Source organism: Astyanax mexicanus, chromosome 3 (genome assembly GCF_023375975.1).
Source record: "Astyanax mexicanus isolate ESR-SI-001 chromosome 3, AstMex3_surface, whole genome shotgun sequence".
In the NCBI taxonomy this organism is placed as follows: domain Eukaryota; kingdom Metazoa; phylum Chordata; class Actinopteri; order Characiformes; family Acestrorhamphidae; genus Astyanax; species Astyanax mexicanus.
In genome coordinates this window covers 20,298,619-20,363,557 of record NC_064410.1, presented here as the reverse complement: position 1 = coordinate 20,363,557, position 64,939 = coordinate 20,298,619, and the positions used below count along the sequence as shown (strand labels likewise).

At 38.6% G+C, this 64,939-nt stretch overlaps 1 long non-coding RNA gene across 1 annotated transcript; it reads left to right on the top strand.

Moving 5' to 3' along the window:
- The first annotated feature begins 9,656 nt into the window (after positions 1 to 9,656).
- LOC107196948 (uncharacterized) lies at positions 9,657 to 47,576 on the top strand. Its single transcript, XR_001518290.3, has 3 exons — positions 9,657 to 9,885; positions 45,397 to 45,553; positions 47,107 to 47,576. It is a non-coding gene; the product is annotated as an uncharacterized LOC107196948 (long non-coding RNA).
- The last annotated feature ends 17,363 nt before the right edge of the window (positions 47,577 to 64,939 follow it).

Here is a 64,939-nt window from a genome sequence, read left to right as displayed (position 1 = left end):
TACTAATTTGCAACACCTGTTACATCAGTGCGTATACAGTGTATTCACTGGTGAATTTGCGAAGTATTGCCAACCCTCTAAGTTGCATGTAAGTCATTTTTTTGTAGATTGTTATCTTTTGACTTTGACACTATTATATTATTGAATATTATTATTTTTTTTTACCATTCTGTCTCCCTGCCCATGTCTGTGCTGTCAGTGTAGATCATATGGCTTGTTTATGGTCTCTGTGACCATTGTAAAACTAATCTGGGTTAATAAACATGAAGTATGCTTTCATAGCTTTGAGCATGGGGTTCTTTTGCCACATGTGATATTATTATTATATTTATTATTTATTATATTAATATTTTTGAAGCTCTTTTTAGTTCTATTCATGTCTTGATATATGTTATTTTAGTTAGATAGATACTCCATCATCTGCTAACATAATGAACATGTTCACTTATATTCTTTCACTATTGTCCTCCTTGAGCATGAAGTCTACTTTAAGGAGCTTACCTAATCCACTCTGTAACATGACTTCAACCTGATGTTCCTGGTGAGTCATCGCTTCTTGGGACCCAGTATGACTGAATTATGAGTGAGTGAGCTTAAATGAGGTGCACGACTGACTTCAGTAGAAAATCAGTTTATTGCCTTTGGTTTTACTTCCATTAGCTTTTTAATTTGGCAGAAATTCCTCACCATATTTGGTGTTCATGTTCTATTTGTTTTACTGTTGTGTTTTTGAGATCAGATGTTAAATCAGATTGGTAGTGGTGGGTAACATTCTTTATACTCTGTAGCTTTACTACAGTCATGTACGTTTTTTGTTAACACTCTGTTAACCAAAGGATTTTCTACTTTTAGCTCATTGTAGTAATAAAAGCTTTTTGTCTGTAGTTGTATAGTTCCTACTTCTCAGAGATGTTTATTCAGAGGGAGAGAGAATAAAAATGAAATATGTTAATTTTTCATCATGACAAACAGTGTATGTGACCTATGGTTTATTAAAGGTTAATAAGGTTAATACGACATTGAAACAGTGTTGCCATAAAAACATTGAATCCCTTTTCAAAATCAACACCAAATCTAGTAAATCATACAAACTTCTGACAGGTACTCTACTTTTTGTATGTGCATCAGGATATCAGCTGAATCGTCAGGTAACAATCTTTGGTTAGTAGCACATTTTCTAAATGTTACAGTTTACGCTTTTAGAATGTTAAATATGTCAAGTTTTCTAGATGTTCTTAGAAGAATATTTTCATTTAATGTTTTTAAATGTGCTGGTTACATTGCTGCAATATCTCATTTGACAGCATTTTAATTTTTAGTTTTGGGAATGTTACTTTTAACGTATCCATAACGTTAACCATTTATTCATCTAGCTGGAAACTTTATTTAAGAATTGTTCTAATAACATTGTAATGGTCCCAAGTCTTCCAAAAGTTACAAAAGTCTACCTCATATTAATACCGTCTCCATGATGCCCATATATAAAACGAAAATCTCCCAGAATCTAGTGGCCCAAGAGTGAACACAAACGCACACGCAGGTGACACAGAGCTTTTTCCCCAATTGCGTGTAAGAAAGAGAGAGAGAGAGAAAGGCACTCCCCTTGTGTGCATATCCATGAAGCGCACTCAAAACAGAGAGGGTTCTGATTGGCCTGTTCTCTACAAAGAGTCAGTGAGTCAGCCAAACAGTTTTTAGTGTGGATGGGCAGTGTTTTATTTTTTTTCCCCCTCCTGGACAGGATGTGTTCAGCGAGTAACAAAAGGAGCATCATGGCTCCTATCAAAACTCATTTTACCTCTGACTACTCTAAAGTATATCCATGTCTGGTAAAAGCAAAAAACAATGAAAGTCTTGCCCGCTGTACAATTTGTTATAGTGATTTCAGCATTGCCCACGGGGGACTAAATGACTGCAAAAGGCAAGATAAGGTGAGTTAATGTGACATATTACTGTGACATGACATGTAACAAGATTGTCTAGAAAAAGGACCTTTTTTAATGAGAAGCAAAGTAGAGCCAGGCTGAATTTACAAAATATCATAAGAATTGGTCTAAAGACGACTGATCAAATTTTCAGCTTTGCTCAAAACCTGGCCATCTAATGTTTAGATGGAGACCTGACGAGGTGTACTTGCACTCACTGTGAAACTTGGTGGAGGATCGGTGATGATCTATGCTTCAGCAAGGCTGGAATTGGGCAGTTTGGTCTTTGCGAATGACGAATGAATCAATCCACAAACAAGGTTATTCTGGAAAAACACTTCCTTCCTTCTACTCTGGAAATATTCTCCAACTCTGGAGAGAGTTTTTTTTTTCCCAGCAGGACAATGCTCAATTCCACACAGACAGATAAATTAAGTTGTGGATGAAGGACCTCCAGATCAAGACAGTGTCATGGCCAGCCCAATCTCCAGACCTGAACCTCATTGAAAACCAATGGAATGTAATCAAGAGGAAGATAGATCGTCACAAGCCATCAAACAAAGCTGAACTGCATGAATGTTTGCAGCAGGGTCACCCAAAAGCAGTGTGAAAAATTGGTGGAGAGCATGGTGAGACACATGAGTTATTAGGGGTTCGAGCACGTAGTGCTAGAAACCCTATTGTAATTGTTCTGATTATTATAGTTCTTATTCTTTTTCTGCCATAGAAGTGATTGGGCAGAAGAAACCGTAAGGCCTACAGGGCTGAGACTTGGTCATATGGTAGTACTTCTCACCGCTACTCAGATTCAAAAGATGAGCCCGATCGGCCTCAAGGGGGCGCTATGGCGAAGGTCAACGCGTTTGGCCTCGTAACTCCTACGCCCTGATAGCTAGAGCAAAAATTCTTGCATTATATGATTCCTTGGTTAATGGCAAATCAAAAAGGTCAATAGAACCACTAAGCTCCGCCCACTTAGATTTTTTGCTATTTAGCATAATATGCAAAACCTACTTTTGAGAACTTGTCCTAAACTCATTGACCAATCCTGACATGTTTGGTGTCAAACAACTCAGCAGAGTCCCAACCTCAATAATTATTAAAAAAATCTTGAAATTTGCAAAAAATATGGCCGCCATATGCAAATAAATCTTACCGTGGCACACCCAAATTTACTTTAACAGCTGTAACTTTTGAATGCTTAAACCTACACTAATGCCATTTTAAAACTTTGATGGCAACATGATTCTGAGGTAGCCCGTCAATCTGTGTAGACGTACGCCCCCAGGGGGCGGAGCCAAAGCTAAAAATCTGTTTCTCAGGAACCGTACAAGCTATGAAGCTCTTCTTTGGCATGTATCATCTATTGCCTATGTCCTAATGTTTTACAGAATGAAAATTTGATATGCAAATTTTTGCAATCGTTATTAGCCAATCAGATTCCAGCAAGCTTTTGACAGGCTAAACAATGACCAATCAGGACGATACTTATACCCTACATGTATTTCAGGGCCTTCTATCATCCATTAAAATATGGCGTTGATTGGCCTCAAGGGGGCGCTATAGCAGAAAATCAGTTATATCTAAAGGTACAAGTGGCCTAGGCTTGTTATTCTTTTTTAGTTGTATACTTTGCTGTAGCCTTTACAACTTCGTAATTACATATGTTTACCAAAAATGCAAAGATTTTCATCAGTGGCCAAAAGAGTAAAAATTGCTCTTTTCGAACTTGTCTTTACGTCCTTAATCAATCAAAACAAATTTGGTCTTGATGCAATCTTGAGACCCTGTAGGTAAATAATTATCAAAAAAATCTTGACATTTTAACTATTTGAGGCCCATAAACCTTGATCAAACATGTACGTGAAAGCCTTTTCAGAGTTATTTGGCCAAAACTCTGTCAAAGTTTAAAACATGCCAAAACTGTTAAAGCTACTAATTAACAATGACATTTGAAGTACATGTGCCAAGTATGAGCCAAATAAGTCTTCAGTAGGCTCTACAGTGAAAAAACAACTATTTTCAATTTATTCTATTTGTCGCTATTTTCCAACCTAAATGGACAGTAGACAGGAACCTTTCACCCTATCAACACACAAATTTATACACATATATAGACTGATAATCTGATCTTGATTGCAAATTTTCAGCCAAATCGGACATGTTTTGCCTCTACAACGGCTGGAAAACTACAGCGATTTTGTAGGCCTCAAGCCTGTATTATCGCTTTTTTCAAATCTAAATGGACAGAAGTCAGGAACCTTTGATCCTATTGACACAGAAATTGACATACAAATATAGACTTATATTGTGATCCTGATTGCAAATTTTGAGCCAAATCAGATATTTTTTGCCTCTAATATGGCCAAAGAGCAACAGCCATTTTGTAGGCCATAAGCCTGTATTATCACTTTTTTAAAACCTAAATGGTCAGAAGTCAGGAACCTTTGACCCTATCAACACACAAATTTACATACATGTATATACAGACCACTTGATCATGAATACGAATTTGGAGCTCAATCTGACTTTTCTTCTCTTTTTAATAAATAGAAACACACTGATAGGGAATGTTCTGTCTTTCTGATAGAGTGATAGATTTCCAGCAGGTTATATGTGGTCTCTTGCTGCGCTCTGGTGGTCATTTGGTGAAACAGCTACAGGTGAATTATTCTAAATTAAAGCTCTGCTGAACTTATTCAATCTTGCTTGTCTTGCTTAATTGAACATATTTATCCTTCTTGTTCATGTTGGTCAGCCGCCTGGGTCATTCTTGTTTATGCTCCACCCACTTATTTTTTTTTTAAATTTGCATAATATGCAAAATCTACTTTTGAGATCTTGTCCTTGGATCCTTGACCAATCATGACATGTTTGGTGTCAAACAGTTCAGCAGAGCTTACTCCTCAATAATTATTTAAAAAATCTTTACATTTATAAACAATATGGCCGCTATATGCAAATGAGTTCTACCATGGTGCAGTAAAATGCCTTTAACACTTATAACTTTTGAATGCTTAACCTGACACTAATACCACTTCAGTCCTTTGATCATTACATGATTCTCAGATACCCTGTCAGTTTAAGTAGACATACACCCCCAGGGGGCGGGGCCAATGCTCGATAGCTGTTTCTCTAGAACCATACAAGCTATCAAGGTCATCCTAGCCAATTATCATCTATGGCCCATGCACTAATGGTACACCAAATGAAAATTTGATATGGACACTTTTGTGGTCACTATTAGTCAATCACATTACAGCAAGCCTTTTAACAGGTGGAATGTTAATCAGGTCAAAACTTATATACTATATACGGGTTATTTATATGCCCTTTTTATGCCTTGTGTTTTTTCAATTTAAGAACTGAATTTGTTTTCAGTGGCCAAAAGAGTTTTCATCAGTGGCCAAAAGAGTAAAAATTGCTCTTTTCGAACTTGTCTTTACGTCCTTAATCAATCAAAACAAATTTGGTCTTGATGCAATCTTGAGACCCTGTAGGTAAATAATTATCAAAAAAATCTTGACATTTTAACTATTTGAGGCCCATAAACCTTGATCAAACATGTACGTGAAAGCCTTTTCAGAGTTATTTGGCCAAAACTCTGTCAAAGTTTAAAACATGCCAAAACTGTTGAAGGTACTAATTAACAATGACATTTGAAGTACATGTGCCAAGTATGAGCCAAATAAGTCTTCAGTAGGCTCTACAGTGAAAAAATAACTATTTTCAATTTATTCTATTTATCGCTATTTTCCAACCTAAATGGACAGTAGACAGGAACCTTTCACCCTATCAACACACAAATTTATACACATATATAGACTGATAATCTGATCTTGATTGCAAATTTTCAGCCAAATCGGACATGTTTTGCCTCTACAACGGCTGGAAAACTACAGCGATTTTGTAGGCCTCAAGCCTGTATTATCGCTTTTTTCAAATCTAAATGGACAGAAGTCAGGAACCTTTGACCCTATTGACACAGAAATTGACATACATATATAGACTGATATCGTGATCCTGATTGCAAATTTTGAGCCAAATCAGATATTTTTTGCCTCTAATATGGCCAAAGAGCAACCGCCATTTTGTAGGCCAAAAGCCTGTATTATCACTTTTTTCAAACCTAAATGGTCAGAAGTCAGGAACCTTTGACCCTATCAACACACAAATTTACATACATGTATATACAGACCACTTGATCATGAATACGAATTTGGAGCTCAATCTGACTTTTCTTCTCTTTTTAATAAATAGAAACACACTGATAGGGAATGTTCTGTCTTTCTGATAGAGTGATAGATTTCCAGCAGGTTATATGTGGTCTCTTGCTGCGCTCTGGTGGTCATTTGGTGAAACAGCTACAGGTGAATTATTCTAAATTAAAGCTCTGCTGAACTTATTCAATCTTGCTTGTCTTGCTTAATTGAACATATTTATCCTTCTTGTTCATGTTGGTCAGCCGCCTGGGTCATTCTTGTTTATGCTCCACCCACTTATTTTTTTTTTAAATTTGCATAATATGCAAAATCTACTTTTGAGATCTTGTCCTTGGATCCTTGACCAATCATGACATGTTTGGTGTCAAACAGTTCAGCAGAGCTTACTCCTCAATAATTATTTAAAAAATCTTTACATTTATAAACAATATGGCCGCTATATGCAAATGAGTTCTACCATGGTGCAGTAAAATGCCTTTAACACTTATAACTTTTGAATGCTTAACCTGACACTAATACCACTTCAGTCCTTTGATCATTACATGATTCTCAGATACCCTGTCAGTTTAAGTAGACATACACCCCCAGGGGGCGGGGCCAATGCTCGATAGCTGTTTCTCTAGAACCATACAAGCTATCAAGGTCATCCTAGCCAATTATCATCTATGGCCCATGCACTAATGGTACACCAAATGAAAATTTGATATGGACACTTTTGTGGTCACTATTAGTCAATCACATTACAGCAAGCCTTTTAACAGGTGGAATGTTAATCAGGTCAAAACTTATATACTATATACGGGTTATTTATATGCCCTTTTTATGCCTTGTGTTTTTTCAATTTAAGAACTGAATTTGTTTTCAGTGGCCAAAAGAGTTTTCATCAGTGGCCAAAAGAGTAAAAATTGCTCTTTTCGAACTTGTCTTTACGTCCTTAATCAATCAAAACAAATTTGGTCTTGATGCAATCTTGAGACCCTGTAGGTAAATAATTATCAAAAAAATCTTGACATTTTAACTATTTGAGGCCCATAAACCTTGATCAAACATGTACGTGAAAGCCTTTTCAGAGTTATTTGGCCAAAACTCTGTCAAAGTTTAAAACATGCCAAAACTGTTGAAGGTACTAATTAACAATGACATTTGAAGTACATGTGCCAAGTATGAGCCAAATAAGTCTTCAGTAGGCTCTACAGTGAAAAAATAACTATTTTCAATTTATTCTATTTATCGCTATTTTCCAACCTAAATGGACAGAAGACAGGAATCTTTCACCCTATCAACACACAAATTTATACACATATATAGACTGATAATCTGATCTTGATTGCAAATTTTCAGCCAAATCGGACATGTTTTGCCTCTACAACGGCTGGAAAACTACAGCGATTTTGTAGGCCTCAAGCCTGTATTATCGCTTTTTTCAAATCTAAATGGACAGAAGTCAGGAACCTTTGACCCTATTGACACAGAAATTGACATACATATATAGACTGATATCGTGATCCTGATTGCAAATTTTGAGCCAAATCAGATATTTTTTGCCTCTAATATGGCCAAAGAGCAACCGCCATTTTGTAGGCCAAAAGCCTGTATTATCACTTTTTTCAAACCTAAATGGTCAGAAGTCAGGAACCTTTGACCCTATCAACACACAAATTTACATACATGTATATACAGACCACTTGATCATGAGTACCAATTTGGAGCCCAATCGGACTTTTCTTCTCTTTTTAATAAATAGAAACACACTGATAGGGAATGTTCTGTCTTTCTGATAGAGTGATAGATTTCCAGCAGCTTATATGTGGTCTCTTGCTGCGCTCTGGTGGTCATTTGGTGAAACAGCTACAGGTGAATTATTCTAAATTAAAGCTCTGCTGAACTTATTCAATCTTGCTTGTCTTGCTTAATTGAACATATTTATCCTTCTTTTTCATGCTGGTCAGCCGCCTGGGTCATTCTTGTTTATGCTCCACCCACTTAATTTTTTTTTTAATTTGCATAATATGCAAAACCTACTTTTGAGATCTTGTCCTTGGATCCTTGACCAATCATGACATGTTTGGTGTCAAACAGTTCAGCAGAGCTTACTCCTCAATAATTATTAAAAAAATCTTTACATTTATAAACAATATGGCCGCCATATGCAAATGAGTTCTACCATGGTGCAGTAATATGTCTTTAACACTTATAACTTTTGAATGCTTAACCTGACACTAATACCACTTCAGTCCTTTGATCATTACATGATTCTCAGATAGCCTGTCAGTTTAAGTAGACATACACCCCCCAGGGGGCGGAGCCAATGCTCGATAGCTGTTTCTCTAGAACCATACAAGCTATCAAGGTCATCCTAGCCAATTATCATCTATGGCCCATGCACTAATGGTACACCAAATGAAAATTTGATATGGACACTTTTGTGGTCACTATTAGCCAATCACATTCCAGCAAGCTTTTAACAGGCGGAATGTTAATCAGGTCAAAACTTATATACTATATACGGGTAATTTATATGCCCTTTTTATGCCTTGTGTTTTTTCAATTTAAGAACTGAATTTGTTTCACCAAATGCGCACTAGAGTGCAGTAAGACACCACATAAAACCTGATGAACACTACAGCTCAATTTATCAATGCTTTTCAACTAGTTTACTCACACCACTCATCTAGCATTGCCATTATGGTCTTTATGGTCACGCTGGTCACCCAGCTTGGTTATGCTGGCCATCCAGCTTGGTCATGCTGGCCATTCACATTGGTCATTATGGTCCTCCCGGTCATTCAGCTTTGTCCTCATAGTAATGGTGGTCTTCCAGCTTGGTCATACTGGCCAACCACCTTTGCCATGCTGGTCATCCAGTTTGGTGATGCCGGTCAACCAGCAACATGTTTTAAGCCTAACTGGCCTCCAGGGGCCTCTTTGTCTGTAACGCTCGAACCCCGTAAATCGCCGCTTGCGGCTATATTTCTACTTATTATTGATTTTGAACTCTTTTTTATATAAAACGTTAGTATTGTTGCTGTTTCTAAATTAATATGAACTTGTTTTTTTTTTTTGCATTATTTGAGGTCTGAAAGCACTGAATCTTTTTCTTATTTTCTGCAAAAAAATGCAAATTACAATAAATTACAACATTTTTGTTTGGAAACTGGGAGAAATGTCTTCAGTAGTTTATAGAATAAAACCACATTGTTCCTTTTACTCAAATATATAACTATAGATAGTTAAATCAGAGAAACTGATTATTTTTAAGTGAAAATATTTTTGTCTGGGATGTCTGTATTATGTCACGCGTTTTCAGAACGTTTCTAGAACATTATTTCTGTATGGTTACAGGCTGACCTGAAATCTTTACAAAACGTTGCTAAACGTTCGTATAACGTTCTGTGTTAGCTCGGTCCCTATTAATAGACGCGGTGAGGAGTTCGCCCCTCCCCCTCCGCGCGCTGAGAATGGTACAGTCCTTCGGTTAAAGCTCTCAGACTCTCGCGCTCAGAGGAGCGGAGAGAGATAGAGAGAGAGAGAGAGAGAGAGAGAGAGAGAGAGAGAGAGAGAGAGAGAGAGAGAGTCTGCTGGAGTCCACAGACCACCGGCCCTGGAGAAGAGTACTGCTCAGGGTCCTGGAGTGACCTGGAGAAGATGGTTAGAGGATAAACAGAAGAAAAGAGTCAGTCTTTGGAGATTTGGGTTTTTCTTCTTTTCCTGCGCTCGAGCTGAGGGGTCTCTGTTCGGTAAGTCAGTCTGGATGTGTGTTTATTCGCGTTTAATGTTCATTCAGTGTTTATCCAGTGTTTTCTCCTGCAGTGTGTGTGTGTGAGTGTGTGTGTACAGGCTGCATATGCCCGGACACATGTCCCGTCTGCCAGCAGTGTTGGCTGCGTGCGCTGCGTGTTTCACGAGCGTAGGAAATTATCGTAATTATCCACTGTGTGAAGTACAGCTATATAACTATCACTGCATGCTGTATTTATAATGATATATTAGAGACAGATTGTTTAGCTTATGGCTGCTCTTAAGAGTTAAACAGAACACTGCTGTCAGTCTGACAGATGGGAATGATGTTCAGCTGATGCGCAGCAGGTGGAAAATCTGTTGGACAAAGACGAAAAGAACCTTTTTCCAGATTTTTACAGAGTATTTTAAAATTTAGGAGTAACAATATTACACTACTGTACAGTGCTATGAGAAAAAAAAGTATATGCCTCCTATAGATTTCTATTGTTTTTGCTTTTCCTTATCTTTGTCTGATATTACAATGTGTATGTTTATCTAAAAAATGTAAGTATGATTTACTTATTTATTTTTTACATTTATTTATAAATTATAAAAAGCAGTTTTTACATGTCAGTTTTATTTACTAAGCAAAAAAAAATCTATCCAAACCAACCTGGCCCTAGTTGTCCAGGTCCTGAAGCAGCAAAGCAGCCCCAGACCATCACACTACCACCACCCACCATGTTTACAAACACATTTAACATGAGAAAAAGATAACCTGAATAAATATAAAAAGCTATTTTAAATGACAATTAAATTTACTAAGGGAACACAAATGTATCCAAACCATCCTGGCCCTAGTTGTCCAGGTCCTGAAGCAGCAAATCAGCCCCAGACCATCATACCACCACCACCATGTTTATAAACACATTTTAACATGAGAAAAAAGATAACCAAAATAAATATAAAAGGCCGTTTTAAATGACAACTTCATTTACTAAGGAAAAACAAAATCTATCCAAACCAACCTGGCCCTGGTTGTCCAGGTCTCGAAGCAGCAAAGCAGCCCCAGACCATCACACTACCTCCACCAAGTTTGACTTTCAGCCTGGCATTCTTTTTCTAAAATGCTGTGTTAGATTTCTGTTGTTTTTGCTTTTTCGTCATATTCACATTTTTCAGATTAACATTCATATTTTAATATCATAAAAAAGACAACTGAGTAAATAGAAAATTACTTTACTAAATTCCATTTACTAAGGGAAAACAAATCTATTCAAACAAACCTGGCACTATGTGAAAAAAAAAAGTATTTGCCCTTTAAACTTAATAACTTGGTTGTGCCACCCTTGGAGGCAACAGCTGCTATCAAGAATTTGCAATAACTGTCAATGAGTCTTTCACATCCCTGCGGAGGAATTTTGGCTCACTCTTCTTTGCATCGTGGTTTTACTGTAAGTCAACCACATCAGAGGGTTTTCAAGCATAAACTGCATGTTTAAGATCATGTCACAGCATCTCAATCAGAATTTGACCAGGCCACTCCAAAACCTTCATTTTCTTAATTTTGCCATTTTGAGATGGACCTGCTGGTGTGCTTCATTGTCTTGCTGCAGAACCCGGGCACGTCTGAGCCTAAAATCACAAACAGTTAGCTGGACATTTGCCTTTAGGATTTTCTATTAGAGAGCAGAATTCATGGTTCCATCTATAACAGCAAGTTGTCCAGGTCCTGTAGCAGCAAAGCAGCCCCAGACCTTCACACCACCATGTTTGACGTTTCTGAAATTACGTGTTAGTTTAACACCAGATGTATCGGACACAAACCTTCCAAAAAGTTCCACCTTTGTCTCGTCAGTGCACATAATATTTCCCCAAAGTCCTAGAGATTAATAAGATGTTTGTTGGTAAATGTGAAATGTGTTTTTTTTTTACTTTGGAACTATCCCATGATAACCATTGTCGCCTAGTCCCTTTTTATTATTGAATCAATAGCACTGGGTTTTTTTGTGACCTCTTAGATGAGTTGCCCATGCCATATTGGAATAATTTCTGTTCGCCTGTACACCCAGTATGCACATAGATGTTACAGAAGCCATGTTCACCAAACTCAAAATAGTTGAGTAATGTTTCAAAATATACAATTTAAAATTCAACAGGCTTAATTAATTGAAGTTCAATTAAGGGTGCATTTTGCATGCACAGCTTGTTTAAATGACTGATATTTATGATATTTTCTGTACTAAGCCATAATGATCAGGCTGAGTACATATCGGACATAAGTTTAGCACTGGCATGTCAACGCCTCATCCATAATGTTCTTCTTTGAATGGTCTTACACTTACTTTGACTTTACTTTTATTGCAAAGATTATTAGCCAAGATACTTAATGTTTTGTCTGGTCAACTTCGTTTAATTTGTGAATAAACATCCATTCCTGCATTTCAGGCCTGTAATACATTCCAAAAAAAGTTGGAACAGGGGAAATATAGGGCTGGTAATGAGGTAAAATATATATTAAACTTTACTGTACAAAAGAGAAGCTGTCTGTTAAACCTGTCCAAAACTGGTGTGGACTTCGCTGATCTCAGAGGCATCTGGGATGGATCATCACACATTGAAATGATATATTATGGTCAGACGAGTCCATGTTTCAGATGTTTTTTGGAGAAAGGGACTCCCATTGTATACTAAACCAAAAGCAATAGGGACCAGACTGTCATTAGCAACACGTTGTGTCAGTGCCCTTGGAATGGGTAGTTTATACTTCTGTTATGGCAGCATAGAGCAACATATGCTGCCTTCAAAACAACATTTTTTCCATGGATATACTGGACTGGCCTGTCAGTGGAGCTGACCTGTCCACAGTAGGGAATGAATGGAGAATTTTAAAACAAAAATGTGACAAAGACCCAATGCACTAATGCACTCCTTTAAGCCCTGGATACACTACACAATTTGTAGGGGGGAATTTACACTAAGCACAGTTTAACTGAATGCTGCTGGAGCAGGTTTGCCGCCAGGTTTGTTTACAGGAACGCCATCTTTTTATATAATTTGGTTCGATATGGAGCACACACTACAAGACTGGGCATGACACACTACACGACCAGATTCCTATATACTTTTTAAGGTCCATTTTCATTGGCTGCTGGTAGAGTCAGACTTAAGTTGGTCATACACTACACAACTTTCACTCCAACTGTCAGCTCTAACTGCACCAGAATCTGCGGACTAGAGAAAACTAGCTCAGACTCGCCACAACAGGAAATAGAATACATTGTTTGTATTTAGATATGTTTGTAGAAAGTGCTGTGAGAAAAATATCAAATGCTTTCCTATTTTTTGGAATGTGTTGCAGGCCTGAAATGCAGGAATGTATAATGAAAAATGATATTTTTATTGAAACATAGGCGCTCTTATAGGTGCTTCATTACACTTGGTGGCACCAATCAAATGAATTGGGTAAATCTGCAGTGTATATATCCAGTAAATTGGTTGTTAAATTCTGTGGAAATTACACCAATAAATCCATAATTCCTGGTATTCATTTATTTAGGAGTATTTTATCCACTTCAGTGACACACATGCTGTGAAGTGTCATAGAGAATTCTCTTGTGATATATCGAGAATTGAAGAATTACAGTATTGTTATCAATAGTATTGTATCGTGAGATGCCCTGAAATTCACACCTAATAGAATTCTGCCCATAACAAATTATAACAAATTATACTTTAACTCTTTCACCCTTTCCTATTCCCCCAATTGTGGCTCCATCATGTCTGCTACAAAAGTTGAGGTGTCAATCTTCCACTATCTCTGACCATTTGTCTCTGCAGGGACCCTCTGACCATTTGTCTCTGCAGGGACCCTCATCGTTTGAAACCCCCATTAAAGTGACCACCCTGCAGTGTTCTCTGCAGTATATAATGTCCCCTCAAAATATCTTTAGTCAGATTGCTTCTGATCGACTGACTAAGCTGTGCCCGTGTAGATTTTCTGTCTGCACGTGAATAAACTCAAGTCAACTCTGAAGCCGTCTCCTGACTCCTGAATCGGACACCTGGTTCCTGAAGGCCGAATTTCTAACAACTTGGTGCCGTGACCTGGATGGCTACTGAAACCTGCTTGGTGAGTAAACGCCATTTCGAACTGAAGAGAAATTTTGGCTGGATAAAATAGGAGTCAGTAAATGTTATCCTCTCTGAAGTGAGAGATGCTTGTTTGTTACTGCTAGATCAGAATTAGTAACTGTTATCCTCTCTGAAGTGAGAGATGCTTGTTTGTTACTGCTAGAAGATCAGAATTAGTAACTGTTATTCTCTCTGAACTGAGAGATGTTTTGTTTGTTACTGCTAGAAGATCAGAATTAGTAACTGTTATTCTCTCTGAACTGAGAGACGTTTTGTTTTGTTACAACTGTAAACTTAGGATTTGTTACTGGGATCCTCTCTAACAAAGAGAGACGTTTTACTTAGTGTTGAAACTTACTGCTGTAGTCCTCTGTGAAGTACAGTTTGTTGGTATCTGCTGGTAGTGTCTTTGTTTTGCTATTGTTTCAGAAAGCTTGGTTTTGTTCTCTTGTTTTCTCACCATGTCTGCTAAAGGCCAAAACATTAAGAATCTTGCTAAACCTCTTAACTATAAAAGCAGCACTTTAGTTAAGGGAGGGACTGAAATGCCACAGTGGTCTGATTCTGATTTTGAAAGCCTAATCACTGACATTGGGAAGAAACATATTTGTGAGCAAAAGATAACTCAGTACTTTTCATCCAAAGGTTTCTCTGCTGATAGAGAATGGACTCTTGCTGAGTGTAAAACAGGTTTAGGTTATGGCCTTAAGCACAACTCAGTTAAGGAATGTCTTTTTGTTACTAAGCAGTACTGGGAATGCAAGTTGAAATCTATGGATGAAAAGTTAAAAGAAGCAGAAGAAAAGGTTTTAGAGCTAACCAGCGAGTGCAGAAGGCATAAAACAGCTACGAAATATGCCCAGAGCACATGTAAACAACTGCAGCAAACACTGACAGAAGTGCAACAGCAACATGCCAAACTTAAGTCAAAGTCAAGACCTCAGTGTTCTCCCCCTGTTGCCCCTACTCCAGGTCAGCCTTGTTACAAAGAGGATGGAAATCCTCCAGTAACAGTCAGGCTGTTTCCTGAATTGTCTGAGAGTGACCTATCTGATGGGTCAGAATCTGTGTCATCAGATAAAGATTCTGACCATGCTACTGGTAAAACACACTTTCCAATCTGTGTTAAAATGAGACCTGTAACTGTTGTATCCTCTGAGGTACGTAATAGGAGAAATGAAGGTGGTGAAACCAGACTAGAAATTGGGCACATTCCTTTAGATGCAGCAACTTTGGACACAATATCCAAAGAGTTTAAACCTCCAAGGGAAATGGGGCTTGACTTCACTGACCTCATGCATAAGAAAAGGAATTTGTACTCACTACATCCCAATGATGCTGTAGCCATTGCTAGCCAAGTTCTTAACTTCACAGATGGTAGAGAACTTGCTAAAAAGGTGTTGAATGCTTTGGGTGACAAAGGCCAGAACCTTGACAAAGGGTGGGAAGCTTTTGATGACTGGATTAAATGCAAATGCCGTAAAACCACTGATTGGGGGCAGATTACCAACTGCAGACATAGAAAGGGAGAGTCTGCAGCAGACTTCTGTGAGAGGTTTGAAAAAGTTTTTCTGCGTCATTCAGGTATCAGCCATTACAATGCTGATAACATTAACAATACAACTGATGGTCCCCATTTTAGACAGCTGGTTGAGTCACTACAAACAGATCTTAGACAAGCTCTGGTGACTGCTGTTCCAAACTGGAGGAATACTAAGTGGGTTGATCTTAAGAATGAACTGGACCGTTTGGATGTGGATCTTGAACCAAACCATGTTCCTGCATCCATACACATCCTCACAGAGAATGGATCAAACTTGGGTTCCAATCAACAATTCTCTAATCAGAAAAAAGAGTGCCACTACTGCCATAGAATTGGTCACTTTTCTCGAGTTTGTCGTAAAAAGCAGGCAGATAGATGCAAAATGGGTGCTAGTTCTAGAGACAGCACAGTGGGAAATTATTTTGGTGGGTTCTCACAGGGAAGCCCATCTGGGATTTCACAAGAACAGATACCTCTGATAATCAAGACTTTACAGGGTGTCACAGGACAGTTATCTTTGATATTCAGTGCTCTACAGGGAGTCACAGGGATTTCAACAGTTTCTCCTGCTTTGGCTTAAGTTAATTTGTCCTGCTACTTAAACTCATATTTGTGCTTTTTGTTTTTAAGAACTGGATTTTGATGGTTTCAAATCTCAGAGCAGAATCTTAAGATTCTTATGAACATAAGTTGAATTTACCATCCAGGTTGAGCTTACCATAAGCTAAGTAGCATGTTAATAATATATTTAAGTGCACTTTTTAACTATTTTGTTTATTTTGTTTTCTTACTAGCAAGGGACTTGAGACCAGTCCTGATTAAGTTATGTTGTGTTGCACAATTTTAGAGATAATGCACCAAACGAAGTTTTTTGCAGACTTTAGGTGATATAGTTATTTTTAGGAAAAAATAAACCACTATACGATCAATTTAAAATTGTCATACACTGAAGTAACCACTATACGATCAATTTAAGTTTTATACTCTTCAGTTACAACCTGTAGTTTGAGTTCCTGATCTGTGGAACTCTGAATATGGTTTAACTAAAGTATTAAGTGATCCAGATGGATTCTGAATCAAAGGGGGAAGCAAAAACTAGCTTCACAAACACAATTTGGTCACAGTAGGATAATTCAAATAGTTTTCTCACCTGTGGTAAGATGAAAACTCAGACAACTAACGAGATTAGAGCAAATGTCTTGTTGTTTCTGGTCAATGGGTCATGGTGAGGAAACATGAAACAATCTATTTAGATGAGAATGTCTCATTGAGTTTTGTTAGTTTCTGCTTGTACCCCAGAACTGAGATCTAGGGTCAGTAAAAGAAGAGGTGGGTAATTGTACAGAGTCCTGAGGAAGAACCATGATTTCTATTTTCATGGGGGTTACCCTTTGGGATGAAGATTTCAACACACTGTACATTATCATAACAGCCACTTCTGAGGGATAGATAGTGGGGATAAGCAGATAAACTAAAAAAAAAAAAAAAAAAAAAAAAAAAAAAACATAATCAACATCAATGAACAATTTACTGCTCAGTGTTTCCTCTGTTACAGATCTGTTGGAGCCAGACAGTGCTCCAGCCAATCCAGCATGGCGAGAACAATTTGTGACGTGTCGGATGCAAGCCTGAACAGTTGAAAAGACAATTGAGGTTCAAAGTGGACTTCCCAGATGGCCTGCCTTTCACTGACATTGAAGCAATCGCCATGGACATCCACACACACACACACACAATGTGGCTGCTCACAAGCTGAAGTTGTGATGTAAGAAGAGACATCACCACATGGAAGCAAGCCTCTTGGAAAACCATGGACAACTACTGAAACTTTCTTCATTATTCTTCAGGAACATTTTAAGACCAAGTAACAGACATAACCAGCTCCAATACTTGGTTACATCAACTTTTCTGACATGTATGGTACAATTACAGTTGTATAGTTACAGCCCTTTAATTGTTTATACATATGACAATTTATTGTACATATGTTTTTAATTTTTAGTAATAATGTAGTTGTGTGATTCTCCATTTGGGAGAATCAAAGGGGGAATTAATAGAATTCTGCCCATAACAAATTATAACAAATTATACTTTAACTCTTTCACCCTTTCCTATTCCCCCAATTGTGGCTCCATCATGTCTGCTACAAAAGTTGAGGTGTCAATCTTCCACTATCTCTGACCATTTGTCTCTGCAGGGACCCTCTGACCATTTGTCTCTGCAGGGACCCTCATCGTTTGAAACCCCCATTAAAGTGACCACCCTGCAGTGTTCTCTGCAGTATATAATGTCCCCTCAAAATATCTTTAGTCAGATTGCTTCTGATCGACTGACTAAGCTGTGCCCGTGTAGATTTTCTGTCTGCACGTGAATAAACTCAAGTCAACTCTGAAGCCGTCTCCTGACTCCTGAATCGGACACCTGGTTCCTGAAGGCCGAATTTCTAACACACCCCTACTTACTTTTGTAAGTGCATTTATGTGCATCAGTTTTGACCTATTGCTGACTCCAAGGATGTCCTTGGAAACAAAAGACCCCAGAACTGAGGTGTAGACCAGTGGAGACATGTTCTCTGGACTGATGGAGCTCCATCCAATACTTCTGGAATGAGACAGAATGAATTGTCCAGCATTACTGCCTGACTAATGTTCTTGTGGCTGAAGTCAATTAAATCAGTACAGCAAGTTTCCAGAATCTAGTGTAAAGCCTTTCCTGAAGAGTAAAGGCAGCAGGTGTTCACAAACCTTAGGCTGTATAGTGTTTGGTTGATTGGTCTGTTCTTTCAGTATCCATTTGTCTTAAGTGGTCGGGGTAACACACGTCTCAACAAGCATGGCTCTTCAATGCTGATTAGGTTAGTGTAAGCCACTATTCCTGGTGTCTGCATCATTCCCCACTCTCCTGTTACATAAGCCTTTTCCTTCAAAAACGTCAGTTCATGCTAGCAGCGTAGCTGTCTGCTCTGTCAATGTTCCTGAGGCCTTGTTTTTCTTAAAGGGCTCATATCCTGCACTTTTCTTGTATTTTTTTTGAGGCACTGAGAATGTTGATAGTGCAAGGGTAATATATATTTAAAACTCTGTTTATAAACATAGTACCTGCAGGTAGTTCTCCAGGCACCTCCATCTTGAAATTAAGTCACTGTGAGTCAACTGAGCACGAACAAATAGGAATGGTAGGGGAACAGACTGCAAAATTAATTTAGTGGAAATGCATGGGCCCTAGGAATTCTACCTATGAAGTGTGAAGCTACTTTGAGCTTGTTAATGGTGTAAAAAAAATAGCAATTTCTTTGCATAGGCAATGCTATGCCCCTATTGCTAGCATTGTAAGCCTGTTGGGAGCATTGGCTAAATGTGCTGTATTTCAAAATACTGGGGTTGAAGAGAAGTGAGCTATTTGACAAAAAATTGGACTCTTCATCATGTTTTAATACATCCCAAGTCCATTCCACACCGGATTTCTTCTTTAATGCAGAAAAATACGACTGAGGTTGTAGAGAAACGTATGTTGGTGTTTCAACAAGACAATGCAAAAGCATTTGCTGCATATATTACAAAAGCATGGCTGAGGAGCAAGAGGATACGGGTACTAAACTAGCCTGTTTGCAGCACTGGCCTGTCCCCAACATAGCATGCATGTAAATTTTTGGTCTTGCAATAATATGTTTGCAAGAAGAATGGGACAAAATAACACATTAAAAACATTTTATTGCTTGGTATACTCAGTGCTAAAATGTCTTGTAACATTATGAGAAGTAGTGGCAACATGGCAAAATGATAGCCTATCGAGTTACCATGTGTTGTTATGTGGCCTGTAATGTGGGAATATTCTGATAATATAAAAAAAAAAGTAAAATTCACCAAGCAAATGATCTGGGGTGGCTGCAGTTGGTCTGTATGTAGTGTATTTAACTATGTAAAGCTTGTTTTATATCAAATATAGTAAGGAGAATTTATTCTTCCATTATACAGTCCTTTAATTGGGCCATTGTCCATGTCTGTATCATTCCAGATCATGTGCCTCCTGCTGTTACATCTGTGTCCATCTTTACTCGAGAGGCCTCCAAGCTGTGCTTCAGAAGAACACATCTGAAGCACACCAGGTCGGTCATTTTCATCAGCTTAGGTAGCTAAAGCCATCATTATGTATCATCCCCCCATCCTCCTATGGTTTATGGTATCATACTGGATCCTGAGACCTAAATAAAGGCAGTCTACCTGCCCTCACTGTAGCTCTGTTGCCGTTCCAGAACATATTGCTGGTTGGTATTGTAAGTACAAAGAGAGCATGAGGGTAGCGAGGCTGTTTGATTGCCCTGTTGATTCCAGCTCCTCACTGCGGTTGTATAAGATGTTCCCAACAGCTCTGGGACAGAGGGGCATTCTGGGTAAGTCACCAGAAGCAGCCCATGCTCATGTTCGCCTTTGTGAAGCTCTCCAAGGAGGCCTCTTTGTTTACAGTGTCTTTGTATTTACCTTGGAATTACAGGTCTCTTTCTCTCTTTCTCACACTCTCTCTTACTCTTTCTACCTCCCACCTTATCTGCTGCTTTCTATTTATATTAGTCGTTTTCACTCTGTGTGCTGTCATTTTTTTTTTAAAGGCCAGTTGCTTTAAGCAATTTTTGCTTGTAGAGTTGCTGACATTTTCTTTGGAACCCATCATGTTGATGTCGAGTAGCACTGGCACTTTTAATTGATTCATCTTTTTTTGTGAAAAAGTTATGGATTAAATTGTCTTCTCAATCAATAGCAAGTGATTTGTTGTCAGAGCCTGAAGAATACACCTACAATATGTCCAAATCTTTTTTTTTGGGAAAATGGATGCAATGTGCTCAAAAAGAAAAAAGAAGTTTATTTTAGAAATCTTAGAGCAACATATGCTGCATTCAGGATGAGATGTTTTGGCATGGACAGCCATGCATGTATCAATAAGACAATGACAAGACAATGCAAAACCACATGCTGCACACACTATAAGGCGCACCATATTATAAGGTGCACTATCAATGAAAATCTGTTTTCTGGGAGCATCGGATTATGTGGCGCATTATGCAACACTAGTAAGGAACAGGGGTGTCGCCATGAATAGTCTTTTAAATACAAATGAGCACTGGATGTTAATCTACACTGATTTCTCTTCTGAAAACTGTTTATTTGGGTGAGTTAAATGCTTCCATTTATTTATAGTAAACTTAGATTTCCAGATTTCCTCTAAGGCTGAATGCAGAGGCTACACTGAGGGACCCTGAGTGTTCTTGTAAGCCAGAGCAATATTAGCTAGCGATTCGTCCCACGTAGCTTGTTTTAACATGCTAAATATGCAGGCTACATTCTGATATACTCACCTCTGAACAGCGAAAGAGCTAGTGCTTAGCACGGTTAGCGGCTAATGCTAATGCTGCTCCAGCAGTGCTAGCCGGAGTTAGCAGCAGGCTACAGGCGGATACGACTCACATCTGAATGGCGAAAGAGCTAGTGCTTGGCATGGTTAGCGGCTAATGCTAATGCTGCTCCAGCTTCTGTGCTGGAGAACTTTAACTGGAACTCCTGTATAACGCTGTACGTCAGCAGAGTAGCTTTACTGCTCCTTACAACCTGACTGGTAGAATTCATACATAAGGCTCACCAGATGATGAGGCACACTGACAATTATTTTTGAAAAATATAGTATTTTAAGTGTGCCTTATATTAAAAAATACAGTATAAAAGCATGGTGGAGGACAAAGAGGATGCGGATGCTGGAATGGCCTCCCTACCTACAAATCTTTTTGATTAAATTCTCTTCTCAAGTCTTCTTAATCAATAGACAGTGCTTTGTTGTTAGTTTACATGATAACAAAAGATGCAGCCTCACAGATACACCTACACTATGTCCATAATTTGTGCACCCTTTCTTATTAGTCACTATAGCTGCATTAAACTGCACCCATTGTGTTTAAAAGTGTACACAGCTTCTATAGTCTCCATAGTGCAAGAAACATTGCCAGTAGAACAGGATGCTACAATATCAGCAGTCTTACATGGGCTGGGAATCACAGGGCACCTCACAGTACGATATTATCACAATAACCCCGATAGTGATGATATGATGATACTGTGATTCTATGATACTCAGTATATCTTGTGGAGGAAACTGGACACTGAGTTGCAGTTAAAAATTACACGAGTCGAACCGACCAGTCATTGTAATAAGAAATACATTCATTGGAGAAGACAAAGACATATATAAAGTGTTTGGACATACAGTTTAAAGGACAAAAGACAGAAGATGGAAAGATAAGAGCGCACTTTGACTTTTACCCTTCTTTAAAACCATATTTGTTCCCTATTTCCTGCAGGGACAGAACATTTTTGATCAATCCATTCATGATGTAATCATCTCCTTATTTCTACTTTACCATGGAAAACATGACCAAAGGGTAACCTTCTAAAATTTAGGGTGTGCTGTTCTTAGAAAAGAGGAAATGAAACGAACATAAGGAATATGTCTGGAACAGAGAAGTGAATCTTATTATCACGCATGATGCTGCAAACTAGAGGAAGTATCTAAAAATTGTCATGTTGTCATACATAAATTTGGCTTGAGCACAGTAAAATATATTCATCTTACAAAACAGTGTTCATAGTTTAAATTTTTCGTACAATCTCAAGATTTGTACAATTCTTTACGGTACTTTACTACACGATGTGTGGCGAAGAAATACAGTACGATATATCGTGATAATGATATTTTGCCCCACCCATAATCACACATGACACCGAAGTTCCCCATGCCAATGTCAAGCATCAGCTAGGGGGGTATAAAGACCCTCAGCACTGGACTGTGGAGCAGTGCCACTGTGTTTCTAGAATGAAACTCCTTTATTCAGTACATTCTGTAATCTTCTACCACTTTTCCATGACAACATCACAAAGCTGGAGGATGTTAGAGACCTTGCGCTTCTCAATTTTACATTTAAAGATGCCCCACAGGTGCTCAGTAGGGTTTAGGTCTGGAGACATGGTTGACCAGTCTAGCACCTTTACCCTCTCAGTTTCTATAGCAAGGCAGTGATTGTCTTCTTGATGCCTCTGAAGTCGATTCTTTTTACACAAAACTCCCTTGAATGACTGTTGAATTATGTTCTTTTAATTCTCCTTTAATCCCCCATTAATCACAGTGGATAAAATGTTCAAAGATATATTGTAAAATGATGTATTAGAAAGGCAGCCCCTGTTGTGTTTTGTTTATGGTTTAAAAGCAGTAATAAGACCAAAAGCCGCTATTTTTCCCCTCAAAGAATCAGCCTTGGGCTACAGCGGCATACTGCCATAACCTTGTTTTCCTAGCAGTGCAGTCTTTTCCCTACATGGGCTCTTAAAATGACTTCCTCTCAGTGGTCCTCAAGATACATTACCACAGTCATTTTTCAATGTCGTTTCCATTGGTCTTGTTGCACTCATGTTGAGTTAATCAGAGGCCACATTAAGTTCAAGTTCAAAGGTATTTGTATAGTGCTTTTACCAACTGAGGTTTTTACCAAGCAGCTTTACAGAGCTCTGAGTCTGAACCCTAAGTGAGCAAGCAGAGGCAAAAGTGGAAAAAACACCCTGACCGCAAGAGAAAGAAAGCTTGAGAGAAGATAAGACTCAAAAGGGGAATCTGTCCTTTTCTGCAGCAGTATGGGGATGAGCATTGTCTTCCTGGAATAGCACACCTGTCATGCTGGCCAGACACACAACAGACACACGCGAACACCAAACACACAATTTATTAATAAAAGGGCTTGGCTTAAAGGAGTGCTAAGGGACAGGCAGGGTCAATAACAATATGGCAGCAAATATAATCAACATACCAGAGTGCAGTCAGACAAAACCGATCATACACTAAAAATCCAGCAGTGAAGATGCAAGGTAAGAAAGTAGTCAAAATACAAAATACAAAAATAGGTTGGCAAAGAGAACAAACAATTAAGTGGGCAAGGCAAGAATCGATAGTAGTAAACAAAAACAGGTCGGAAAAAATGGCTATAAACTAGGGAAGAGCATTGTAGAAGAGCTAGATAACTAGATTCAATACTCAGCAAGGGACAGAGTAACTAAGGGGTTTAAATACAAGACAGGCCAGGTGCATTCAATCAGTAACTGGGGGAGCAGGATTGCCGTAGCTTCACATGATCAGCAGAGTCAGGGTCATGCATATAACTCCTAGATAATGCAGAGCAGGCAGCCATGACACCTTGACCAAGTTAAGCATACACGAGCGTCCACCCAGACAGGGGGCGATTCAGCTAGGCAAAAATAAAAAAACACAGGCAGTTAGACTGTTTGAAGTGACTAGACATAATGTGCTGTGGCTTCACACTTTCTATACATCTTGGTGTCTTTTTTTCCCCATCTATTTTCCTTCTCTGTCTGCCTCTTCCCATCCCCGTCTCCCTCCCCCGCCCTCTCTTTATCTCTCTCCGTCTCTATGAAGCTGTTAATTACACTGTCAAGATGGGGGGCTGTCTCCTCGGGAAGAGACAAAATAGCCTTTTTAATTCATTAGAGCTCCCATCCACAGATCAATGAGTCTTTTAGTGTATTACATGAGATGAGATGTTTAAGAATGGGTCCTCCAAACTGGTAGAGTGCCTTCGCTTTACGAATAGAACCTAGATGTTGAATGTCCATAAATCTTTGAAACCCGTCAAACCTGAGGCCTTATTTACTGAATGGTCCAAAGGAGGGTCATGACTCCAGTAATAAGCTCTTATCCAGCATTGCTCTGTATAGGTCTGACAGTCTTAAGTCTATGGTGTGTTAGTCCGAGTTAAGTCTCGCGTCCCTGGATGGGAGTACAGAGGAAGATATGTCCTTGGGCCTTTAAGTCCAAGTAAGGTTTTAGTAGAAAATTGAAAATGACTGTATGAATAGCTACATTACATTACGTTGTTCCACTAAAACATGTCAAATAAAAAGTCTTTCAGACCCAGTTTACGCCTGGTCACATGCATCTTGGAGGCACCCAGCTGTAGGGGTGGGAATCAAAAGGCATCTCATGATAAACTCTTATCACAATATGTTGTCCACGATAACGATGATATCACAATGCTGTTATTCTGTGATACTTGATATATATCGCAACAAAATTCTCTCTATGATATTTCAAGAGGATAAAGTACTCCTAAATAACCAAATAACAGGAATTATGTTGGTTTATTGGTGTTACTGGTGATTTTGAGAACCTATATTCTTCATTTAATGAGTGTCACCATGTGAGGTATTGAAGCAGTAGCTGTAGTAAGTCAAATGGGGGAGGGGTCTTTGGCCTAATCCCATTTTACTCTGTTTTTTGTTCACGTTTGGGGTAGAGTGTCCCGATTCTTGGTAGGCTTGAGGGGTAAGGGGAGTGTTATGGCTACATGGCCTTTCAAATAGAGATTTTTTAGAGGCACACTCACTGGCAGGATGGTGGCACAAGCGACCAAAGAAACCCACAAGTATTTTCCTTGTAAAAATTACAGCGTGAACTCATTTTCCTCTGCTGAGAAACGCAGAAGCTCTGCGCCCTTAAAATACCAATCCACTAAAATCAGAGTGCACCTGGCTTTTAAAGGAAATGGCAAGTGACACTGATGGGTTTATTTAATGCTATTTCAGAGAATTGGTAAGTTTTTGTGCATTTCATGCTGCACAAGGCAAACCTTTTCTATCTAAAAGCTACCAAAGACACACTGACACACCCTAAATCAAACTGAATGCTGCATGGATGATGGCTGACCTACAGATTGTTAAATATGGCCCTTAGTCTTTTTAAAGCAATGTAACATCAGCTCATTTAGCTGTTAACATAGTTAGCTATGATTCTTTCAGTCCAGACTTCACCATAGCCACACTGATTTGTTTTTTCTTTTTTCTTTTAAACACCTCAACTGAATGTAGCACTTTCTTCTTCCCATCAGACTAAAGGTTTGCTATTAAAAGCATTAATATATCTGGACTGTGTCTGAAACTGGAGGTATCTGACTTGGTACCTTGCTGCCCACGCTGTCTCACATAGAAGGCAGCATAGTTCTCTGTATCTGAATCCAAGGGCAACAGTACATCCTGACTTTGCACAGGGTTTAAAACTCACTGCTAAATATGAGCATTCATCTGGGTTGTCATTAGCCATTCACATGTTTGATCAAGTCCTGACTGGCTCAGACTCTCCTCTGAGTAGGCAGCATTTTTTATATTTTATACACAGCCTTAGTACCACTGGCTATAAACTGCATTATGATAACCTTTATTTACCTTTCCGGACCTCTGCCTCCAGACTGTGTTCCACTTGACTGAAGTACTTTGCATTTATTACAAATGGCTCATTTATAAATCATGATTACAGAAATGATCAAGTCGACAAGAAAAGGAAAGGAACATTAAAGTATTATGTCTCACAACAATAATTACAGCTGCCAAAACAAGAACGGTAAATTCACTTGGTGTGTGTATTTAACTGATCAATCATGTTGATCATGGTTTGTTGCATGCAGATGCACAAAAATATGCAGTTGCTATAAAGGTAAATGTGGCAATTTAACAAGCGTGCATATTCCTCATGGTATTAGGGGTGTTTTATATTTTATTTAAGCAATAGAACACGAGAGGGAGTGTGTTATCACGAATAACATCACGGCTGTGATTCGGTCGCAGTAGATCATCACAGTCGTGATGTTATTCGTGATAACACACGACCTCGAGTGTTCTATTGCTTTTATACAACAGTTTCTTTTTTTACAAAATGAATAAAGAAAATAAATCAAAGAACTTTAAGAAATTAAGAATGAATATGCTTTAATATGGACTGTGCCTTCCGCCAAAAAGTAGTTCCACCACAACTGTAACAGAACTGAACTTAACTACAAAACGGTGTATGGTTTATACAGACTAACACCACGAAAGTTAGCTTGAAATCAAAATTGGGTATAAGTGAAGATGGTAACGTTAGGAGCGTGAAATAACGCTACTACTCTCCTCTCCTGCTCCGTGGAGTCGTCTTCAGGTGAACGCTGTGCATTTTTGAGGATTTCTGCTTGTTGTGCTGGGTGGTGTTGGTTTTAGCTAGCCGGCTGGACTGTGGTTAGGTTAGTGTAGCTTGCTTTTTAGCTCAGCATTAACTTAGCTTAGCCTAGCCTGGCTGGTTAGCGGTCTGGCTTTCAGACGGAATTAGTCGAGCGATTTTCTCTCCCTTTTTTCCACGAAAGACGAGTCAGCGCTGCGGGCGAGTGTGCCGCGGCTGAGCGCTAGCCTGTGCTTAGCTAACGCTGCTGCGGGTGTCCTGTGTATATACGCCGTTACTCGGCAACGCGTCGGCGGAGTGATAGAGGTTTAGTGTGAGAAGGCCGTGATGTTATCACGAATATCATCACGGCAAGATCACTTCTCAACCAAACAGATTGTGAGGTCGGAACTAACTGTTGTATTAATATATATATATATATTTTTTCTACAAATATTTGCTCGTTTATTGCGGGTGTATTTCACTGATTTTCAAATGGTGTGCACTAAAGCTTCTGGACTTTTGTGGAGAAACTGCCAAATTAAAATATAGTTATATGGATGTTTTTTTAGTAACTAATACAAATTCATTTTAGTGTTGGTATTCTTTATAACTGTAGTTAATGATGCATACATCCCTAATAGTACAATACTGCTCAAAAGTTTTAGAACACCCAGATTTTTTATCATGATGAATCCTGGCATTGTCATCTTGGAATATACCTGTGTCATCAGCAGTGTTGGGCACGTTACTTTGAAAAAGTAATTAGTTATAGTTACTCGTTACTTCTCCAAAAAAGTAACTGAGTTACTAACGGAGTTACTCCACTATAAAAGTAATTAGTTACCAGTAAAAGTAACTATGGCGTTACTTTTTATTATTCGCCCGTCAAAAAAAGGAAATCAATTATGCATTTACTATTATTAGAAAAATAACAAAAAATAACAAACGAAAATAAACCCAAAATGTTGACAAAAATATAATCTAACGAATTTCAAAAAAATAAAACGAAATTCTCCACACAACCAAAGAAAATTACTAAAACTTGTAATACTGAAAAAAGCGGAAAAACGCGTCTGGGGATGAAATTTAACAAACCAAACCACACTCAAAAGAAATATGTATATATAAAACAAAATAATGGACAAAAACAACAATTTAATGCCCGTTAAAATGGTATTAATATAACAGCTTCACCAAAAGAGAATAGAGCTTAGATCGTGCCCAAAAAATCCGACCCAGCCGGAGCCCGTGCACATTCTGCCCAAGCCCGAACCATAAACTGTCATTATGAGCCTGACCCGATCCGCCCCATAAACTGTCTGTTTTCGGGCTGATTGAATGAGCGAAATATAATCAGAATTATGTTAATTAACACTGTAACATAGAAGCATAGAACTATTATTTAATTTAAATGATTTTTAAGAACAGCTACACACAATGCTGCAAGTCAAACGCGGAGGCGTTCACGTGCGCCCAGAGCTACGTGATTACAGTTTTCATTTTTATTATAGTTTAATTTAATTTTGTTTTTATTTTTTCTGTTCATTTTAGGGTGGGCTTGCTAGCGCGAGCGCTTTACACAAGAACTAACGGACCACGAGTGCCGCGTGCTCGGCACAACAACTCCCGCTGTACAACTCCGCTGTACAACAGCGCTTATAAATAAATTAAACACAAAAATGAGGGTATTCTATCAGTAATTTCAGTTCGTTTTAGTTAGTTTTATAAACACAAAATACAGTTCGAGATAGTTATGTTTTTCCTTTTAATTACCGTTTTTATTAGATTCAGTTAACACAAATGTTTTTCACTTTCAATTTTCGCTATTTCGTTCGCTTTAGTGAACAATAATAATTGGTTACTTAGCAACATTGTGATTATCACACCAGAGCTTTATATAAAATAAAAATAGGAGCCTGATTTCGGGTCGGTCCTCAGGTCAGGTGGGATTCGGGCAGAGAATCTAAGCTCTAAAATAGAAAGCAGCAGCACCACAAAAACCGGAGCAGCTAAAAAGAACTTGGGTTGTCCACGGCAATCACTGAATTGATTAGAGCAGCAAATCGTCACAATTGTGCCTCACTTCACCACGCCAAACCACAGGCACAGCGGCCAGAAGCTCAAGTTCACCGGACAGAGGAGGGGTTAACCAGGGCAAAGCGAAATTAAAAAAAAAAGTTCATAGAGCTGCTAAAGTAACGTGCAGTAACGGGGTGTCGGAAATGGTAACGGCGTTATAGTTACAGTCATAGTAATTAGTTAGATTACTCGTTACTGAAAAAAAGTAACGGCGTTAGTAACGCCGTTAGTTTTAACGCCGTTACTCCCAACACTGGTCATCAGGCAAGAAAAAAATGCATTGATGGAATAACCTGGTCTATATTCAGTATATTCAGGTAGTCAGCTGACCTCATTCTTTCAGCACATACTGTTGCTGAACCTAAACCTGAGTGGTCATAATGATATGCTTGATCTGTGCATATCTGACAAATTGATGACAAATTTTGCGTGATGGTCAGTTTTATCTTCTCAAGCTTCTGTCAGAAAGAAATATATTATCCCCTTAAAAAAAGAGGTTGAATTCTTATTTGCTGCCCTGATTTCACCACACCTGTGTGTGTATGCACTATCAACCTACTATGGCATGCTGGGAACGCGGTTTAGTAGCAACAATGCATCAATATTTCAGTCCTCGGCCTCGGCTTCTGTGGGAGTAGAAAAGATTTGTCTGAGCTCTCTATCTGTCTTTCTCTTTCTTTCATTTCTTTCTCTGATTTTCACATCTTTTTCTCTATCTAAACAGACTGTGGTTCAGTGTTTTGAATACATATTACAGCAGTGTAAAAATAACCACTATTACTAATTACTATTACTAAGCAGAGCTTCTTATTTTACAGAATAGAAAATATGTGTGTTAAAGGATAATTAAAGAGATCTGATTTACTGATTTACTATCACTTTATTGAAACAGGGCTCATCTGTCTTGTATCTATGAATTCAGACTAGGGATGGGTATCGTCACTGATTTCCCAGTTCGATTCGATTCTGATTCATAAGATCCCGATTCGATTCAAAATCAATTCATTTAGTTACAATAAAAATTGTAGTTTGAATATAAAATTTTATAATTATACAAGGAACACTTAAACTTCCATTATTAAAATATTAGTGTTTATATTATATAGACTTAACACAACCGTTACATTATTCATTCTTTCTTTTTTTTTTATAATTTTAGTTCTAATTTTTCCCATTTTCTCCCCAATTTACACGGAAAATTACCCAACCCACTCATTAGGACTCCCCCTATCACTAGTGATGCCCCAACACACCAGGAGAGTGAAGACTAGCACATGCTTCCTCCGATACATGTGAAGTCACCCACCGCCTCTTTTTCCAGCTGCTGCTGATGCAGCATTGCTGAGCAGCCAGCGTGCTCGGAGGAAAGCGCAGCGGCTCGGTTCTGATACATCAGCTCACAGACGCCCTGTGCTGCGGACATCACCGTAGAAGAGATGTGGGAAGAAGCGCCATCTACCCACCTGGAGGGGCAGGGCCAATTGTGCTTCCTCTGAGCGCCGGCAGCTTGATGGCAAAGCTGCATGAGCTGGGGTTCGAACCTGCGACCTCCCGCTCATAGTGGCAGCAATTTAGACCGCTGGACCACTCGGCGCCCACTTCTTTTAATATAATGTAGTTTATTAAATTACAACGTTTATCTCCCCCATTATAGGAATCTCGTCCCAGGCCTGGTAATCCCTTTCATCCCTGTGGACGAAATAAGCTGAATTATTAACAGCACTCCATGGAGAACATGCTAATAATACCACTATTTACACATTAAATCACGCAGATACAAGTTAATCTACAGTTTTTTTCATCTAGCAGTTAAACCTGTTACACTGTATGACCACCTGACACTGCTAGCGCACCGGTGAAGGTAAGCTCACCAGCTGCATTTGGTGCTCAAAAATCTGGCTAAAGGGAGATTAGCTTCACCGGCTAACCCACTAAGCTTCAGCTCTGTTTTTTCATATATCAAGTACAGGCGAAAATAACACTGGAAAACAACTTGTAAAACAAAGTGTAAAATGTACTAGTTTGATAAACATATGCAGCAGTAAGTGGAAATACAGAAGAAAATTACTTACATTTGCACAGAAACTCGAATCTGGCTGCTCCAGCCGTGCTTTTCTGATCATCCAGCCAGAGGGCGGTGCTCAAAAAAACTCTTCACATATACGAGCAAAATGGGCTAATTCTAAAGATCGATTTGGGTTTATATAAATCCATATTGGATCATTCAAATTGATTCTAAAGATCGATTTAAATGGAAAAATCCATATTTTAAAAACACCCCTAATTCTGACAAGGGTTACAGCAAAGTATACCCTTCACAAGGTGTGTCGAGATAATCTTTCCTAACTTACACTCTGTCAACAGTGTATTTTCACATCTTGCCCACATGCCGTTAAAAAAGCGTCAGAGTTTAGGAATAAATCTACACTGATGGCTGTGGTGGTCTGAAAGTTAGGTGTGTTCAGGTAAATTTCAGCCAATGACACAGGTGCGCCACTGACTGAAATGAACCTAGACAACAATCATTTGTCAGAGTCCATTCCTTTAGGTGCGCTCAGCACACTGCATACACCCCCGCTCGTTAAACACACACACAGACGGACAGGCTGCAGAGCACAAACACAACGTTTAACTCAACAATAAACAGAATAAAGAATAAAATAAAATTGCTGTTCCATTAAATGAGCTGCTGGCATACCTAAATAGTGCAAACATGCAGGTCAGTATCCTCTGCTGAGATGCACAAAGTGCTCCGCTGTTAAGATACAAACGTGCCAAAGTCAGAGCACACCTGGCTCTTAAAGGGAATGACACGTCAAACACTAATATATACAGTGTGGTTTCTGCTCTGAGTCATGCTAATACAGATGTAACACTTCTGGCCAATTGCTTTTTAATTTTAAACATTTTTTGACAACAAAAAATAAAATAAAAAAGTGTCAAATAATCATCAGCACTAATCATCAGATTTGAGCTTGGGTTTGAGATGTAAGCAGTGAGTCAGGGATCTACGCTGATCTGTATCTGAGAGCCTTCAGCACCAGAGATCAACCAGCTGCAGCCTCCACTGATCCCTCACTGTGTCAAAGAGCTTACAGTGGCAGACTGGAGGATTGGGGTGTGTGTGTGTGTGAGTGTGTGTGTGTGTGTGCACATGTGGATCAGTTGAGTTGTAGTCTGTTGCTGTTTTAGAAAGTCTAGTTGATCAAACAGGTCTTAGTGGAGCTTATTCTTCTTCAGCTTCTCTTTCTCCATTCTCTCTGTCTCTGTTTCCATCTCTTCCTTTTTTATCTCTTTTTCTCTGTTTCTTCATCTCTCTCCACTCTTTATCAGGTCTGTTATGATAAATTGTTATGATCAATCCACTTACAGCGCTAGAAAGAAATAAGAGATCACTGAAATTTTTTTTTTAATTTTATCAAAAAAAAAAACAGCTTGAATTTTTACACCAGGAGTGTAAAATTGTGCTTTGAGTGGCATAAAGTTATCAAAAAGCAGTGTGTAAGACTGGTGGAGGAGAACATGCCAAAATGATATTGTGATATTATCGCTATCATGGGCTTCATCTTATGATAATATCGTATTTTAAGGTTACCTGTGATTCCCACCCCTATGTATGGACAATGAAAGCAATCATTTTTGCTTAATATTATCTGTTGTGTGTTCTTAGTGAGGAGAGCACGTTAATTTTAAGCTAGTATGTTGTTTTTTTTTACATTTATTTTATTTCTGCTTAAATTATTTAGGATATTTAAATGTCTGCATTGTCTTGATTACCAAAAGTTCATTGCTCTTTAAAATAGTATTTATAGTTATTTAACTATATATATAGTTATTTCTGAGAGCATTTGGGAATATGAGTGCGTATTGCAGTGTTTGTCAAAAGTTTGCCAAAGAAACCCCTGTCCATGTGGTTCAAATAGATATTGTTGAATGATGGTTCTTGATGGAGTGCCGTCTGCAATCTGAAATCACATCTTAGAGAAACACATGCTGCCCTTAAAGCAGCACTAGGTAGGATTTCCTTGATTTTTGATCTTTTTAAAAAAGTAAAATTACAGCTTGAAACTCACTGCAGCGTTGCGTTGAGGTGTAATAGGAGAAATAGCGGTGCTCTTGTGTCTGTGCCGGAGCTCTTCTGAGCTCAAACCAGACTCTGTAAGTTTTCCGAGGCGGTCGCGACCAACGCTCGCGAGAACTGCGACCTGCTTTCCGACCTTTAGTTCTAACAGTTCTACAAGGACTACTGATTCATTCTTTACAAACTAGCATACAGAAACTCTGGCAGAAGCTGGAAAGAGACCGAATATGTCTCTGAAAGCCAGAAAACGAGTAAGAGAAACTAATCCGCCTGAAACATTTATTACACTCTACAACTGTAGGGGGAGCCCACGAGCACAAAACCTCAATCCTACCTAGTGGAGCTTCAAGAGGTCATCATTTTCGGGAATGTTAACAAGATGATACTTTACTTTAAAAGTATTAAGTAGTCATGCCTAGAGATTTCCAGCCCTAGACCACATATTCTCTTTTCTCCCATCTTTCAGGCCTTTCAGATTTATCTTTATCTCTCTGTCACATTACATTTGATCTCTCTCTCTCTCTCACTCTCTCTCAGACACACACACACACACACACACACACACACACACACACAGACACTTCAAACTCTCCTTTTCTGTCTCTTACAGAGGTTTGAAGACACTAATTGCGGAGGCAGGGCTTTGTTCAGCTTTTACACTGTGACATTTTAAAAAGCTGTAATTATGCTAAAACCACCTGTATAGCTTGACATTACATTATGTCGTGATCACACAGTAAAACAATCTAAAACAAGGTGCTTTACACCATTTTCCACAATATGTAGCAGGTTAAATTCGTGTTTAAAATATTTGTAGTACTCAAGACCACTCCCCACACGCCAGTTATAATGCCATGGTTACCAAGCAACACAGAGAGAGGGAGCGAGAGAGAGAGAATGTGAGAGACGGAGAGAGAGAGACGGAGGGGGCGGGCAGGGGGAGGGGGTCAGTTCAACACATGCATATAGTAGTCTATAAATAGAAATCGACCAATAACACCATTTTACACAGATATTTTTAATAATAGGATTAGATATAACTAAATTCAGTATTACAGGTAAACACATGCTATGTATAGATATGCTATTTATTGATTTATTACAAAAGACTGAGCTTTTACAATATGTTGACTGACCTGACCTGCAGACCAGGGGTCACCCGTATTTAACACACCCTATTCAACTGATCAAGCCCTCCTGGAGGCAGTGATTACATGGATCAGGTGGGTTTGATTAGTGGGTGTAGATAGAGTCTGCTGGAAGGTACTGTAGCTCTCCAGGAGCAGGACTGGTGATCCCTGCTGTCACTGTAACCTGAACTGACCTCAGTGTGTCAGTTTAAAGCTTTAGGGCAGTAGCATGTCTACTTTTACAACAAGCCATTTTCGTCTATAAGAAAATAATTCTTTTGAGAATGCCCAGAACAAACTGTGCAGCTGCAATGACCACTGTTTGTCCATTGAATCAGTCAGAAAGCAGGGCTGCTTTCCACTCTTTTTAATATAAAACTGATTTTAGCACACATAAATGTTTAAATTTTTCAATGAATGGCTGCAGACATAACCAACGTGCATCTCAGAGCTCTCACTCATCTGAGTGTTAATTGCCTGTGATCGTACAGCTTGTTTTTCATAAAAATAATTCTAAAATGTACAGATGAAAGCATTTTTTATCCTTAATGCACAACAGGATTAACCAATTGAATGCAGAACATATTCCGAAATATTTACAGCGCATTTTAAGAGGGAAAATCTAGGAAGCAGCATGCTTGAAACAGATTTTAGGACACATAAATCTTGCAGTGAATGGCTGCAGGCATAACACACTGATGTTGTAAAAAATAAAATGAGAAGAAATTAGTGTACTTCACATTTTACTATGGAGAGCGTGAATTATATAGCACAGCTCCAATATGTGAAACACATGTCTGGACAATAACTCGATAAAGTTAGCATTTCCTTTTAAAACTATACAAGAATGAAAAAAACACCAGATATTTTTATAAGGTTGTAGAACAAAATTGTAAAGTTTTTAACTCAATATATATATATTTTAAAGTGGAACTGCAGCACAGTACATTGTTCATCTCAGAGCTCTCACTTGTCTGATGGAGGTATGGCAAGAGCAGAGGGACACAGCCTTCAGGAACGTCAAAGCAAGAGCTTTGAAAAAGAGCTTCCAAAAATATTTTATAAACTTTTTACATGTTTTTAACCCCTTTTTATATAATAATGGAGCCATTTTGGTGAAACAGTTAATTATATTAACTGTTAATTTCAACTCATTTTTTACATCTACAAGGTGGAGTAGCTAGGTAGGAGTGTTTAATAGAGTGGAGGACAGTGAGTGATTAAACACAGTGTTTAAAAACTTGCTGCACTGCACTGCTGTATTCACTTTTACCAGTGCAACACACACTAATAGCAGACAAATGTGTCTCCAGATACTCAGACTGAAATCCAGTTTCTCAGATTCCTCTCATTGCACTGCAGCCATTAGTGGTGTTTCTGTTGTAGTCGTGGGGTGGGGGAGGGAGAGGGGTTGGTGGTCTTGAAGAGACAGATGTGTTTACGCTGACTCAAACAAGACTGTGCCACAAACGCATCACAGACCACCTCCTAAAGTGGTTTAAATGACCAGATTTGGATGTGTTTACATTGCATTTTTATGTGGCTTGGACTTGCCACAGCTATAAGTGACACTGATGAATAAAGGTGCATGTGTTAAAATTGGCCTAGGGTTGTAAGAGATATAGGGTCCTAATTAGGCATGTACTGATTCTCTTAATTAGTCATGGATGTAATTTGGGCATAACGTGCAATAAACCAATCAGCGTGTCACTTGGCATTCTCTTTAAAGATGCTTATATACTGCACATGGTAGGGGTGGTGCTGTATGCTAGCCCCTTATTGGATTCCATTGCTTCTCCAGTGGCAGAGCAGTTTGGTGCCAGTGCGTTTCCATGCCTATAACCACGCCTCCACCGCTCTACCACCCACCACAGTCAAAGTTCAACTATTTAAGCGATCTATAGTGCACTAGTTAATGAAATGTACAGTGGAATGGTTTAAAACAAAACATATTCATGTGTTAGAATTAGGGATGCACTGATACCACTTTTTCCTTACCGATACCGATACCAACTCTCTTATCCTGAATAAGATATAATAACCTGAATGGCTGCTCCGCAGTTTCCCCCCTTTTCTGGATAGATCTGTTAAGATGATTGGCTGCAGTAGATAATGATTGTTAAGAGGTTATACTGTTACTTAGGCAAGTATTAATTATTCAGATGGTTATTTAGGTAGCTGGCTCGTGTATTTAGATCTGTATTGTGTAAACTTATATAGAAGTTGTAAAGTTTCTCACCAGGAGATGGTGGACAGCAGTAATCCTGCTCCATAGCGTTAGCATTCGGCTCGGTTAGTGTTCGGCTCGGTTAGCGTTTGGCTCGGTTAGTGTTCGACTCGGTTAGCGTTCGGCTAGGTTAGCGTTCGGCTCGGTTAGCGTTCGGCTCGTTTAGCATTCGGCTAGGTTAGCGTTCGGCTCGGTTAGCGTTCGGCTAGGTTAGCGTTCGGCTAGGTTAGCGTTCGGCTCGATTAGCGTTCGGCTAGGTTAGCGTTCGGCTCGGTTAGCGTTCGGCTCGGTTAGCGTTCGGCTAGGTTAGCGTTCGGCTCGGTTAGCGTTCGGCTCAGTTAGCATTCCAAACCCGGATATGGTATGGGCGGATACCCATTGCGGATACCGATACTGTGTGTAAGTTCCAGTATCGGCGCCGATGCTGAAACCATATCAGTATTGGTGCAACCCTAGTTAGAATGGCCCAATCAAAGTCCAGACCTAAACCCAATCGAGAACTCGTTCTGAAATCTGCTGTTCTCAAACGCTCTCCATCTAATCTGACAGAGAATGGGTAAAAAGCTGGTGGAAAAAAAAAACTTGCAGCTGTTATTGCAGCAAAAGGTGGTTCCACAAAGTATTGACTTAGGGGGTCTGAATATATTTGCACACCACACTTTAAAAAAATGTTATTTGTAAAAAATAAATTTTAATCATACAAATTTCAATAAAATATATTTGTTTGTGGTTGTAATATGACAAAATATGGAATACTTTTGCAAAGCACTGTATTAATGATTAGTGAACACCCTCAGCTGTACCACACTTTCCTACACCCATATAGAGATAACAGGAGGAAGATCAGAATCAGAGCTCTATTCTGAGGTTGAGAGACAGATACAGGTCTACAAATGCTGTAGCCGACTCAAAACTCCAAACTCCCTGGTTCGCAGACGTGACAAGTTTTATAAAACGCCGCCTATTTTCAGCAGGTGGCGCTCAGCATTAGTAGCAGCTCAACGTTACCACAACTGCCCAGCGTCCAACACAGTGGCAGACAGAGCGGAAAGCAGCATGGCATATCGTGTGCAATGTGCAAGCACCTTAAGAGCTAGGTGCACTCTGACTTTGGCACATTGCTATTTTAGGGGTGCATGGACGAATCCAGTGCTTCCTAGCAGAGGAAACTGACCTTTCAACCCCCATTTACTCTGAAACCCCAAAATAAAATCCAGTGCAGTTAATTGAAAAACTTCTCAGGATGTCATGTTTTTTTTTTTTTTCAAACTCCACACAGATACAGTGTTTCTCGTCTCTCAATTACGCATAACCTGAGATCTGAGTTCTGAGCTGCTAGCATGTAAAAACACCCATGTCTCCCTCTCACACATTTCCTGTCAGCTTGATAAAACACTATCTGAAGAAGGTGTCTCTAAAACCTGCCCTCCAAAGGCAGGCTTAGAATTGAGGTCTTCTCTGATCACTCCTGCAGTAAATATCCAAACATAAAAAGAATCAGAATTCTGATCAAATTAATACAACATTTTTAAGGCATTTGATTGCACAGTCCAGGCCTATACCCTTCTCTTGTTTTACTTCATTATTCCTCTAGCCCACGCTTGGCTTTGGTCATGGCATGGTAAATTTGGGCTCATCTGTGGCTGCTCCAGAGTGTCCTATTCCATTGGCTATGCTTTCTTGTGGAAATCATACAAGCTGGATGTGCACTTCTTAGAAAGCTGGGTTAAAAAAAAAAGCTCAATGTTTGGTCTATCTGACAAGTGTTCTAAACAGAGCCTTATTTAAACATTGTCTTATCTAAAGCAGATTACCAGCTAAGGCTTGATGGTATTTAAAAAAAATGACTAATAGTAATAGTAATAGTCTCTTAATTGCACCAGATGTCAAAGATTCGACATGTCCAACATTTCATGGGCCCTATTTTAGTGATCTATAGCGCATCAGTCTATTGTGTATCATGCAGCTGGATTTAGGATGTGTCTGTGTGTCTTTGGTATCGTGCAGGCACAAAAAATACGCCTTGTGCAGCTCAAAATGCACAAAAGGCATGTACTAATCCTCTTAATTATTCATGGGTGTGTTTGAATGTAATGTGAAATAAACCAATCAGTGTGTCCATTGTCATTCTCTTTAAGAGGCAGGTGTGCTCTGCCTTTGGCGCGTTCGTATCTTAACAACGCAGCACATTTGCGTGTCTCAGCAGAGGATACTGACGCTGTAAAGGTACGCTAGATTCTCATTTAAGGGAAAAGAAATATAATTTTATTGTTTATTCTATTTATTGTTAAGTTAAAAGTCGGGTTTGCACTCTGCAGTGTGTCCATGTGTTTAACAAGCGTCAATGACGTCACCAGCCCCACCCCCAACCACTTGATGTCACGCATCCGGACCCCCTCAAGAGCTGAGTCAGCACCTAACTCTCAAAACCCGAAAAAACATCAAAACAATAGTAATCAGCCGTTTAATCAGGCATTTAAATGGCTTTTTAAAAAAGTAAATTAGAGCGTTTTTGGGGGGTGCCGAGTGGCTAATTGTCTAATGCGCACAAAGAGGTGGGACAATTGGATAAACAAATTGGAATAAAATGGGGAAAAAAAAATTGAGCGTTTTTCTGTGATTAAAAGCGTAAATTCAGCTGTAACTGGAAATATCTGCGCAAAACTGTGCTGAACTGAGGTGCACAGCTTTCGACACATTCGTTTACAAGCATGTGCCCAACCATGTGGATGGAGGCCATGCCGTTACATGGTGTTTGTAGGATAGGCTGGAGAATATTTGTGCTGTGGTCTAACGGCGTTTTCACACCTGTAGTTTGTTTCTTTGGTCCGGATCAATTGATGAGTTCGTTTACTTGTAGCATTTTCTCCCTCTGTTTGGTCTGATTTCACACAGGCATAAACCTAAACGCACCAAAATGCGCACCAATAAACCACACGAGCAGACTGTGTCGTCTGATTGGTCAGAGCTGTGTGTCGTGGGAGTAAAGATAAATATACGAAAAAAAGGAAAAATAGCGGGAAGATTTTGTGTTCCAGCGCGTATATCCATGCTTTAACGGTGAACGCTGAAATGCTGTGCTTTTTAAAACACAGTGTTTCTACTATGTAAACATAGTAAATTAAGTCTCACGGCTGGGAGCAGTGAACGCAGCACAGACAGTGCGTGCATGGACAAAGCGTTTGTTTATAGCTGTGGTAATTAGCGTTATCTGGCTAATATATCAGTTTAAACTGTGCCTTATCAGAAGTTTAGCTCAAATAAATGGCTTATATTTAATAGCTGGATCCGATCAAGACCGGATCACGTTCTCACCACAAGGGAGTTCTCACCGCTCCAGAGTTCTCTCCTCTAGCAGGTCCCGGTACGATTGTTTTGATCCGCACCCAAGTGTGATTACTGTTTTCACACTTGCTTAATCGAACCGCACTAAAGTTACAAACAGACCCGAGTTCTTTTTAACCAGACCAAATAGTGCTGGTGTGAAAACGCCCTTCATCTCCCATCATTAATACAAGATCTTGGGGAAAAATGAATGCATGTTGAAACAATGCCACAGAAAATGTGTGCCATAATCAGACCTAAACATAACCTAAAATAACATAACTTTCCATACAAATTCCCCATAACCAGTTGCACAGAGAACAGCCATCTATTCCAAACCTTCTCGTTTATTCTGACAAGGCCATTAAATTTAAAAAAATTTATTTGTAATTTTGTACTGGAGATCAAACACAGATTAGATATTCTCTCTCCATTGTGCTGAAACATCCTTTTAGTCTCAGTGTTCTGTCAGTGTAAGGGCTCTGTCCAGGGTGCTGAAAGTATCTTTTGGAGTCTGTGATTATCTACTGCTGCTAAAGATCTCAGCAGCCACAGGGAGGCCTTATGGTGGACACTACAATCCTGTCTGTGCTGTGGAGTAAGTGGCACCACTGACCCAACTGCTGCTGTGATGATCTGGGTAACCATTTTATACAACAGTCTGTCACCCCTAGTAGTGATACGAGGGGCACAAACACTATCAACACAGAGATATGCGCAGGGCATCCCGAGGCAGGGCTTCCAGCTGGCCTCTTCCAGAAGGATAATGCTCATATGCACACAGCAATGGTTTTACAGGAATGTCTTCACCAAACTGCAATACTTCACTGGCCTGCCCCAGTCACCAGTTTTATTATTAATAATCCTGCGTAGATGTACAGCTATGGAAAAAATAAGAATCCGTTTCTCTGATTTTGTATATGTATGAGTAAAATGATTATGTATATGTTTGAGTAAAATGAACATTATTGTTTTATTCTATAAACTACAGACAACATTTCTCCCAAATTTCAAATAAAAATATGTCATTTAGAGCATTTATTTGCAAAAAATGAGAAATGGCTGAAATATAAAAAAGATACAGAGCTTCCAGACCTCAAATAATGCAAAGAAAACAAGTTCATATTCATAAAGTTTTTAGAGTTCAGAAATAAATATTTGGTGGAATAACCCTGGTTTTTAATCACAGTTTTTATGTATCTTTGGCATGTTCTCCTCCACCAGTCTTACCCACTGTTTTTGGATAACTTTATGCCACTCCTGGTGCAGAAATTCAAGCAGTTCAGCTTGGTTTAATGGCTTGTGATCATCTATCTTCCTCTTTATTATAATTCACAGGTTTTCAATTTGGTAAAATCAAAGAAACTCATTTTTTTTTTCCAGAGCTGTAGATTGTCCAAGCTGACATTCTAACCGGACCCATAAATGCATGTATGGGTCCAGTTGTGATGCCAGTTTGGACAATCTACAACTAAGCAGGACCTACAGCCACACTTTAAGACCTGGGGACATTTAGGAACCTTTATTTTATAGTAAGCAATTTGTAATTTCATAATTACAGTATAATTACATTAGTGACTAACCTGATGTATGAGGAGGTGTTGGTGTGTTTTGTGCTGATGGTAAGAGTGGATCAGACACAGCAGTGCTGCTAGAGTTTTTAAACACAGTTTTTAAGGTCACAGGGTCTAGTGGGCTCCTGATTATTGAAGAATAGGGTGAAAGGAGGATATTAAAGTATGCAGAAAAACAGATACAAGACTACAGTCTGTAATTATAGAACTACAAAGTGCTCCTATATGATTAGTGGGGCAGAAAAATAGATAATGAGTGTAAATCAAGGAGGTGGAGCAGGCCATAATGATTGGTGTATGTTGGTGTCTGATACAGTAGATTATGATTGTATGTATGTAATATGTACTTGCTGTTTGCTATCTGATGGTCAAGATCATGCAGTGGGCTGGGTCTCCTTGCCCCCGATCTGTCTGTGCACAGCAATATGCTAATAATGGCCACAGCAGCTGCAGAAGCACTGCATGTTAATTGCAGCTTGTCTTCTTGGACAGGCGAGACAAAAAGAAGGTCTGACACGCCCTGAGGGGAACAGAAGTAGAAGCCTCCGTTGTTTGTCCTCCTCAAACACACAGGCTAATGCTAACTAGCTGAATGACAGACCAGCATTGTTGTATACGGTAAACTATACACAATAGTATTATTACTATGCTGTTAATTTTATACAGTGGCTGTTGTTTTAGGAAGGTAAATATGTGCAGACACAAACACAGTCAAAGGTTTGCCCTTCAGATACAGAGTAAATGAACTTTCTTAGCAGGGGGCCGGAATGGTGCTGACTAACAGATGGCTCGCTTGTAGCGCTCTTTAGACAGTGTTACTGTGTGTGTCTCTTGCTTTTTCTTTGTTATTAATGCCCAGAGATGTAAAAAAAAAAAAAAAACGGTACCAGTCCACTAGCACTTTTTTCTCTTACATTTTTATTCTGCTTTCCTTCCCCAATTTTAACTAATGCCGATTACCCCACCCACTCAGGACTCTGGACACCCCCTATCACTAGCAATGCCCCAACACTAGCACATGCCTTCTCCGATACACATGAAACCAGGCACAGCCTCTTTTCAAACTCCTGCAGATGTAGCATCACTGAATAACCTTCGGAGTGATGTAAGGAAAGAGCACAATCTACCCACCCATAGAGTGCAATTGCCAATTGGGCTCTCTCAGACTCTGGCTGCTGATGGCAAGCAGCATGACAGATATTCAAACCAGCAATCTCCTGATCATAGTGGCAGTGCCTTAGTCTTTTGGACCAATCAAAGCCTTCTAGCACTTTAACTTCAATGCACCTTATTAATTTAATTGGAGAGAATGTTGCATGATGGGTTGCTTCGCATTGCACATAGTCTTTGCTGTAAAGCTCAACTTTATGCAAATGAGTATGACCGGCGCCCTGCATCTAGCCAATCAGGGAAGAATAGGCTGGTACATCTCATGGTACATCATGTTCTACATTAGTTTTTTACGTGCATGCATGGCAGATGCACAGAGTCCATCACAGAAAAGGGCTAGTGGACACTTACTGAAAGAAAGTAAACTATTTTTCACCTATAAAAATAGCTCATCTCCCTTACCAATTTCAGTTTATCCCTCAGAAGTGTATCCATCGGTCTGCTCTTGCTAGAATTGCTTGATCTCGGCATGCTGGCAGTGGTTTTCAACCTTCTTCACTTTTACCTTACTTTCCAGACAGTGGAACAGGTGATTTTTGATTTTTTATCCTTTTAATTTCCTCTTTTTAAAAGCCTCATAAAGGATCTCATCTCTGGATCTTGCATGGTTGTTTAGTCAATTCAAGAATCAAAATTGATCCAAACGACAGGCTCCTCCAGAAACCTTAACAGCAATGTTCTAATCACCTGCAGCTGGCTCTAGTTTTAGGCATTTTAAAGGAGAAATCCGGTGTGAAATGGACTTGCGATGTAGTGAAACATAATAACGAGTGCAAAGAAATCACTATTTTTACACTATTAACAAGATCAACTAGCTCTACACTTCATTTTCTCTACTGCTGAGTGATGCATAAACATAAAAATAAAGTTAACTAAAGGTCAACTAAGTAGTGATTTCAAATCTCAAATGAATAGTAAATAATATATTTTTTTTGTAACCTGCAATAAAAAAAAACATAATTAACAATACATATTATTATTGTTATCTGTATGATTTTAAAAGCAAGGCCAGCTAGTAAGATTTTACAATATAAGGAGTTTGTCCCCATTGTGCTGCACTAACATCCTCTGGGGGGCCAGATGTAGTATATATGTGGTGCTGGCGGTGTGATGCTGTAAATTGAGCTTTGTTTTTAGTGTGATTTTGAGAGAATATAAGGGGAGGTGCCACACGTTACCATAGGAACAGCCTCCCTCACTCCTGCTCCTCATCATGGGTGTATTTGTGTGTTTGCACATGAAGCATAAGTAGTTTGCACAAGTAGTTAGTATGAGATTTTACATTTATTTTATTTAATGTGTTTACTTGTATACTTTACAAGCATATATTAAAATATGTCTTTTTATCAAAGCTGATTGTTAATTTGATAGATATTAATAAATATATTCATTGTATATTTATAAGGATTCGTATGCAGACCCCATCCTCGCTGGAAGATTTTATCCCGTCACTCATTCTGGCAGAACGCTCATCTCCCAGCATCCCGCTGTCTCCATGACAACAGACACTCTCTGCCTCTACAAAAGCTCTTTTGCCATTTTCTATTTAAAGAAGGAGCCCAAATGTGTGAGATTTTGTTTGTGTGTGTGTGTATGTGCGTGTGTGTGCACTACAGTGAAGTACAGAATGCCACACCCAATTTGGGAACAGATAATTTATGTAAACATAGTGAAATAAATCTGTTTGTTTAATTGGAGATGTGGTTCAGGTCTGTTCAGTATCTGCAGCAGCTACAGTATAAGAACAGAAAGACTGTAGAGAAGGTCTGAACAGTTCTAGTAAAAACACTGACCCCTACTGGACGATAGAAAGGCTAGTTGTAAATAGTCCCTCTACCAGTTCTGAAACACCAGTGGGTCTGAACATTTATTCGTTTATTTTCATGCATTTTCAGGTTTTCTGTCCCTCTATCATTCTTATCTGATAGAGATTCAAGAGGCTTTTATTGTCATTACAACTGAGTACAGGTACACAGTGTAGTGAAATTACGTTCCTCCGGAACCATGGTGCAACATGGGACAACAAGCAATAAACAACATAAAGTGCAAGAGTGACGATAGTGCACCATAAAACTATAACACTACAATAAATACAAAAGACAAGACAATTCAAAAGACAGGACAGTGCAGTGCTGATACGGTATAAATAAAGTGCATAGTGAGGATAAGGTGCAGAGATGTGTAACATACTGTAACATATGGAACATATATAATCATAGCAGTTACTGAGGTAGAGAGTTTATAGTTTATATCTCATCAAAGTATTGAGCAAATTATTGGCCTGGTTTATTAAACCTAATGATTGACATGGCTTATTAAACCTGTGTGTTAAAAATGTAAAATGACCCCAAATCAGAACAAAGTTGAGGCAATATGGCAAATGAAAAACAGTGTGTCTTGAATTTACTTTCACTTTCATTTCATTGTAGAATGAACTTAATGTATTTCATGTTTTGTCTGATCAACTTCATATATGGGTTATATTATAATACATCCATTCCTTTATTTTAGACCTAATTTCTAAAGGATGCAGAATGTAGGAAATGCAGAGCAACTGAAAATGTATGTGATTTGAAACTAGCTAATTATCCACAACAACAGTATACTAAAGATGAGTCTTTTTAGGATCTTTTTAGGATTGTGACAAAATTGTAAAAGAAAAAAAAAAATTTAAAAACAATGTTCATCAATACAACTTTGGAAGGGATTTACATAATTCTCCCTCTATTATTTATTAAATATTTAATCCCAGTTTTCCCAGGTGGCACTGCATCAAGGTCTATTATTTAACAAGACAAGGAATTACTTTGGCAAACCCTTTCCAAGCAAAACTATGCTGAGTTGTCTTTACAAAAACTATTAAAACCTTACTGTGCAAAACAGGAGCCCTATATTAACCATGACCTAAAACTGTGTGAACTTTTCAAAGTTCAGAAACACCTGGAAAGGACCATCCAAAAGTCTTTAGTGTTTCCACAGATTATCAGTCCAAAGGTCAGTATCTGTCCTGGTATGAGCTCAGTTCTGGGGTGACAGCATTAATGCAGTAAAGTTTATTGAGATCTGAGAACAACATTTTTTTTTTTTTTCTGTAAGACAATGCAAAATCACATGCTGCACACATGACAAAGCATCACTGTGAAAGAATAGAGATGAACATTTTGGACATAATGTGTAATTATAACAAAAATAATCAAAAAATGAAGTTATATAAAGTATTTAATCTCTATCTCTCTCTCTTTTTCTCTCTCAGGGCAGTGCTGGTGAGATGACAGAGGTGGAACCGGTTCTAGACTTTGCCTCGTCCGGCAGGTCCGGACGCAGGAACGCTCTGCCAGACATACTTGGTTCTCCGGCAGGGGTCAACCCTACAGACCTCCCTCTCAAACTGGCGGAGCTGTCCCTCACTGGTCAGTCTGAGGATCTTGTATTATTATTCGTTATTATCAGTGCTTATAGCAGACTGCAATAAAATAATACATGAAACGCAATAAACGTTAAACACGATTTAAATGAAAATGCTGTGTATGCAAATATGTGTATGCATTTGTGTGCTTGAGCCAAAAACGTCATTCATTTAACTTGATAACCAGTAAAAGGCATTTCTTTATAAAAATGCAGTGTGTTTACGCAGCTTAAGCTTTAGTTGGTAGACAGGTACATTGGTAGGGGGTTGCCACTACCCAAGAGGTTACTATGGTGTTGCTAGGGGGCTTTAGGGGTGCTGCTGTAGGTTTGCTAGGGTTGGTAGGTAGGTTGGCGGTGTGGTTAATATGAGTTCGCCTGTGGTTGCTAAAATGATGCTCGGTTGTTTCTAAGGTGTATTTAAGTGGTTGTTTTTAGTTTAATGGTGCTATGAAGTTCCAGGTGGGTTATACACTGATGAAGCATAATATTATCATATATCACTCTGTTCTTGAGTGGTCACGACCCCACAGGATAGACCACCACAGACTAGGTATTATTTGGATTTATTCACACTGGCATGGTGTTGGTGTGTTGGTGTAAGTGGAGCAGACACAGCAGTGTTGCTGGAGGTTTTAAACACAGCAATTGCTCACTTTGATATGCAGAGCACTGTATTTTTCACACTATAAAGTGAACTTAAAAATACTTTAATTTTCCCCACAAATCATCAGTGTGTGCTTTATGTAAGAATTGTACTAGTCAGATTTTAATGAGCAGTAAAGCCACTTCACCAAACTGCAGTGTTATACAGAAGTTTCAGTTAAGGTCTCCAGCACCGGGGCTGGAGCAGTATTAGCATTAGCCACTAACTGCTATTTCCTTGTTCAGAGGAGAGTATTATCAGCCTGTAGCCTGCTGCTAACCCCGGCTAGCACTGCTGGGGGAGTTATGCTAATGCTAATGCTAATGCTTAGTGCTGGAAAAATTCAGGAATCTAAGCTTACTGTATATAAACCGAAGCACTTCACTCACACAAATAAACAGGTTTCAGGAGAGAAATCTGTGTAGATTAACATTCAGCACTTTTGGCTTTAAAAGAAAGTTTTTTTTTTTATTCCAGATTTATTTACTTAACCTTACCTAACTTAGCTTTACTTAACTTTAACTAAGTTAGCTACGCCCACCCCACCCAGCGGAGAGAACTGCTGAATTAGAAGTTCCTTATAGTGTCTCTTAAAATGCGCTTTTTTAATCTAGTGCGCCTTATGTATGAAAATAGACCAGAAGATAGACGTTCATTGATAGTTTACCTTGTAATACAGTAGGCCTTATAGTGCGAAAAATACGGTAAAAAATGTGGGTTGATATGTGTTGAATAAAAAGGCAATATGCAAGCACACAAGGTAATTTCAGTTAACTTGCTGCTAATATGTATTTAAAAACTGCAGAATGAGGTAGTATTAACTATTACTGTACACTATTTGCATAGAATTACAAATGATAATGATATATTCAGTACTATACAGTCATTCTGTCTCTCTCTCTCTCTGTGCAGATGGACCAGGTGGAGCTCAGTCCCCCACGTCTGAGGAAGCTCCACTGCCCTCAGAAAGCTCAGAAGTGAAGGATGGATAGTAGACTCCTCCTAAACCCTGCCCCAACATGGGAGGCGCTGACGTACAGGAAGAAATGGAAGAGCGAGAGAGGCAAAGGCAGATGGATAGAGAGAAGAAGAGAAGGAGAAACTGAGAAGCGGTAATCCGATTAGTCAGGAGCTGCGCTCCTCGGATTGAGCTTTGGTACCAGCAAGCCTGTGCAGGCATAGCGTTTGGCCTTTTCCACATATACACACATACATGAGCACACACACATGCACATATATATATACACACACACACACACACGCACGCACACCGAGGCCCGGACTTCAGAACGCCCTAAAGCAGAGGTGCTGAAATCTACAGGAACGTATGAAAAAGAGTCGTTGTGTGCATCGCAAGTTTTCATTGGACATAATGAAAGAAGGAAGAGTGACTGACTTTTAATGATTTTTTTTACTGGTTTCCAATCATTTCAAGCATTACTACTACTGTTTCTTCTTTTCTGTCGTTCTTTGAGATGTGGGCAAAAACATATCATCTTGTTTTTTTAATTACAGCATTATAATTCCTATTTTCCAATATTATTTAAGAAGTTAGTTGCATAATTAGCTACATTGGTGCACAAAAAAATAAATAGTCACCAAACCCAATGCCAGTTGGAATGTCAGCTGGACAGGTAAAAAACATACCTCCCCAGTTTTTGATTGTGAACAAGAGAACAGTTTAAAACTGCAGTTTAAAAAGCTGTCTGGACCAAACACCATTTAACAACCCTTGGCATCTTCTATGCACTACATACTTATTTTATTACTGAAACAATACTTCTTTATAATTGATCGCCATTTGCTTTCCTTACATAAATGGAACACTGGGCATATTTAACCCATCTGGGAACTCATTATTCTCAACACCTACACATTCTGCAATGATTGGAAAAATGTATGTTTTATATTTTCTTGAGGAGGAATTGTTTGGAGGCATGTTCTTTTATTAAGAGATTTCCAAAATACAAATTAGTCAGAGATCAAGAGATGGAGCTTATTTAAAGCGTATTTACTCCAGTTGAAAACACCAGACAAAACGATCCTATGAGTTTTAGTCTCCTGTCAGTATGATGTCTGAGAGTTCTAAATATTATACATTGCAATCTGTAAGGTCCACCTATTCTGTCTTTTAGGTCTATGAGTTCCACCATATAGACAATCCTGTCTATAAGGTTTATGAGTTTCACCGTATAGACAGCTTTTTCTATGAGATCTATGAGTTCCACCATATAGAGAGTCCTGTCCATGAGTTCCACCCAGAGACTGTAAAAAAGATGGACGTCGTGTCGCCGTTCCCATTCATTCAATGAAAATGAAGCCAAAATCTTTCGCCATGTTGGCGATCCTGAAACCTGAGTCTGCGCAGTAGAGACCAGAGGAGGGAGGAAGACTGTGGAGAGACAGCCTACTCATTTAAATAACCCCGCCCCTGAGGGCTGCCTCCACAGAACTCACACAGTCTATAGTCCCACCCATACAGTCATTGGTTCCATTGGTCCCAGCCCTTTTACAATAACCACACATTTTTGAGTATATAACATTTGAAAAACATTTTACAAAAGGAATTATGTGGGGATGTGACAAAATGTGACAATATAAGCAGAGGTTACACTAGCTGTTACATTTAAATAATGGAGGTAGAATTACAGTATATTGGAAAAAAAATGTGATTGAGAGTTGTCTGTTTTGCCATTGAAACCTATGGGGATGGGTGGGGTTACACAGCTTTCTGCAACCGAACAGCAGGGGGCGCCCCGACCTGTGGTGGCTTCACTTTTGAGAGACGAAGCTCTGTCCAGCTACACACAGTCTATGATTTCAACCATATAGACAGTCCTGCCTGTGAGGTCTATGAGTTCCACCTATTAAAACACCTGCCTATAACGTCCATGAAACCCAATTACCAAAGAGGTCTACCTATTACTGTAGATTAGTAGTAGACTAATCTACTATGGCCCATGTATTTATTATATCTATTATATCTACAATATATTGCCAAATGTCTTCATTCAACCATCTATTTAATTAATACCAGGTGTTACAATCACTTTCATGGCCACCTGTGTATAAAACCAAGCACCTAGGCTTGCAGGTTGCTTTTACATTAACATTAGTGAAAGAGTGGGTTGCTCTCAGGAGCTCAGTGAATTCCAGTCTGTTACCATGATAGGATGCCACCTACGCAACAAGTCCAGTTGTGAAATTTTCTCACTACTGAATACTCCACAGTCAACTGTCCGTGCTATTATAACAAAGAGGATCTTTTATAAAAGAGAAATGCCATGTAATATGACAGAGCGGGGTCAGTAGATGCTGAGGTGCATAGTGCGCACAGGTCACCAACTTTAAAAAAGATTAAATTCCTATAGACCCCCAAATTTTAGATTAGCTCAAGAAAACTTCTGAGCAGCTGCACCCAAACCTTGCACATTGCAAATGCAATGGAGACATGTTCTCTTTGGTGATGAATCAAGCTTCTCCGTCTGGCAATCCGATGGATTAGTCTGGGTTTGGCTGTTGCCAGGAGAATCGCAATTGTCTTGACTGCATTGCACCAAGTGTAACGTTTGGTAGAGGGGGTATTATAGATTATAGTGGGGCTGTTTTTTAGGAGTTAATTCCAATTAAAAGAAACTTTTAATGCATCAGCATGCCAAAAATTTATATCATGATCCTAACTTCAGAAGAACAGTTTGCAACCGGTCTATAAAAACATGAATGAGTTTGGTGAGGAATAACTTGACTGGCCTGCACAGCATCCAGACGTCTACCTTTAGGATAAATTAGAGTTGGCAGGCATTCTCGTCCTACAGCAGTATCTGACCTTACAAATGTACTTCTGGTGCATTTAATCGATAATTCTAATAAACACTCTCCTAAACCTTGTGGAGCAGCTTCCCAGAAGCTTCAAAGCTGTTATAGCTGCTAAGGGTGGATTAAAAAGGGGATGTAACGCAAGTATATTTAACCACCATGTTGGCCTTGAGAAGCTCACTTTCTATTGACATAAACACCAGAAATATTACTTTTTAGTAAGATTAAATGTAAAAAACATATTTTCCCCCTTTCTGACTATTCTATGCTTTTAGAAATTATATATTTATTCATCATGAGTGCCACATGGCTATATGGTCAGCATAAGCTAAGGCAACTGGTGTCGGACAACAAGATGACACACCGCCCTTGCCAGCAATGTGTGTCGCATCCGCAAACGTGCCACTCTCACTCTCCTCGCCTTCTGTCCTTCAGCAGACTGTCAGTGTTTTCTTGCAGTGATTAGCGCATCACTGGGTGTGTGAATTCAGAGAAACGCAGTAAACATTCAGAGTTCACTTCAGCCAGCAATGTGGAGCGCCTACTGATGCACAGGCAAATAATGATAAAATGCAAATATCTTTTTTCAACATTATAAGTCAACCATGTTTCCTGTATTGTTGTTCACAGAGAATTTTTTTTTTTTTTTTTTTTTTGCACATTAGCATCGGAAATGTTCCTTTACTAAAATATTGCAAATAATTCAGCCAGGTTTCTCTGTTGCCTTTGATTCAGATCTTTATTGTGATTTTTCTCTAATAAGAAACATCTCCTCTTATCCTAGGAGCGTGCTGCTTCTTATTTCCAGTAACAGTGAAACAGCTAACGAGAGGAGGGTTTTTTTGTTTGTTTGTTTGTTTGTTTGTGTTGGTTTTATTAATATGTGTGTTTGTCTGACTTTGCCTATTGATTTGTTGAAGTCAAGTAGGTGGAAGCCATAATAAACAACACATTTTTGTAATGAATCTGTTTTCCTGATTTTTTATTATTTATTTTTTTTTTGTCTTTTATTCGGTGAGCGGGGAGCATGTGCACTTTTTTTATTTTTTTTTACAAGCGTCTGGGTATACAATGAATTCTTTGAGCAATATACTCTATGTTGCCTTCAAGCCAATGCCTGTTCCAGTAATGTTTGTGTATTTGTATATGCTGCCCTTAATTTGAAAATATGACTTTGAAAGAAGGAGGGTATGGACACTACACTTTCGCATGAAGAGCTCTATTTTTCCCCTTTCAGAATGAGCAATTTAAGGGCTGTGTTACTTTTATGCAAATAAGCTGTTGCTGGCCACGCTGAGAGTTTACCACTCGTTAGTTTTACGCTGCATCTTCACTGCTCCTTTGTGTCAATGCACATGAACGCACTGCCCCCTCCAACTGGTCACATGTGGTTGTTACAAAGGCATTTCCTGCACCGTCCAATTTAATAGTTTTAATAAATAGGAATTGGCTTCATACAAGCTTTATTTACTAAAAACTAATAAATATAAATGTTCGATTGAGCTTCACTGTCTAGTGAGCAGCATATAGGCTAACAAAAGCAAACTTTTCCAAATAAATTATATATTAATATTTTCAAAAGACACTAACAATCTTGGAAACCTGATCGGAGTCCCAGTAAATCAGCAGGGATTTTCTTCTATGCTTCTCTGAAACACTTGAAAACTAAACAAAATTTTTTCATACACTGCACTGAGGACATACACTGTAGCAAACACCTGCTCTCATCGCATCGGACAGATTTTTTGCATAAAGTTGATCTAGGCTCTGCATCTGACCCTTGATGCACCACTCGAGTGTGTCTGACGGAGCTGACTCTTTACATTAACAATGAATGGGATATATCGCTATGCATTGTTGCAACAGAGCAGTGTAAATGCACTGTTAGATTGTGTTAAATGGCAAAACATAAACAAGCTTGTTAATGCTTAAGTGCAACAGAAGCACAAAACTCATTATTTGAATGTACTTACAGTATCCCCCTTATCTGATAACTTGCCATGGACAGTAGGTACAGATCCCTCCTTCAGACAAAGTCTACTGGCTTATCCTGCAGTGTACTTTCTGAGGTTCTCAACTAAAATGAGGGGTTGTGCCAGGGTGGTTCTATGCAGGTTTGTTTATTGTGACGTCACAATAAGGACACACAAAAGGGTTCATAGAAGAATATGATTCCTGACACCAAACCAAACTCTTTCAACTGATTCACAGAAAACAGTTATATATGAGATGTTTATAGAAACACTGTAGCTCAACGTGTTGACTGCCTTCTTACACAATGCCAACACAATCCAATAGCATTAGCATTATCGGTCATAAGGTTCATGAGGTTGTGAATCAGGCTTGAGGGTTGTCTGTCACAGAGAATGGCATGTTTAGTCACAGCATTGGGAAAACATCACAATAGACAGTTCATTGTTAGACTAAACTAGTCAGTGTGTTTATAAAAGGCTGATTATGTGGGACAGAGTGTCACAGTTTTTATATCTGAGTCAAGACGGAAGAGTGACTCAGAATTAGAATACTTGACCTCTTAACCTACACTTATGTATTTTATCTAGGATAAAATGCTGCATCACTACAGTAAGCAGGTGGAGTTGTTTGGCACAAATACTGTATACCATGTAAAAGTGTTCAAAAAACGATCAAATATCAGTCAGCATTTCAAAAGAAGCACTAATTTGTTTTAATATCATCTTTTATGATAATGTTGGACTCTAAAAACAGGCTTTTTTAGATTTTGCTTTTTTAGACATTAGCCTGCTGGAAATTATCCAATTCCAACCCCAAAACATATTTGATTCTCCATGTTGTAAACATTGTAAGAACTAGCTACTTTCCTTTAAAGGCCTAATTTTACTTTTTGTAAATTACACAATGATTTGCTTTAAAAAGAAGGATTGTGGCTTCCTCGGGTTCTAGCAAGTTCTGGCAATGACACTGAGACATTCAAACAATTCTTCATCAGAACTGTCCATACATTTTCTCCTCCATCCACATCCAGGGGGGTTAGCTGTGGTGCTATGTGCTGTAAAATTCTTAATACTCCTGTGAACTGTAAACACAGGAACCTAGGACGGAACCCCCACCCCACGTCTACATTAATTTGTGTCTCTGTGCTTAAGAGAAATTGAACATAATAATTGTGAAAGAATACAAATTCAGAAACATTAAGTAAGAGCCTGAATCGCATATTTGCAACAAAACGTCTGTTATGAAATATGGTAGGTTGCCTGGCATTTTGTAGGTCCCTAGAAAGTTAAGGAGCCATGGTAACCAACTTCTTTGGAAGTCAAGGGACCCAGAGCAGGGGCCCTAATGATCAAGAGCCCTCTAATGGTATGCCCTGCTCTTCTTTTGGGCCCCCTGGTAGGGGCTCTCATAACCAGGGCCCTCTAAAAATATGCCCCCCTCTTTCCTAGGACCCCTTATAGCCAGAATAGCCGCATCCATTTTCATAAGGGACCCAAAAGCATGGCTAGGGCCCAAAAGCATAGCTAGGGCCCCCAAGAGGCCCTGGGGTCAAAGTCCCTAATAATTAGAGGATCCTTAAAATGGAGGGCCCTCTGAAATAAAAAACATATTGTATCGTAAATGTTGATAGGCATCGCAAAATGTTTTGGGCAAGGGCCCCCCCTGGGCCCTTCTGACCTTAAGGGCCACTGGGCACTGGCCCCACTGGCCTGGTCAGTAATCCAGCCGTGACAGGAGCAAATAAGGTATCTTCAGATGGACCTGAAGCTATGACATTGTCCATACTTTTGCACAGTTTTGGTTTGAAAATCTTTGGACATTTCTCTGCTTTCCTTTTTTCTCCACACTCATTGTAAAGCAAAGACAAATTGAGTGATGTGTGATTCCTAAATCAGCTCATCATCTGTTACTTGCCACAAACACAACTAATATAAATTGTTTAACTCTTGTGTCCAAATTCATTGCAGATTTGTTTTTATTCATTCAGAGGTGGATGTGTTTCTTTGTCATGTTGAAGAAGAAATAGAAAGCATAATTCATGGTTCCATCAATTACACCAAGTTGTCAAATTCCTGAAGCAGCAAAGCAGCCCCAGACCAACACACTACCACCACCACTATGATTGACTGTCAGTAGATTTTCTGAAGTTCTGTGTTAGTTTTGCACCAGATGTAACAGGACACTCTTCAAAAATGTCCATTTTTGTCAGGGCAGTCCACAAAATATTTTCCATAAGTCCGGAGAATCATCAAGATGTTTGTTGGCAAATGTTCTGGGACCTCCTGGATGAGTTGTTCATGCCCTTTTGGAGCAAATAATCTGAGATGAGTTGAGTTGAGCCTTAAAAATGACTTTGTAACCTGATAGATATTGAACACTTTGTTTTCTTATCTGTTTTTGAATTGTTCAAGGGAATAATATTGCTTAAGTTCTTCTCTAAACGATGGGTTACATGTTTCATCCAATACGTTTTAGGAAGGGACGAGTTGGGGAATGAGGTGGGGTGGTGATCATCCAACATCCTGACATCACTAATGCTCCTGTCAATGAATCCAAACAAATTCTCAGAGAAATGCTTTAAAATCTAGTAATCTTTCCTGGACAGATACACTTTTTAATACCTTTGAGAGAAAACAATGAATGAGCAAGTGTCCCAATACTTTTGTCCATGTATTGTTCATGTAAAGTAACAGTGAAGTTTCCCTATATAAACACTAGATGGAGTCCCGTCCCTTTTTCTCTGCATGATCTCAGACATGTTTACAGGCTTAGGCCACAACACACCACTGGGAGAAACCATCTGGCAGAATCAGAGACAAAGGCTGTGAGGGATGCACAGATAAACAGGTGCTTCTTCTTTATCTGATATTATATCAAACTATATGAATCCCTCAGGTAATATTCTATTCATGTCTTGTTGGAATGAGCTCTGAATGTGTTACATCAGAAATGTGCTGGGAGCTGGAGTGTGGAGGTGATGTACCGACACACCCAGACATCAAGCTGTCTGCCAGGGGCATTCCCATGGCCATTTGTTTCAGAGATTTGAAGAATGTGTGGATGGGTTGGAGTTCACACAGGGATTTTTCAGTGAATATTTGGGTTATAAAGCGAATGAAAGAGCCATAAATAATGAGGGTGAAGTTGGAAAAAATTGTGAAAATAAATAAAGATAAAAATTTTAACAATTCATAATATAATATTATATAATATAGCATTTTTCACACTATAAGGCGCACCTAAAATCCTTTAATTTTTTAAAAACTCGTCAGTGTGCCTTATAATCCAGTTGCACCTTATGTATGAATTTTAGCAGTCAGGTTGTAAGGAGCAGTAAAGCTGCTCTGTTGAAGTACAGCTTTGTACAGGAGACTGGAGCAGTATTAGCATTAGCTGCTAACCATGCTAAATGCTAGCTCTTTATCCTTTATATTAATATTAGCATTTGTACCAAGTGTAAAACAACAAAAACTAAATAATTTCATATGTTTTAGTTAATAGTTTGGATGACTTTAGTATTAATTTATAATGCAGAGCATTTTACAATAATGAAAAACACTCAGTTTAAGGTGTCCAAACTTTTGACTGGAACTGTATATAATGCATATACCCCTGACCTCTTAAGTTTACCACAGAATTGGCAAAGAGATTTTAACGTTACATCATATTATCATTTCATGTACAGGAAACTGGAGCAGTATTAGCATTATAAGCAGTATTAGCCGCTAACCATGCTAAATGCTAGCTCTTTATCCTTTATACTAATAATAGCATTTATACTAATAGTAAAACAACAAAAAGGAGTTCAACAATTCAAACAATATTAAACAGATAATCAGTTATGATATTCCCTACTGAATCTTTCAAAAGCAAAACAAAGCAAAATACTCTGGTGGGCTCTTATCTAGGGTGCTGTTAACTGGTGGTTTCTGATGCTGGTAACTCTGATAAACTTATTCTGTGCAACAGAGGTATTTCTTGCTCTTCCTTTTCTGGGTCGGTCCTGATAAGCGCCAGTTCCGTCATAACCTTTTTAATGAACCTTTAACCTGTTTACTACTTCACCTGAGGATACTTTAAACTTTTTTTAATTGTTCTGATTGACTGACCTTCATTTATTAAAGTATTTTTTTCTTTATGTAGTTGAGTAGTTCTTGCCATAATATGGATTAGAATATTACTTAAATGGGGCTTTTCACTTTATAACAACTCTACCTCTTCACAACTTTACAACTGATGCTCTCAAACACATTAAGAGGCAAAAAGTTCAGCACAGCTGTTAACTGAAAGCCTGAATTCAAGGTGACTCTCCCTTAAAAAGCTGACTAAGAAATCCAACCAAGATGTGCAAAACTGTCATCTAAGCAAGATGTGTCTACTTTAAAGAATCTAAAATATAAAACATATTCAAGAATGTTTAACATTTTATTGTTTACTAAATAATTCCAGATGGTTTATTCAAAGTTTGGATGACTTTAGTATTAATCTACTATGCAGAACATTTTTAAATAATGAAAAACACTCAGTTTAAGGTGTGTCCAAACTTTTGACTGGAACTGTATATAATGCATATACCCCTGACCACTTAAGTTTACCACAGAATTGGCACAGAGATTTTAGCATTACTTCTTATTATCATTTCATGTATCATTATCATCCATGCCTGCTGCTTCTTTCCACACCTTTAGGTAGGGCCCCAGCAGGCCCGTTGCTATGTGACATGTTGCTAGGGTGTGGAGCATCCCTGTTTTCATGGGTATCTGTCTGCAGATTTTTAAGTTGGACATTATATGAGCTCTTTTAGAGTATTAAAGGGTTTTTAACAGTTTTGTGTTCTGTATGATTTATTTTGTTTAAAATTCTGACGTTTTAAATAATAATCAAACAACTAATCATTGCAGATTTACTGAGAACAAATTTTAATTAAGTAATCCAGCTTAATCGATAAGTTGTGACAGCGCTAAGCATAGCTTTCTACCACACTAGCCTGAGGGTACCAATATATCACCCTGATAAAAATCCTCAGAGCTGCGTTTTCATTTCATAAATTAACTGAGGTTCCCTATAGGTGGCATTTAACATTGGGATTCCTAAGATATGGAGCAAGGTGGTGCTGATAAGAAATATTGAATCCACACACACACACACACACACACACACAGAAGAAAAGCATGCACACACACAAATAAACGCCACCCATATATAATATATTTTTGGCAACAGCAATTGGAAAAGGTCCTGCAGAAGAAGCAGGAAGCAGTGAAACACTAACACACACATTTAAGCCATTCAGTGTGTGTTCGTGTGTGTGTGTGTGTGATTCAGTGAAAGTATGCCAACATGAATGTTCACGTGCAGTTCAACGTGCCACTCTGCCCTAGAGAGATGAGAGGATGCAGGACAGAAGAAGAGAGATGAAAGTGGATGGTGAACAGTGGGGGGGTGAACGGTCTTATACCTAGATTTTTTTAGGCTTGGCTGTTGGACTACTCACTACTCACAGTGCAAAATAAAAAAAAAATAATTAAAAAAATAAAGTAATTAATTAATTAATAATCATAATAATACTAATTTCAAAAGTAAAAAAAAAGCTTTTAATGCTTAAATATATTATCTGTTCCTCTGTATCTCAGTAAGTTAAATATTTTCCACATTGTGCCAATAATTCAAATTGAATGGACCAATAGAAATGCCACAAAATAACTTGGAATTTTTTTTTTTTTGGAGGGGAAATTTCTTCTCCTTTTCAGTTGCCATTTTGGAGTATATAACCACTATAGAAATGTTGTGCTTTTTTTTAAACTATCCATCCATCTTTCCATTATCCACCGCTTATCCAAATTCAGGTCACAGGGGTAGCAGTTGTAACAGGGAGCCCCAAACATCCCCTCCTCACCTGGTCCTAGGTGTGCCCCGTGGTCTCACCCCGCTGGACGTGCCAGGAACACATCCTTAGGGAGGCGCCCTGGTGGCATCCTAATCAGGTGCCCGAACCAAATCAACTGGCTCCAAGACCCTCACGGATGACCAAGCTTCTCGCCCTAAGAAAGGAGACCCTAGCCACCCTTCTGAGAAAACTCTATTTAGCCACCTATTCGCAACTTCGTTCCAAAAACTGGATTGAATCCTGGATCATGCTGCTTACCATCAGCAGCAAGAGTCTGAGAGAACACAGTTGGACATGCTCTCTCTGGGTGAGGAGATGGTGCTCTTTCTCCTTATCACTTCTATTGTAATGTTGATCAGCACAGTCATCTGTTAGATGATGTATCAGTGCTGGGTTACTGCACTTTCCTCCAAAGGTGATGGGGGCTGTTGATGGAGGATCGTCATTGGCCTTCCAGATCGGAAAGAAAAAAGGGATAGAATTAGAGAAAAAGAAATCTATTGTGACGTTTATGATCTGATCTAAGAAGCTAAATACTTACAGGTGTTCACTGGAGTCATTAAACCCCCAAAGACCATGTGATACAATATGAAGATCAATAAAGAAACACAAGATTGCATATGTTTACCAATATGAGGGATATTAGGTATCTATAACTCACATTTCTTCTGGTGTTTCATGCAGTCTCAAGCCTTACACTTTGTGTTTGACCTTTTCCCTGCACTGTAACAGTAATTGTGCTTTGAATGCTTCTATTCTCGTATACCACCATACCACCAGACTATTGCCCTGCAAATAAGCAATCTGATTTGCCCCACTGAACTTCATTCACTTCATTAAATGAATGCCTGTAAGAGAGAAAGAGAAAGAGAGAGAGAGAGAGAGAGAGAGAGAGAAAGAGAATAATAGAATGAGATAGTATTTAATTTACAATGGAAGTGAGGATAGTATTTCTAAATGAGTCTGCCCCTATAAACAAAAACATCCATCCATCCATTTTCTGTAAATCAGCTGAAAGAAGTGTCAGGAATCATATGCTTATGTCCCCACCCAAAGGGCCACACCCAAAAGATCAGTTAAAGAAATGCCATTTCAGTCAATTCGGTTGAGAACATCAGATTGTACACAGCAAGGTTAACCAGCAGACTTTGTCTGAGGGAGGGATCTGTACCTACTGTCCATGGCTCACCAACAGAGACCTTAAATGGCTCATCCTGAACAGGACTGAAATTGGCAAGAATAGAGCTGGGGAGATCTCTTCATTTGACAGTGATTTTGTGCAAAGAACGTTTTGTTGAATGTCTTTTGTACAGTCCATAAATGTATTCAAACTTGTATAAAAAGATGAATAATTTGTCCCCCTTAATCACCTTTAATCAAGTCAGTATGTTTTACCTTATCAGTTATAAAAAAGCATAAATTGTTGCACATCAAATGTTAAAATTGTGACTGATCTCAATACATTTTTCAAAAAGTGTTATTAAGGTAAAACATCTAAATATACCACAGGTATTTTAGTCCTTATTATATTCTTCAAAAAGTTCAAGCCCAGCATCAAAAAATCTACGTTTTGTTAGACTATATAGGTGCAACATTATATATAAATAAGCATTTTGTTTACCTCAAAATATGATGTTTTGGATCTTTATAAGAATGTGTGCACCATATCTACAAAAAATAATACACATTAACACAGTAATAATGGAAACAATTCAATAGGTCACTTTTCTCTAGGTTACTGTTTTTTTGCTGTTCATCATTAACTTGTGGTTTTCTCTAGTCCCTTTGTATTCTCTGTAATCTCTTTGTTTTCCTCTTAAGCACCACCATCTTTGTGGTGACATCATGGTCTCAGAGGAGGGGTGTGAGGACAACACAGTCTGATACAGCATCTGTTAGAAGAATCCTCCCCCTCTCTCTGGTGTAGGATTATCTTATGTCTTGTGTGATAATACAGCAGACAGTGTCATGACTGTACTATAAAATAAGATCAATCAAGGCTGTTTTAAGATGACATATGAACTGAATAATGCTAGTATTAAATTAATCAGTCTAGATTTGATAAGCTCTTTAGGTCCAGTCGATAACTGGATATGGTACTGAAAACTGAAAACTGAGAAAAAAAAAATATTTAAAAATAAAAATACAATTTTAGTAAATTGTTTAAAAAACCATAATCATATACTTAAAAAAATAGCAGTGATTTTTTTAACAACCAATTATCTGGTTAACAGCTTACAGCTGAGTTTTGGAAATGGGTTTAAAAAAATCAAAAGTCAATTTACAGAACCTTTGTCTGTAGTAAAGCAGTGCTGGAACAGATGGTGTTACTGCTGTAACTCTCTACTGCAGCATTTACACACTTACACACAGCTCATTCACACTTTCTTCGTAATCACTAGAAAAAGACACACAAACCCAAATAACTCTGAAACTATTAAAAGTCTTTTCTTTAGAAAAAATATAGCTGAAGCCAGAGAGTAGTGAGTACTGTTTTCTTAACCTTTAAAATATAACTTTTGGAAACTGGAAAAAAATTGAGTGCAGAACCCTGTCTGGCTGACCCACATGGCAACACCTTTAACTCAGTTTAAAATTGGACTAAGCCTCAGTTTCAACAGTGAAGAGACGAATTAGAGGTCTGACAGGTGAAGTGAAATCATTACTAAGATGATAAAATAAAAAAGCAGTATGTCAATAGAGATATTTATATTTACCGTATTTTTTGAACTATAAGGTTACTTAAAATCCTTTAATTTACCAAAAACCTCAGGGCACCTTATAATCCAGTGCACCTTATGTATGAATTTTACCAGTCAGGTTGTAGAGAGCAGTAAAGCCACTGAAGTACTGCGTTATAAAAGAAGCTGAAACTGGAGTAGCATTAGCCGCTAACTACAGCGGTAGCTCTTTTTCCATTTAGAGGTGAGTATATCGGACTGTAGGGTTCCTCTGGCTAGAGCTGCTGCTAATTGCGGCTAGTGCTTCTGCTAACGAAGCTGTTGAAAAATAAGTCTACTAGAAATAAATGGAGAAAGTAGAAAATGCATTATTAACAAAAATAGTTTTCAGAGAAATCTGTGCGACACCCTTGTTCCTTACTATTGTCGCTTAAAATGCGCCTTATAATCCTGTATGTATGTATGTATGTATGTATAAAAATAGACCAGAAAACAGACATTCATTGATAGTGCGCCTTATAATTTGCTGTCTTAGAGTGTAAAAAATAAGGTAGTTAAAAAACAATAAAAGTACTCTACTTTTTCATTATGTGAAACTCTGCTTAAAATTGTTTTCATATTATAGTAAGATGATATTGGTGGATATCAATACATGAATAGGTGGGTATACATAAATGTGTTGTTTATGTCACATTATCACAAAAACTTTTCACAAAATAGGCTATTTTTACCATTTATCTTGTTTATTTATTATATGAACTATGAACTGGGAAGCAAATGGTATGATTTAAATAGTTAACAATGGTTACATACTGATTACATAATTTGGACCCATTAAAGGCCACAGCAGAAAATGAAGTTTCAGAACAGATCTGTGATAAAGGAAGTAGTAGAAAAAGCTACATGCTTCACAGTCAAACACAGCGTAATGTGTACAGGCTTATTAATAATAGTCAGTAGTCCCACTGAGAAAAAAAGAGAACAAAACACATAAACAAATCCACTTCTGAATGGCTTAAAAAAAAAAAAAAAAAAGAAAGGTGGTTTTGGAGTGGCCTGGTCAAAGTCTGATTGAGATGCTGTGGCATGATCTTAAACTCCATCCAATGTGGCTGAATTAAAACAATTTTGCAAAGAAGAATGGACCAAAATCCCTCCACAGAGATGTGAAAGACTCGCTGCCAGTTATCTGTAAAGTTTGACTGCAGTTGTTGCTGCCAAGGGTTGCAAAACCAAGTTATTAGGTTTAACAAGACTAAACACGGCTACAGCTGTGATGTTATTTGTGATAACACACAAATAAATGCTTAAATGTGTACTGTAAATTTGTGTAGCACTGACCTCGAGTGTTCTATTGCTTTTATACAACAGTTTTTTTTTTCAGAATAAAGAAAATAAATCAAAGAACTTTAAGAAATTAAAAATGAATATGCTTTAATATGGACTGTGCCTTCCGCCAAAAAGTAGTTCCACCACAACTGTAACAGAACTGAAACTTAACTACAAAACGGTGTATGGTTCATACAGACTAACACCACGAAAGTTAGCTTGAAATCAAAATTGGGAATAAGTGAAGATGGTAACGTTAGGAGCGTGAAATAACGCTAATACTCTCCTCTCCTGCTTTGTGGAGTCGTCTTCAGGTAAGAGCTGCGCAGTTTTTGAGATTTTCTGCTTGTTTTGTTGGGTGGTGTTGGTTTTAGCTAGCTGGCTGTACTGTGGTTAGGTTAGCGTAGCTTGCCTTAGCTCAGCATTAGCTTAGCTTAGCCTAGCCTGGCTGGTTAAGTTATCGTTTTGGCTGTTAGAAAGCAGTAACCAAGCGATTTTCTCTCCCTTTTTTCCACAAAAGACGAGCCAGCTCTGCAGGTGAGTGTGCCGCAGCTGAGTGCTAGCCTGTGCTAAGCTAATGCTGCTGCAGGTGTCCTGTGTGTATAAATACGCCGGTACTCGGCAACGCGTCGGCGGAGTGATACAAGTTTAGTGTGAGAAGGCCGTGATGTTATCACATATATCAGCACGGCTAGAACACTTCTCAACCAATCAGATTGTGAGGTTTATTTGATCTGATTTCTCAGAAATTACAGACATCAGATATCTCAATATTAAACACATGAGAGTGGGGGATTCAAGTGTGTGATTTAAGCACAAATTGAACTTGAGTCACAGGTTGACTCATGCATTGACTCATGCTATTTAAAGTTGTGTTGCCTCTGTATTTTATATTAACTGAAAGCAGCACTTCACTTCTGTCTTTCTTTCCACAGGTTCCTATTTATAATGAGAGGCCTGTAACACCTGACAGGTTTCATCAGGGGGTTACTGTTGTATAATGCGATGCCTGCAAGCAAAAACAACACTAAACTTATAATCTATTCTAAAGACACAGGAATACAACCACAGAGATTTTGTTTGTATAACTATCCCGCTGCTCTTTTGTAGATTTCTCAGCTTAGAATATATGTATATATATATATATATATATATATATATATATATATATATATATATATATATATATATATATATATATATATATATATATAGTGCTGTGCAATACCTTCTGTGAAAATAATACAGTACCTGTCAAACGTTTGGACACTCCTCTTTTCATTCATTGTGTTTTGATGATTTAATTTTAATGATTTTTACATTGTAAATATAATATTGAAGACATTAAAGCTATACATGAAGATCTGCAGAATTGTTTATGTAACAAAAAGTGTTAAACAAACCAGAATATGTTTTATACTTAAGACATTTATCTTTGAGGACAGATCTGCACACTCTTGGTATTTTAATCAAAGTCTCTTCATGAGATAGAGTGACCTGGAAGGAGTTCCTGGAGGTGCTGAACAATAGTTGCTGCTTTTCTTTCACGCTGTGCTTCATCCCAAATCACCATCTCATTTGATTAGATTTAGGTCAGAGGATTGTGGAGGACAAACACTTGTCTGTTTTCGTTTACTACAAAGTTCCATATGTGTTAATTGTTTTATCATCTTTATTGTTAATCTACAACGTAGAAAAAAAATAACGATTGTGTCACTCTATTCCTCCTGCTCCTGTGTCTACCAGCTCTTCCACACAACAAGACTGATCGCATCCATGATCACCTGGCTATTGATTTCACTTGTTTCATGCACTATATACACCCCTATACTTCATTTTCTCCCTGCTGAGTATTTGATTGGTTCCGTCATAATGCATGATGCATTTCTCTTGGGTTTTGTTTATATCTGTGTATGACCTTAGTGTATTTACAACTCTAATTTTGCCTTGCCCTCTGATACTGTCCTACCATGTGTTTACTTGGACTGTCTCACTTCCCTTTGTATGTTTACTGCACTTCGTATTTGACTGTTGGTTTTGACCCTGCCTGTTTTTGATTATGATTCTGAATAACCCATTTTCAGTAAAGCCTTTTATTCATATCCTTGCTCGTCTTATCTATGTCTAGCCCTGACACATTCAATGAGAGATGTGTGCAAACCTATGACTGGTACGGTAAAAGGCCATTTAAAGGCCAGTTCAAATTTTACACTGTTTGGACGAACAAATTCTTTGGACCAATCACAGTCCCAGGGGGTCTAGAATCTCCACCTACTGCTCTGTGAACCTGTGACTCCTACTGTATTTAATTTGCATCCCAGCACTGTGGTTCGGATCATGGCAGAGAGGATTATAACCACTGATTATTCTTGTTTCATATTATGCATATGTGATATCTGATGTCTGTAAGTTTTGGTGAGAATGGGTAATTGCACCGAGCATGCGGAAGAATCATTTTAAACTGGGCGGGTGTGATGCGGTCTCCTTTCAGAGTGGATGAATCTGATTCCAGGTTATGTTCAGTCAGAAAGAGAGAGAGAGCGCGCTCAGTCAGAAGCTTCAAACTTTTTTGGTTTTACTATGAGTGAATGAGCTACTGAGCTCTGAGTTTCCCCTTCTGAAGTCTCCATTGCTCCACCAGCGGCTCGCGTTCAGTAAAACTGAGCCGAATCCTCTTTTAAAGGCTGTACGTGTGACGCAAGTACGTAAAGACGTGTGACGTGGCCAGAAGAACTCCGGCGAAAAGCGACCCGACACCCCAGTTTTTAGAATTAATATATTAGGCTTAGCAGGGATGGTCTTTCCAGCACACTGGTAGCATCATTAAACACAATATTGTATCCCTTCTCCACTCAGAAATGCTTCTGCTTTCAGTTTAGAAACAAAATAATATGGACTGCCACTTTAAATAAAGGGACAGTTTGAAGAAAAATTAGGTATGAAGGAATGCAGCTATAATGGCTTGATAGGTAGCTTGCTAATAAGGCTAGTATTACAGTGCTCCCTACAACAGTGCTCAAGTGCTACTCCACAAGATTAATATAAAAAAAATAATCTT